We start from the raw sequence: 67,186 nt of genomic DNA, 5'->3' as shown, positions 1-67,186 counted from the left end.
CCCCCACAATGTTTTATCCATTTAGCTCATTGATGTTGATCGTTTATTTTTTATTTCAGAAGAACCCAATGATGACCGTATGTATAATGTTGGTGGGATGAGATATTTTTAAACTTCTACTTTTAAGTGAAAATTAGGCTTGCTTGATTTCTATTGTTTTTTTTTTGTACACACGATCATCGGAGGGGTGAATTATTGATGTTTTTAACAATTTTTTCTGAAGAAGATTGTGAGAGCAAAAACTTTTCAGGATTCTAATGTGAAATATTACGGAACTGCTATCTACAGAGGTCAATTCCTGAACTAAGGAAAAAACACTATGAAAGTATTTAATGTGACCAGTTTAAAGGGGTCATTCAAAATTGGAAAAACATAGCACTTGTCATGTGCCAGTATGTGGTTTTGCAATTCAGTCTTCACACCTTCAGTATTTAATCAGTATTTGGTCAGTATTTTAAATCAGTATTTGTAAGCCAAGACCAGGAGTGGGTGATAAATACAGAAGTGGTGACGAGTTTCTATTATACTTTTCCTCTGATTGTTCCTCACCTGGTTTTGGCTTACAAATACTGATGTAAAAGTCTGACCAAATACTGAATGTGTGAACGAGGCTTAATGGAACTTAATTGCAGTACCTGTCACAAGCCTTGCCACTGGAAGATCACAGTCATGTTTTCATTTGGAGAAGAAAAGCAAAGTTGGTAGGACCTGTAGATTTTACCTGACTATATTATGCGTGTATCCTGCACTAGGGGGCAGTACTGGAAAGATATGAATTCCAGGGAAAAGATTTTTATAGATAAAAGGAAATGTGTGGTGCTCAAGGAGAACTGCTGTGCATGCTGTGAGACAGAGAGAACAGCAAGAAAGCGTGGCGGAGGACCTCAAAGAGACGGAGAAAGAGCAGAAAAGCGATAAGAAACAGTAGTGGAGCAAAGGCTGAGTATTGATTATTGATCCTCTAAATGGGCAATTCCAGATTGGTGGTCTTAGGGCCTGTGCACACATTGCAATTGTGTCACGTTTTTGTCGCAGTGTTTTTTTTTTTTAGAGCAGATGTGCAACAAAACCTGAAGGGTCCCATGCACACGTTGCTTATTTTTTACTTGCAGATTTGGTGCAGCTATAAATCTGCAGCATTTCAATTCTTTCAGTGTTTTTTGCTGTAGATTTCACCCATACTAATGAGTGTGTGTGTGTGTGTGTGGGGGGGGGTAAAATCTGCACCAAAAATGCTTGTAAAAAAGCCACATAAAAAATGCTCCTATTTTACGCTGTGTGTTTTTCCTGCCAAGAGATGCAGAAAGTTCTGCACCAAATACTTAATGTGTGCACATTCCCTAGAGCTGGAGACAGTGGGGTAAAGAGAATCTGAGTTTTTTTTCCCTTATATTTATTTATTTATTTTATAGAATAGATGTGAGTTTAAATAAGCCCCCAAAATGCCACACAATGTTTTATCCATTTAGAGACTGCTGCAGCTTCTAGTCACTAAAATCTGCATTATATCTCATGTACACGACACACAAGACAATTTATCAGAAATGTTACCTGGAAGTGCAGACATGCTCCAAATGGAAAGGGGAGAGCATTCAATCAAGTGTCTGCATATGGTGGTCACCTCCCAATGCACCAATCACATGTGTATGGGGGTCTTTGGATGTGCTCAATCCTTTGCTCTCATGTGAAATAAGCTTCCCCCAGAGGTGTCTTGCAGCGGCTTACTCCCCTCTCCCCATTGCGAACACATGGACGCTTGTGTATACATATATGTGTGCAGAGGTTGAGTCATAGCTGATTGTTCAGCCAACAGATAGGTGGCATATTTAAATAGGTCCTTGTCAAAAGGATCCAGTTTTTGTTTTTTTCTTATTCCTGCTGCTCCACTGAATATTCTGCTTTTTAGTTCTATTTATTATGGTCTTTATGAATGAGGCATGGCTCACAGGATGATAATACAGAGCAGCCTAAAGACACACCCCAGAGAATCCTGTAAGCCACGCCCTTTTGGTAAAGACAATATTAATAATTTCGAAATAAAAAGGCCCATATCTCTGGAACCATGGGGTTGATTTAAAAGAAAAAAAGAGAGCTGTAGAAATACAATAAAAGAAAAAATGGCCACTTTTGACCTGATGCCAGGTCCTGGTCTGAGCAGATAAAATACTTTTATAAGTTATTGAAATACACTTAGGTACATAAAAGGAGAATAATTTATGAAATTAATATGATCCTATTCACTCTATTAGTCAATTGTTTATACCACATTTCTATTTTTTGGGGTAACTTTCAGAGACCGAATTAAAACATTTGTTTTGTTTACATCAAAACAAAAATATAGCTAACGTGACATTGGTCTCGGGGGCGGGACTGATCTTTGCTTTTCCTGGTCGCTGGATTATCAACTTACAATTCCCACTGACGGTGCGCTCACTTACCAGCTCATCATTTCTCATCAGAGCCGGCGAGGGAGCGCACTGTCACTGTGCATTAAAAATAATATCACACAGTTACAAGATCCTACTAAGCATATGTCGGAATTGACAACTGATGCATGCTCAGGACAGCAACGACTAGCCTAGCCCCTGAAACAGGCGACATTGCTGACGTTTTATTTCAGGGTGGGGACAGAGGCTACGACCACAGTGACTTCAGCTTCTGCCCCCTGATGAAGTCTCATTTGCAGAATGCACTGGGATTCACAAACTAAGCATCTTTAAAGTGGAAGTAGGAAAAAAAATAAAGCAGTTAAATAAAATAGTGAGGGAACGGTAGGGAATTTTTAATTAAGGTATTTAGAAAAGCAGTTAGATTATTATTTTAAATAGATATGTATTTAGTGTTAGTTTTGGACCACCCATTTAAGTTTAGTTCTTGAAATAGTCAATCAGCAAGCTCCTTTCACTTGTCATGTGTCGAACCAGAATTATATAAAATACTTTTAGTTGAAGATAAAATACTTTACAGACTATATGTATAAAAGTTGGAGGATTAATATGTTACTTTAAACTCTATGGTTTTTGGATGGGGAAAAAATGGGTTTCCCATTTCAGATTTTACAGGCAATGTTCCCTTCACTGCGAAGGAAACTACAACACAACCCCATTCATTGGCAACTAGTAGATTTCAATAAGGGCAAATAATGATCTTTAAGGATGTAAAAATAAAAAATCTAAAATGCGAAAGGTGATTCCCAGTCTTGTTTTGAATTAACTAATCCTATTAAATCAGTGAGATAATATTGTTTCTTCAACACAATTTGAAATAAGAGTATATGACAAATTGTGGAGTCTGTAACTATTTCATCTATTCCAATGTGTTGTATAATCATTCTTTTTTTTTACAATAAATTAACCTTTATTGGCAATAAAAATACTGATCTGATAGCCAAAAATATCAAATAACACGAGAAATGCTGCATTTAAGCAGTTTAATAAATCACCGAACAATTTGTTATCGCTGTTGTTTATTGTCTCTAAAACAAAAACAAAACACCTCCCAATAATAAATTTACCATAACTTTACCGGGTCTAAGTGAAAACATGTGAGCTAAAGAAGCACGTGGAAACATATGGGGAGACAGAAGAAGAGACTATAGGTGAGCATTTTACATTCATTATTTTACAAATTTGTAGCACAGATAAGTAAGTCATAAAACACTAGTGGGAAGATTACTGGAGTCCAACCAGATATGGAAGGAGCGAAAATCTTGAAAACAAGACCATGATAAAACCATGAGAAAGTGAAGTAGTCAGAGAATAAAGTTGTCTTAGCCTTTTTATGTCTTCCCTTCTCAGTTCTGCAGTTCTGCTGTCCATTGGGTTCTAAATGGGAAAAGTTCCAATTTATATGTTCTGGGTTCAATTATTAACGTAGCAGCGTGGAAATTATGTAAAAATTGAATGTGTTACCACTTGCAAGGGATTAGGTATATCGGATAATAAGGACAGTAGTCTTTACAACATTTTCCCAAAGGTCATAGAGTATCCCCACCATATACTGTATGCTCCATTGGGTCATTGCCCATCCTACATTTTCAACACCAATTTGCCCGATTTGGCAAAAAAGAAAGCAACCAAACTGGGGTCTTGTAACATCTGGTGAGAATTTTAAAGATATTTTATTCTATTTTACACAAAATGTTAAGCTTTTGTGTTAGATAAAAGTCCTTCCCCAATCTTGGTCCGGTATTACCTTTCTGGTTCTCATTACCATGCAGATGTATAAGAAGGTAGAGAGCTTGTCTGGCCATAGATTACAAAGACAATATGGCTGGATTCTGGATATTTTTTTGGTTAATCAAAAAATCTTTTGTAAATTTTGAATTCTCATTAGTCTTTGAAAACATCGTAGAATTCTTAGCTGTATTTCCCTGCAGCGCTTCAGGGACTTCTGCTCAGGATTGAGCAAAACAATCTCCTGGGTACGTGAGTTTTTATGTAAAGAAAACAAAACTGCCTTGGACAGAAGGTCTTGGTTAACCTTTGTCCCCTTACTGCCTATATTATGTAGTTCCTGCAAACTGATATAGCAATAGGACACGTGCAAGTGCCGAATGTATTAGAGATGCTTGCTCCTGCCTCTGAGATGCTGACTTCAGCAACTAAGTGGTTAAACAGAGGGAGGGAGCTCCCTGTGCACCACATCAGTGTGAAGAGTTGTCTAGGTGCCATCGAGTGTCCTTGCCATCCATGAGCCTAATAAAGGTAGGGGCAGATATCTCATTGACGCAACCTGTGCCCAAGACGTAGAGGGACCATCTACACCTCCAAAGCAGGTGGAATTGTCCATTATGATGAGCTGTTAGGGGGCCCATATTCTTTTCTTGCTCAGGGGCCCACTGCAGCCTGTGTCCTCCCCTGAATATAGGTATGGTGCAATTAGGATATTGGGGTATTGTTAAGTGCCAGGTTGTGTCATTTTGGGTTAAAAGTGGTTCTCCATCTTTAGTAAAAAAAAATCAATTTTTTTTCTTTTTATGAAACAGTGTCACTATTCTGCATAGTCCATGTATGGTATTGTATACAGATGAGCCAATATTTTAAATATTAAAATTTATCCAAAAAAGTTTGATTTACGGCAAATCACAATTTCTCCCAATGCTCTGAAAGACGTGTGTAACACCCTACTGTTTCCTACCCCTTTCAAGCACTTTAATGCTAACACAGCTTTAGCAATGTCAAAGTGACCTCAACATATTTGATTATGAGCAAATGGAAGGTGAATGTTTTTTACTGCTGTGCTGTCACACACACTTTCTGTAGAATTTGTTCATGTATTATGGATTTTATCCCTATCTCTATGGCTAAGCTGTGGACTTCGATGTCCTCTTCACTATACAGTACATATCCTTTCCAAAGGGGCTGCTTTAGTCCCTGCCTCTGCTTTTATTTGGGCTATGATAGTCCTTCCTGATTTGCTGTGCTATATCATGTGATGTGAGAGTTGCAAGGCCCATCCAGTCGTGTCCAAGGTTTTGTAAGCCTTTTTCTGGCTGATTTAATGACCTATGAAGTGTAAAATGGCTGTGACCACATTTGATAAATTTGTGCGAAGCAAAGTGCAAATTGTACAAATTCCCACAGATAAAACCCTTTAATGACTCAGGAACTTTTCACCATTTGTATTTTCATTTTTCCCTTCCTTTGTTGCAAAATACATTTTTCTTTATTTTTCCATCAACTTAGCCATAGGAGGGCTTGCTTTGTTGCAAGTAAAATTGTAGTCTTGAATAACACTATTCATTTTACCATATATTGTACTAAAAATGGGGGAAAAAATCCAAGTGCAGAAAAATTGTAAAAAAATCCTCAGGTCTGCCATAATTTTTTGAGTTTTGTTGTTACGGTGTTTATTCTGCAGTAAAAATTAATTGGGAACATGATTCTCTAGGTGTGTATGAACAGGTGGATACCAAAGTTGTCCAGATTTTTCTTATTTTAGTAGTGAATAAAAATTCTGAACTTTGTAAAAACAAAACTTTTGTTTGTGTCGCCACTTTTTAATTTTTCATACATTCATTGTTTTTTGCACACTGAGCAGATGTTTTTATTTTTATTGTTTTTTATTGTATTTTTGTAAGTGTGGCAAACCAAAAAGCAGCAATTCCATTTTTTTTCTTTTCGATGTATAACATATGGTTTAAATAATATAATATTTTGATAGGCTGGACTTTTATGGACATGGCGATACCAAACATGTTTATTTTCTTCTTTTTTTCTGTTTCTTTATTTTTTAATGGAGGAAAAAGGTGAATGATTAACATTTTTATGTTTTTATTTATTTTACTTTATTTTTTAGTCTCCTTAGGGGATTTCAGTTTATGATCATTTATACTATAATATCGCAGTATTGCAGTAAATAGTGAAACTACAGTTTCCCTTTCAAGCTCAGCATCCCAAGGTGAACCAAGGTGGCAGCTATGAGGGCCTTCAGCAGACCCCCAGCCGAAATGTTAACTCATCGGTTACCTAAGATTGCGGCACGTAAGCCAATGGAAGCCAGTGATATCATGTCAATAGCTCACATCGCCGCTGCAGACACTCACTGAGACAGAAGTAGCAGTGGAGAGCCAGTGCTCTACCTGGGGGATGGTGAGTCAAACTGTTGTATATCATCCAGATCCAGATTGATGTCTATTAAACTGGAATGGGAGGTTTGAACCTGTAACCCCAACTCTCTTCCATCATAATGCATGAGGGTCTGAACTCCATAAGCACGTGCTGAATAGTAACAACCATAGTTCTTAAAGGGGTTGTCCACTACTTTATATTACCCCCCCAATGCAACCCCCCGAGGCACTAAGACTTTTTGTAAATACCTTCCGTTGCAGATAATGCCTGTGAGCGGCGCTATCATGGCCGCTCACAGGCATCACATGACCCCCGGCTGCAGCCAGCTCTGACATCCGCTAATGTCACGACAAGTGGTGGCAGCAGCCGGGGGTCTTTGTCTTCCATGTTCCAGGTGGATGCCAGGCTGTGGGCGGGGTTACCCCCCGCGTCACACCCGGCATCCACCGCGCGCTCGGCCTCTCCCCATTCATTGGGAAAGCGCGCGGTGGATGCTGGGTGTGACGTGGAAGGTAACCCCGCCCACAACCCAGCAGCCACCACAGGGACCCCAGCGCTGAGTCACGCCTCACTTGTCATGACGTCAACGCGGGGTCACGTGATGCCTCTGAGCGGCCAGTGATAGCGCCGTTCACAGGCAGAAACAGCAAAGTAAGGTATTTACAAAAAGTCTTAGGGGCCCCGGGGGGATGCATTTTGGGGTAATATAAAGTACTGGACAACTTCTTTAATCTACATTGGAATTCTGCTAAGTGTTGTCGTCTCTGGATAACCCCATTAGAAATGCCATATTATAACATTTTGAAGAAATTGAAATTATAGGTGCCTTATCTGCGAGGAAAGGGTAAAAAGGCTGGATGTAAATTGTTCATTGTATTATCAGAACAGTGAATGTCTTGGGGATTGGGGTTGTCCATCTTCTCCACCGCCTGCTACTCTAGAGAAAATATTAAAAAAGTTCCAATTGTTTTGTTCAGCTGTGGTTTAAGTTTGTACCCAACCTGTCCAGTTGGTGATAAGTTACTTATGTAAAAATTAGTGATAAGCCACACAAGTAAAGCATCCCCCATACACATTGGACACTTTGGACGATATCGAATTTCGGACAGCTGATCTTTTTTTTCTTCAAAAGATAAACCACCAAAGAAGTCTATCAGTAACTCTCTCATAGAGAACATAGGAGCGCTCGGCAGAGCGGGTGCTTCTGTTTATGGGAGAGTTACGAGAGATAGCTGCCAGCAAAATGATTGACATAATTTTCCTGAGAGCTATTTAAGGTGTATGGGGGGCATAAGATTGAGAGATAGCAAGGGTGGAGGGGAGAAGATCTGCTATCAAGAAGGATCTAGCAACTTTACTCTGTATACTAAGTGATTTAAAACAGTGGAATAGAAGACCCATGACAGATCTTCATGGACAATGATGGAGATTGTGTTGATATGGCAGAAAATATAAATAGGCAACTATAAGCTTGGATCCACTCAACTTCAGAATGAATGAGTCTAGGAGTCCTCCTTACAATGCCATGCCGATTACAACTTATTTTGAGAAATCTTCTAATATCCAAGATTTTTCCATAGGTTGACACATAGAAAAGGAAGATTTGGAAGCTAAAAGTTAAAGAAACAATGTTCCTGCAGGGGTTCCCATCCCATAAGATGTTCTGATAGATCTCTGGTGAAGCTGTATATGTATAATATCTATGCTTAACATTTTTGGGGATTTTACACCTTTCCTTTTCATTCATAGTCATAATTTAGCAGTCATCAGGTTTTAATAAAATGTTACTATTGAGAATTCAAATAATTTCAACCGTATTGATCATATTGAAAAATCCATGCAGGAAGAGGCAAATATTACACAACTTATAAGATTGAGGTATTTTCTTTATAAAGTCACTTTTCTAAAATACAGAAATGTAAACATATCATACATACTTTGTGACTACACTATATACAAAATATTATCTTACAGTACAATATTCTTTGAACACTGCTTTTCCAAAAAGCCCCCAACAGCCATCGGTCGGCTGAGACTGATGAACCCTGTAGTTCTGGCAGGGATAGCTTCATATATGAGCTAAACGGAAACAAAACACTTACACTTTACAATTTGCTGAAGAAACATATTCTAATTTTTAGATTATGGATAAACATCAAGAATTCTGCACTAATTTGTAGAACTAGATGATAGCTCAAAGACGTAACATGACTTATGGTAAGTCAAATTTATTTACTAGGGAATTATACTATGCTAAAGTATTGTTGCCCGATTCAGGGATACACTGTAACTAACCATTAAAGCTGATGCATGAGGAATTCTGGGTAGTAATTTATCAAATATGCATTTCCTAAAACTGTAAAGGATCCCTAGCTATCAGCTCAAAGGGTGATATAGATCTACACAAGGATTATCCATTAGATATACTGCAGATGTTACTGTGTCCATTGAAGTTTAAAAAAACCCTATTTTTTATTGTATCATTGGGGTGGAATGACGCAGTTGGTGTAATATAACTGCACAGTGATCCATAGATCCACATGAAACACTCCTACAATAATCCTTGGTTTACTAGGGATTACTAGGGATTGCCAGTGAACGCTAGGATGCAAGAAACATCTTTTTGACTACACAAGGGCCAAGATGATAGATGGGCCAAGATGAACCTTCTCTCTGATTACACACTAGTGCCATGAACCTCTCTCTGCCTACACAAGTGCCAGGAACCTCCCTATGTCTACAAATGAATGCAAGAATACCAAAAACCTCTCTTTGACTACACTTGAGAGTCAGGAACCTCTCTCTGACTACACTTGAGTACCAGGAACTCCTCCATGACTACAAATGAATTCCAGAAACCTCTCCCTGACTACACATAAGTGTCAAGAACCTCTCTATGACTACACTTGAGTGCCAGGAACCTTCTTGACTACATGAGTGACAGGAAGCTCCCTATGATGACAAATGAATGCGTGTATGCCAGAAACCCCACTCTGACTACATATGAGTTGCAGGAACCTCTCTCTGACTATACTTAACTGCCAGGAACTCCTCTATGACTAGAAATAAATGTCAGAAACCTCTCTTTGACTAAACACAAGTGCCAAGAACTTCTCTAACTACACTTGAGGGCCAAGAACCACTCTTTGACTACGCTTGACTGTCAGGAACCCACATGCAGGTACAAATGACTGCCAGAAATGTCTCTCTGAGTACACTTGAGTGCCAGGAATACCTCTATGATTACAAATGAATATCAGGATGCCATAAAACCGGCCTGCAAAAGTGTGACATTAACCTCTCTGGAGGACAGGGAATGTCGTTAAAAAGTGATTCAGTAGGTCTATAGAGCATTACTTACAAGCAAAGCTCTGTGGGAAAACATTATGCAAATTAGCTCTCCTCCACAAAGACGACATCTAGCTTATCTTACACATAAATGAAAAAACTTTACAGCCTCACAAATACTGGGTAGTGACCTATAAGTGAAAAGTTAGGGGTTTAAATGTCATCTATGTTTTCTGGTCTTGATCTTTATCAGTAATAACTTAATTTCTTATAATTAATATGCCATTCTCTAACGAGTTGTCATAAACAGCAATGCACCACTGCCTCCTTCTTATCGCCAACGATGTGTTGTCTGAGATACTTCTCCTTGTTGATGGCTCTCTGGAAATGACATCATTTTGAGAGGGTGGTTTTCCAGTGTTGGGAATGTTAGGTCACAGCAGAAAAAGTTTGTAACCCTGTTGTTGGAAAACATTACAAAGTGAAAATACCAAAGTATAACCTAAGTCGGGCAGTGTATTGTAGAAAATGCCAGTACAAATCTGTCTATAAATGATTATAGTCATAATTTATGTATATAAAAACTCTAGTAGTCCATTAGTCCATTGTGCACTTAATTCTTTGGTTTTGGAATGCTCCTTTTTTTTTTCTAAGAAAATGCTTTGTTGTCATAGCCTCCAAGGTTTCCTTCAATTGTGGGAATCTCTAGACCATTGGAAACTTTTGTTGGGACATCACCAGTATTTTTGTATTTTCCAAAGCGATGCTTTTCCAAAGCGGGACCCCAGTCTGAAGTTGGGGAACAAATTCGTCGAAAACGCTGTTGAGAAAGTAAGACAATACTTGATGATTCAGCACAAGACTTACACACAATACTAGGTTGATGCAAGGCTGATAGCTCAATCTGGATACTAGAACACTCCTAAAAAGAAGTATCGTTGAAATCTTTATGGAATTAAAGGAAACCAAAATATTAAATATTTCTCAAATATATATAATTTGCGAATATGAAAAACAAATTCTAATTTAGAGAGAATAGGACAGCATGAATCAGAGCCTGGCTGCATGATTGAAGCCAAGTATGGTTTTCTTCGAAAAAAGCAGACCTGACTTAACAGGGTTTACTTCTCCCTGTCCTGCTCCAGTTGATTGCCAGGTCTTTCCCAATTACGTAGAGAATATCAATCAACTGGTGTGGGGAAGTGAGAATCCAGCCATGGACTGCACTGGACTAGTCAGGCCTTTCCTTGTAGTCCCCACGGATGGCTTTCCAAATTGTTAAAAAAAACATACCTTGCTTCAATCATGTTGCCAGGCTCTGATTCATGCTGTCCTTGGTTCAGGCAGCATATATCTAGTGACCGGTTCCCTTTAAAACAAATCTATTAGCTGAAGAGTGAATATGACTCCTAATAGATGTGTCGTAAAGCCTAAGGGTGCTTTCACACTGCGCTTTCTCCTATGTTCGGTGGCCCCGTCATCTACTACGTCTGGGTGTCTGTCTCCAGTAGGCGTATACGCCAGAAAATGATGCACGACAGAGCACACGTTGACTGTCTGCACCATTATAGGCAGTGGTCCCATCGGCGCATATGCCAGAATCCCATTTTACGGGGAGTTTGTACTTAAGACTCGTTGGGACCAATGGGGAAGAACACAGCATGAAAGTGGCTTGCTGTGTACACAAGTTGTTACAATAAGTTTACCACTCCAGAATTTTTCTTTAAGTGTCCAGGATTAAAGATGATCGAATCGATCTGATGCAAATAGACTTGTGAGTTGAAATTCATGAAATTCGAACAATTTGCAATATATTTTGCATGAATCGCCAAAAAACACAATTTTTTACGCAATGCAGAACAATGCATGAGCCAGAGAAGGCACACATGACCTTGGATGCAACCGGGCTTGCCAATAATGCCTTGAAGCTGTCACATCACATAGCACAGCCTAAAATAGCCTGTATGAAAGCAAAGACAGGGAATGCAGCGCTTCAGCCATTATGGGATGAATCAGTTTAGATATAGGATGTCATTGCTCACTGATTAGCCTTAGAAAAAGGGAGAAAAAGTAGAAATAACTCTGAATATACTGAGCCTAGAAGAGAAGCTTTTAAAACTATGTTTTCTCTGAAAGCCGGAGCATTTCAGAGAAAAACATACTAGGCTGTAATCGTGCAACCAGGCTCTGATTCATGCTCCTCAGCTTGGCTTTCTGTATATATATTATACTTTTAAAGATAAACTGTGCTTTTTAATTAAGTGTATGTAAGAACTTACCTGCCATAGTGTTCCTTCACCTTTGCATAATTTTATTACAGCCAATATGGGTATCCAAATAATGCAGAAAATGATCATACACCACCCAAGGGCAACTCCCCAGGTTGGGTATTCAACGTCACCGTGCTTTGGAGAAGTGAATGTGACCAAGGACCAAATCAGAATGGCCTGTAAATAGAATAGAAAGAAGCTGAATGGACAGATATAAATGTCTATCTATCTATTTATCTATCACTATGTCTACACATGTGTTTTTGTAATATTTGGGCTTACAGTTAACAGAAGAGGAGTGATAAAAAACCAGCATATTCTCCACCAGAGCCAGAAGAGCCAGCTTTTCGTTCCAATCATCATTTCAATATCTTCAATAAAACGATTACCACCTATACATAAGAAAAAGACAGAAAAAGCTTCCATAATTCTGTATCCTATTCTCCTTATAACAGACTACATCAATCATGATGTGTATTATCTGAACACACATGGTCATCTCTGGTGCCTCTCAAATAGACTAAAAACACATTGCACAAAGTCCAAATACTCCTGAAATACTCTGTGCTGACCTGATTAGCAACAGCCTGCTCTATGCCTGATGTTCACAGACTAGATCTAAACAGTTCTGCATGTAATGAAGTGTCCAAGTCAGTATTTCATTATTCACTTGTATCATTCCATCCCTTTTAGTATTTTTTTTGTTTAACGTTTACCAAATTTATAATAGTTTTTTTTTCTCTTTTTACCATAAATCCAGCAGATCCCGACCAGTTCTAGAATGGCAGCGATAAGTATTCCCCAGCCAGCGCAGAAATAATCGATCAGATCCACCCAGTAGATCCCTGCCTGCAAAAAGAAAAACGTGTAAATAACAAGGAGTCTAAAAATAATGGAATATCTATCTATCTATCTATCTATCTATCTATCTATCTATCTATCTATTATCTATCTATCTATCTATCTATCTATCTATCTATATATCTATTATCTATCTATCTATCTATCTATCTATCTATTATCTCTCTATCTATCTATCTATCTATCTATTATCTCTCTAGCTATCTCTATCTGTTCATATATCTATCTTATCTATTTATTCATCTATCTATCTATCTATCTATCTATCTATCTCTCTCTATCTATTCATATATCTATCTTATCTATTTATTCATCTATCTATCTATCTATCTATCTATCTATCTATCTATCTATCTATCTATCTATCTATCTATCCATATATCTATCTATCTATCTATCTATCTATCTCTCTCTATCTATTCATATATCTATCTTATCTATTTATTCATCTATCTATCTATCTATCTATCTATCTCGTATCTATCTATTTATCTATATTAATAAAACATTCTTACTTTGCAGAATTTGTGCCACATTTACCTAAAATTTCGGATAAAGGCTCCAGTCCTGGGAGCTGAAATGCGTAATAATTTACTCTGAGTAAATAACTTTGATACATTTTTTACTTGCTAATCATTAATTCTTGTGAACTAGAGGATTAGATGACAGCGCCTGCATTTTGTTCTGCTACTTTTCATATGTACGTTATTTCACATTGGACAAACTGTCTGCTATCCGATGCTCAGACTGTGGCAGTATCATCATAAGTGATTTCTTGCATTACCAATACTGTTGGTGAGTGTAATTTCATCAATAGATACTTATTATTTATAGCTTTGATCCTACACATGAAAGCAGTCATTTTTACTTTGTTATTAATCTTGACATCTGGAAATTTATTTTATTGATGCATGACCAATTAGTCACCACCAGGTGGAGCTCTACAATATGTTTTGTTGCAACACAAGCCCTTTAAGAGTTTTTGTACATTTCACTTGGGACCCTCAACAATAATCTGTTATAGGGTATATACAGTGGGGAAAATAAGTATCTGATACACTGCCGATTTTTCAAGTTTTCCCACCTACAAAGAATGGAAAGGTCTGTAATTTTTATCATAGGTACACTTCAACTGTGAGAGACAGAATCTAAAAAGAAATCCAGAAAATCACATTGTTTTTTTATGATTTTTACATAATTAATTTGCATTTTATTGCATGAAATAAGTATTTGATCACCTACCAGCCAGCAAGAATTCTGGCTCTCACAGACCTGTTAGATTTCCTTTAAGAAGCCCTCCTACTCTGCACTCATTACCTGTATTAATTGCACCTGTTTGAACTTGTTACCTGTATAAAAGACACCTGTCTACACACCCCAACCTCTCCACCATTGCCAAGACCAAAGAGCTGTCTAAGGACACCAGGGACAAAATTGTCGACTTGCACAAGGCTGGGATGGGCTGCCGGACAATAGGCAAGCAGTTTGGTGAGAAGGCAACAACTGTTGGCACAATTATTAAAAAATGGAAGAAACACAAGATGACGTCAATCTTCCTTGGTCTGGGGCTTCATGCAAGATCTCGCCTCATGGGGTATGGATGATTCTGAGAAAGGTCAGGAATCAGCTGAGAACTACATGAGAGGACCTGGTCAATGACCTGACGTGAGCTGGGACCACAGTGTCAAACATTACTGTTAGTAACACACTACGCGGTCATGGATTAAAATCCTACAGGGCACGCAAGGTCGCCCGGCTCATGCCAGCACATGTCCAGGCCCATTTGGAGTTCACCAATGACCATCTGGATGATCCAGAGGAGGCATGGGAGAAGGTCATGTGGTTAGATGAGACCAAAATAGAACTTTTTGGTATGAACTCCCTCCGCTGTGTTTGGAGGAAGAAGAAGGATGAGTACAACCCCAAGAACACCATCCTAACCATGAAGCATGGTGGGGGAAACATCATACTTTGAGGTGCTTTTCTGCAAAGGGGACAGGACAACTGCATCGTATTGAGGGGAGGATGGATGGGGTCATGTATCGCAAGATTTTGGCAACAAACTCTTCCCTCATTAAGAGCATTGAAGATGGGTTGTGGCTGGTCTTCTAGCATGACAATGACCCGAAACACACAGTCAGGGCAACTTAAGGAGTGTCTCCATAAGAAGCATTTCAAGGTCCAGGAGTGGCCTAGCCAGTCTCCAGACCTGAACCCAATAGAAAATCTTTGGAGGGAGCTGAAACTCAATGTTGCCCAGTGACAGCCCCGAAACCTGAAAGATCTGGAGAAGATCTGTATGAAGGAGTGGGCCAAAATCCCTGCAGCAGTTTGTGCAAACCTGGTCAAAAACTACAGGAAACATTTGACCTCTGTAACTGCAAACAAAGGTTTCTGTATCAAATATTAAGTTCTGTTTTTCTATTGTATCAAATACTTATTTCATGCAATAAAATGCAAATGAATTATGTAAAAGTCATACAATGTGAATTTCTGGATTTTTTTAAGATTCTGTCTCTCACAGGTGAAGTGTACCGCCGATAAAAATTACCGACCTCTCCATTCTTTGTATGTGGGAAAACTTGCAAAATCGGCGGAGTATCAAATACTTATTTTCCCAACTGAAGCTACAAAAGTTTAACTTCTCTATAGGGACAAAGCAGGAGAAATAAGTCTTTAACACAATGTCCATTGAAATTAGTGTGTTTTCCATACAATGCAGAGACATTCTGGTTTGTTCAGAGTAGAAGATGCTCTTTGTGACCATTCTAAGCTCTAGCCAATACATAATGGTACTAAATGGTGGACCACCTCTATAAACTCAAAATTCTCTAATACGTTATTTAAAAGTAGATTTTCTAAACTAAAAAGCCCCCTTTAAAAAAGACCTGTCATTTTCCATAAATATGTAATTTTTTACCTTGTGTAAATGCCATTTTTCTCCTGAATCTGACATTGTTCTTCTTTTGTTCCTGCTCCTCTCCATTTCTGAGATATGGCCTCCTCATCCCTGTATATAAATCTACCATATTTAGGCAAGTGGGTGTGGTCTTCAAGAAGAATACCATAGATAAGAGTTATGGACCACGCACACTTGCCTAAATATGGTAGATTTATATACAGGGATGAGGAGGCCATATCTCAGAAATGGAGAGGAGCAGGAACAAAAGAAAAATAACACCAGATTCGGGAGAACAACAGCATTTACACCAGGGGAAAAAAAATATCCTTATAACAAGTGACAACATTTCTTTAAGTAGGAAAACATCCTTACCTCAGTGACGCACACAATTCCAAGCAAGAAAAATATAATACAGGCTCCAATGGTGATTACTCCCCTCATTTTCTTCATCACTTTAGGGTACGCATCATGTATGGTGGTGGTTATTGTTTCTGTCAACGTAAATACATCATACATTTCATAAACCTTCACTTATGACTATTTATGTTTACACCTACAGCTAGATAAGAAAATAATCCAGTTCAATGAGATCTATATTCCTACAATCAGCTTAGTTTATGAGTCAACATCTGAATATTTTTTTTAGCACTGCCCTTCTAGTGAGAACATACTGTTTTTAACCAGCAGAGGGCAACAAAGAGTTCAAGGAGGAAAGTCGAGAAATCTGTAATCCATCCTTATGGGAGTTAAATGTAGAATAAATAAATATTTAAAGCAAAGTTTAGTATTAGGAAAATCTGATTTTTTTAAAATGTTTTTCTCCTTAAATAATAATAAAAAAAAAACATTCACTGTATTATTGATGTTAATATCCCTTTTAATCTCTACCATCCCCTTTGCCGTGCCTCCACCTTTCAGTTTGGTGAAAAGCAGGACACGGCCTCGATCTGCCTGACTGCACTGCAATTCTCATCAAGATTATAGCGAATTAGTTTAATTATAAGAAAATTATCTTGTAACTGAAATGTCTCTACTGGTGGAGTAGCTGGAAACAACTTTACCATGTATTGTACTCTACTCTACAGCAGAATATTTAGGCATGGACTCAAAAATCAGTGGATTTTTCTCTTTGAATTCTATAGGTCTATTCACTTGCAATGTATAATAATCCGATCAGTAGCAGAAGCCTACAACAAGCCTACACACAGGTCTTTTTCTGGCTGCACTGACCTCTCAGCAACATAATTGGCCAAGTGGGTGTTTTTTATAATGTTATACAGTATATGGGTAACAAAAGGCAAATGAAGCAATGTTTTTAAAGTGAATCTGTGACCAAGTTTTTGCCAACTAATCTGAGAGCAGCGCAATGTATAGACACAGATCCCGATTCCAGCGATGTGTCACTTACCAGGCTGCTTGCTGTAGTTTTGATAAAATCACTGTTTTATCAGCCGGAGATTATCACTACAGGACTAGTAAACCTGCTGCCAGGTAGTCCTCCATATTCATGAGCTCTGTATAACCACGCCCTCCACCACTGATTGCTGCTTTCTGTCTAGACTCAATGTAAGCATCCAATCAGTGATGTGGGCGGGGTTATACAGGACTCAGTATTCAGATAACAGCTAGATCTGCAGCAGAGAAAACTGTAATTTTATCAAAACTGCAGCAAGCAGCCCTGTAAGTGATACATCGCTGGAATCGGGGTATCTGCCCCTACATCATGCTACTTTGAGATGGGGTAGCAAAAACCTGGTGACAGATTCAATTAATTTTTAGCATGGATCACTGATGGTGAAGCCTAGGCATCACCATGTTCTGGTTGGCTTGATATCAGAAGAAAAAGTTTGAGAACTTTTGCTCTAAAGTCCTAATTCCCTGATTCCTTCTGTTCCTTGCCTCATCTATTACTGCAAGGACACATATGTAATATCAGGCTGAGGTTTCTATGGCCCAGCAGAGGAAATTAACCTCCTGGACAACCTTATTTTCATACAGAACTTGTGCATGTCAAATTTCAATTACATGATCAATAAATATTTGTAGGTTATGTGTGAATCATCCATTAAAGCGGTTGTGCACTACTTGGACAACCCCTTCTTGAGCTAAATGTTTGGCCCCGATAAAATAAAAAAGCCTATACTCATCTTCCGTACCGGCACCATTACCGCTGTTTCGGCACTCGCGGTCCCGGGGCTATTGTGTGGTTGTTGTGACACATGACCCCTGGCGCCCAATCAGCGTTGGCGTCACTGTCTCCATCTTCGGACAAATCGAACATGAAGAGGAAGTTCAGGCTGCAGTTGATCTCTGACGTCCTCTTCATGTTCAATTCGACAGGAGGCGGGGACCGTGACGCCAGCGCTGATATAGCGCCGGGGTCACGTGTCACAACAACAGCACGGCAGCCCCGGGACCGCGAATGCCGACACCACAGGAACGGCGCAAGCACGGGAGGAGAGTATAAGCTTTTTTATTTTATTGGGACCAAGCGTGAGGTATGAGAAGGGATTGTCCAAGTGTAGGAGAACAGAGCATAGGAAACAAACTGTTGTGAAGCCGTGTGGCCTTCAGGTCTGAACAAAACCCTGCGGAACTGTTCCCAGGGAGAAGAATTACAGAGGGGACAGACAGAATTAGACATTGCCCTGGGTCAGGTGACAGTGACGAAACCAGCCTTCGATATAAAAGGTTAGCATGCCAGAATGTGAGTGTTTTTGGCACCAAGAGAAGTGGCAGACATTCTTGCTGCAGCTCCAGCAATTGAGGCAGTAGGCCGCAACCGCGGGCACCAGCCCGGCCTAGACCTAGACGCCGACGGTCAAGCACTGAAGACCAGAGCTACCTTGTCAAGGTCCAGACTGTACCCGTCTATGGTCAAGCACTGAAGACCTGTACGACGCTGGTCAAGGCCTCTGACAATATAGGTCAACAGTCGAGAACCAGCTCCCACCGATACCGACTGAGGAGACACCCATCAGCATTTAAGGCCCGAAGAAGCCCTGAGAATACCCGGCCAGAGACTTCCGCCTGGGCCAGTGATCAGAGAAGTGATCCAGCACGGACTTACGGTACTGGGCGCCGGCAGGGAGAGGCCTACGAACTGGACGGGGTCCAGCTGACGCTAGAGCAGCCAAGAGAGCATTGCTAGACTGTAAGGGAGACGTGCGGCTAACGAGATGAAGCAGTGGCCCTAGTCAAGGCCCAGGAAGCCACAGCAACTTCTAGAGACTGTTCCCGCCAGATACTGTGCTTGCCCCTTCCCTATTAGAACTAGTTTTTACTTTAGACTCTGAGCTGATTTAGGAGTTTTTTATTGTATACTATTTCCTATACCTTTGTTATCCAGTTTATTGTCAAAGACTTTGCAAATATTGTTTTTTTTGTGATTTGCCATCCTCAGTCGTCTTATTACCCTTGAAAATTGTTAACCCAATAAAGAAATTGTGGTTTCATCCTGGTCCTCCGCTGTTGCATTTAGTCGCCTGCTTTACACAAGAAGTTAACAACTTCTTTAAAGAAACAGACCCCAGTGTTAATTAATTGGCTCCCAAGTCATTTCCGACAGTGGTTGTCTTCTACTGGACCTTTGGGACCTCATATTGTGTCAGAGCCTTGGACCACTAAATAATCCTTGTATCCTCTGAAAGGCACAATCTACACAAATATATATATAATACTATATAAATCCCATCAAGGACAACATCTGCAAGGAGTTTGTATGTTCTACCCATGTTTGTGTGGGTTTCCTCCGGGTTCTCTGGTTTCCTCCCACACTCCAAAGATATACTGATAGGGAATGTAGATTGTGAGCCCCAATGGGGACAGTGATAATATTCTCTATAGAATGCTGTGGAATATAATGGCGCTATATAATCAAAGCATGAAAAATAAATAATAAATACTTGTCTCGTGTAATGAATTATTATTATTCATTCATCACTTCCAAAAGCCATACAAGATAATACTTGATTTAAACATATAGGTTATCCAAAAATGGACAGCTGTAAAATTATTAGATACAACTTCTAATTTATCTAATCAATAATCGATCAATGGATGTATTAACCATTTATAATTTCTACATTTTGGCGTTTTTTATTTTCTGTTTTATATATTGTCTTCCCCCAAAAATTGCTGTCTGAGACAATCGTCCCAGGCCTTCTCGTTATAGCCGCACCCATTCACACACTATGTTGGCACAGATTACATGATGCATCGTGACTTAACCTGTTAAAGGCAATAATTCACAAGAGATAACAGAAATACATGTTGTGCCATGTCCCTAATTATCCTCGCTGTACTATTTCCCATATATTACAAACTAGGATTTGAGTCACAAAGGAGGGACATAAAATACATCTCATCATTCTTCTGTTACTCTTACAGTAGATCTGTCGCTAGATTTCATAATAAAAACTGCCTAGATCCAATGAAGCTGGTGTACTTGCTTTGAAAATGCATGTTAGAATGGCCCGGTTATCCTTTTAGTAAAATGAGCATTTTAAAAATCCATGTACTACTAGGGTCAAACTATCATTTATCTCTCATCCGAGAAAATCAGTCCAATTATGCTAATCACACTCCTATCAGAGTGTGATCCGATTTATATGCAATGTGTCTGAAAATTGAAAGCATTCGTCCAATTATTACGGTCATGTGCACGAGCCCTAAGACAGAGCTCATGAATTAGTGTGTATTCAGTCTCCGTTCACCCAGCCTGACTGACAGCTGTGGGTTGCACTGAACAGAGAGAGATCTCGGGAGCAGCAGGGAGGAGGGACTCTGAGGAGTTGTCAATCAGATAGAGATTACATTTAACTTTCCAAATGGATTAAACAGCCATTCTGATATGAATTTTCAAAGTAAGTACACCATCCTTTGGATTGTCAAATCTGGTGACAGATCCGCGTGAGGACCAGAGGGGTATATTTTGAGTTCAGAATATGCCAGCAAGCATTTATATGTAAAATTATTACAGACATCTGTAGAAAGTTGTAATATGGCACCCATAGAAATCTATGGATGCAAATAGGAGCATTGCTATAGGGGATGATGTGGTAGCAGTCAAACCCAGACACTACCCTACCACATAAGACCATATTAACATTAGAAATGGCACATGGCGGGACAGGGAGGTGAAGTAGATTTTCAGATTTTGCATTTGGGCCCAGATGGTTTAGTTTCATCTTTTAGGCTATGTTCACACATCATGGTTTTTCAGCTTTTTTTGCTGCAAATTTTTATACAAATTTTCAGCTGCCTTTTGTTATACCAGCAAAGTCTATGAGAAACCAGAATTTTCTGTTCACACATCATGGTTTTTTTTTTGTTACGTATTTTGTGCCTTGCAGCCTTTTTTTTGAAAATAGAGTATTTCACTTCTTTCAGCGTTTTTTCAGCATTTTTTCACCCATAGGAAGTAATGGGCGGTGAAAAAAACGCTGAAAAACGCAGGTAACTTTTTGCAGCGTCTTTTCAGAGTTTTTTATGTCTTAACCAGAATAAGATTTTTTTTTTCAATGAACTTTATGTACATGCGAAACAGACACAAAAGAACAGCGAAAAAAACGCTGAAAAAATGCACCAAAAAACGCACCAAAACCTGAGTTTTTGACGCAGCTTCTTTCGTGCCAGAGATCACGTTTTGCTGCAGATTTGTGACGCAAAAAAAACTATGATGTGTGAACATAGCCTTAGATTTATGATATATCTTTCCATGCTAATTTTTTACAGCCATTTCATATGTCCCATTGGATGTCATATTGTGTAGGTGATCTCTGTAATACGTTGCTACAATATGGCGACACATAGCGTGTGCCTACAGCTCCATAAAAAACTCAAAAGTCTTCATGAATGTCAAGTTTCCAGTATTAATGACTTTTTCTCAACAACATGTTACCCCCTATCCAAAAAATAAATGATTATTTGCGGATCGGTAGGGACCCGAGGAATGGGAAACGAGAATGCACCATCGGTGGCCACTCCATTCATTCTCTACGGGACTAATGAAAAAAAGTTGAGCACTGTCCTCGGCTAACTCCAACCACCTCTCAGTTCCGCGGAAGGGGAGCACTCCGAAACACCCAACTAAAGAAGTTAACTCCTATGTCGTGAATAGGTAAAAACTTTTAATGTTGGGATTGAGAATTTATTATTATATCTACTTTTGCATAGTATTACTATGAAATGTATATATTGTATTCTATGTATATAGTGTTGAAAATAAAATGTGATCATTAGTAAAAGCACATTACAACTGTACTCACCTACTGAGGCAAACTGCGAATCCAGCCCGAGGGTTAACAGCATAAAGAAGAACAGAATGGACCAGAGTGGCGCAACGGGCAACTGAGACAAAGCTTCCGGATAGGCAATAAATGCAAGTGCAAAGCCTAGAAAAAGGGACAAAGATGCAGGTTAATATTTTAGTAATAACGTCATAATCCACAATTCAATGTCAGGCCTAAACACAGAATATCAGAAGGCTACAGGCTGTCATAAAATGCCTTCCCAAATAACCAGTGAGTGAGGTATTCCTGGATATTAATTGGAATTTTAGGGAAGTGCCAAAATTATTTTAGATAGAAACGAATAATCTAATCTTTATATTTAAGGTTTTGCCTCATTAGAGACAACTTCTTTTAGATGAGACCTGCGCATATTTTTCCCGCTGATCTTGCAGATCCATTTGATCATTTCTTCTGCAGCGGCCACTACAGATCAAATGTTGTATAACATGTGGCCGCTTCAATTAATGACCATCTATGTAATTTGTGGACAAAGTAGTATACCCAGTGAGGCTCATAAAGGTTGCCTTATAAAGACCTCCGAAGAGGACATAAGGAAAAGAGTTGTCACAATGAGACAACTCCTAAATACATGAAAATATATGGGTTAATTTGGCATTACAACTCTGACATGCCAGGCTTGGCTTGTTACTCTCCATAAGGAGAAACATTACCCCTTAGATCCCAGTCTTAAGCCTCTCACCTAGCCAAATCAAATCTAATACTTTGCACTGACGAGGGGCAATATGCCGAAACACCGTGTCTGCAAATTGAGATTCTGGTTCTGGCTTTTATCCGAACTCATGTGGCAAAGCTCGTTAAAGGATTGATTTTTAGGATTGCTACTTCCTATAGATGGCACTAGAGTTCTAGTCCTCTTCCTCTCTGAACGGGCAATTTGCATATTTAATTTCCCAGAGGAGCATGCATGGTGTCTAAGTCTCCACATTCTGACATGCCAGGCTTGGCTTGTCACTCTCCATAAGGAGAAAAGTTACCCCTTAGAAGTCAATTTCAGCTCACCTGAGTCTACTACATCCTTTACTTCCTTCTGAGCTTTGAAGGCCATGTGCCCCAATATAGAGAAGATGGCAAAGCCGGCAAACACGCTGGTGAGGCAGTTGGTAACGCACACCATGATGGCATCGGTATAGCAATTATTATTGAACTTGTTGTAAGATGAGAGAGCTACCAGCCCGCCCCATGCTGTGGACAGAGAGAAGAAAATCTGTGTGGCAGCGTCTTTCCAAACCTAGAATGAAGAGAATAAAATAAGAAGCAGAAGAGAATCACCTATGGTCTGTAGCATGGCTTATAACAAAAAGACGCCACTTTAGACGGTAAAGAATGGTACAATACAGAAGGAAATCTACTGTCTGATACATTTCTATTACTCTGAATGGTGTAGCTATTATTATTACTATTTATTATTATAGCGCCATTCATTCCATGGCGTTTTACATGTGAAAAGGGGTAACCGACTGGAATAGGAGAAGAGAGGACCCTGCCCGCAAGGGCTCACAATCTACAAGAAGCTTTGCTCTTTTTACAATTTTGTTTTGCTAGAAGGGTCCCCAGAAAATAGTAAACCCCAGCGATCAGTTGTGATTCAGAAGGAAATGGCAAAAAGTGTCCAATCCCCTGCAGCACCTCCACAGGAGAAGTGAGGCATTGCATATTGCCTATTGAAATCTCTAGAAAAAAAAGATCATTACTGATTTAGCACGCAACTGAAAAAGATCCCAAGAAATTCTACTTTAATAAGTCATAAATATAAATTAATGTGATTTTTTTTTTTAAATTGGGTTTCCTAAACCCGACAGTTACTTTTCTGTTCATATACCAAAAGGCAATCTGCAGTAAACCTTGAGTTTATGGAGTAATTTGCATATATGTCAATTTCCTATAATACATTTACTTTATATTGAGCAAACTAGTTACATTGAAATTTTCATTGACATCAATGGGGTTGTTCGGTTACAGAAACCCATTTTCAAATACTCTATTCCGAGTTAAAACGACCCTTCACACTGGGACTGAAAAATGACTATACATTTCCCATGTACATTTACCATCCTGACTGGTGTCCTCAGTTGGCTTACAGCTGCCTTTTCAGCTTTTCCTGCTTCCAAGATGACTGCCACAGTGGCATGGGGAGTGCAGTGGTGTCTAGATCACATCTTTTCTGCCTTTCCTGTGTTGTGGGATATGGAAAGCAGGGAAGAGGATGTCAATCTGAGCAGAGGAGGTAGTGGGAAGCCAACTGAGTGCACCAGGCAGGGCGACTGCACATGAGAAAAAAATAGTGACTTTTCAGTCCCAGTGCGAAGGGTCACTTTAATACAGTAGGGTCTTTGATTTAGTATCCAAATCTCTTGGACAGAGTGGAGAGGTCTGCAAAGGAGGTCTCTTGAGGACCTTTCCTATCATATATTACAAAGACAACTCATTAACTTGAAGGGGCTTTGTGCTTTCTTTCTCCCATGGTGCAGCTGCAGGGAATTAAACACTTATTGTATGGCTTTTCCATAGGTTATAACTGGTTAGTAAAGGTTGCTGAAGAAGAACACTTTGTGATTTGCTTATTGTTATGGGACTGTTTAAAACAAGTAGAGATTTTCCAATGGGGAGAACAACTTTAAAGGGAATCTGTAATCAAGTTTTATGCTACCCTATCTGAGAGCAGCATGATGTGGGGGCAGAGACCCCGATTCCAGCATTGTGTCTTTAGCTGAGCTGCTTGCTGTATTTTGGATAAAATCTCTGTTTTATCTGCTGCAGATCTAGCTGTTCTCTGAATGCTGAGCTCTGTATAACTCCGCCCACACCACTGATTGGCAGCTTTCTGTGTACACTGTGCATAGGGAAAAAGCTGCCAATCAGTGGAGTGGGCGGGGTTATACAGAGTTCATGAATATAAAGGACTAGTGATAAATAATCCCAATGATAAAACAGTGATTTTATCAAAACTACAGTTAGCATCCCAGTAAGCGACACATCGCTGGAATCAGGGTTTATGTCCCTCTATTATGCTGCTCTAAGATTACGTGGCAAAAACCTGGCGATAGATTCCCTTTAAGACAATAAGGATCAAAGTAGTTAGACACGTATTATTCTATATTACTCCTGAATTGTCATCGTACTTCTAAAAAAGGACTAAGAACTATCAAAGAAACTCACTTCTGCATTCGAAAGTTTTGATATGTCTGACTGTGTTCCAATATAATAACTGATCCCCTCATAGGCCCCCTCCAGTGTAGCCCCTCTTATCAAGAGAATCAGCAGGACCACATATGGAAATATAGCAGTGAAGTACACCACCTGTGAAATGAAGCAAAAAGACAGTAAGATACAATGGGAATGAAAAGAAAACTCAACTTATCCTCTATTCACACCTAAAAATAAAAAGTTTGCTAGAAATCGGTAAGCGGTTTACCGGGAAGTCATGTGACTTAGTAGAGATCTATCTGTGTAAATGGAGAACAAAACTTATTACTAAAAATCAGAACAAAATCTGTAAAACAAAGTATTTGCAAAAATGTTTAATATATTAAGGAGATTTAAACTATAAAATATTGTGAATATGTTGCAGTATACCTTTAAAAGGATCACATCTATTCTTCACATAGTATATTAACACTATCTTTGTATCATTGTGTTACACTGAGGTTCTAATATATCCTAGATCCATGTAAGAAGATATTAGTCTGTAGTCTCAAAACTTCACTGGTAACTTTAATGAGCGAAAACCCCTTAGTACAGTGCGGCGACCTCCGTTCCGAGAAATGTAGAAATGTGACATGCAGATCCATAAAAAATCATCTCACTTTATGAAGCAGGCCAAAGAAAAATACACTAAATTATACAGAGAAATTCCTTGGTATAGTACAAAGATTTATTTATTGCTACTTTTATATTATTTTTGTATTATTTTATATTTTTTTAGATTATTTTTTTCGCAACCTATTTATTTTTCTGTATTACGATAAAGCAGAGTTTAATGATATTCTTCTATAAAAATGTTATAAAAAAAACAATAAACAGCTGAACGGTCTGTAAACACAATCATAACCTGAAGCAATCCCGGTGACTTTGTAGAGCAAAGTATTGACCTCATAACTGTGACTTGTTAATATTTAGTAGAAATGGCTTCTTTATGAGGTCATATAATTGTGTGCTCTAGACGACCGGGTGCTTTATGACGCCATCTATTTTAATGGTTTACTATGAAATGCATTTGTGGCCGCCTGTATCATTAACAGACCAATGAGTTTATTGGTTTACAGTGGGTTGTGCATTGCAGACGGTGCATGCGGCTCCTGTAACTTTTGGTAGTAGTCTTTATGCGACAATCAGCTTAATGCTCTGTATACATCTAATGACTTATAGTAACATCTTGGATTTGTCCTAGAGATCTACTTGTTGTGGATTCCACATCTGGTATGTTAATGGTATACAATATAATATAATGGAGTATAATATAGTTTTACGTTACGTGTAATTGACTATGTGCCGGAGTCAATTGACATTCAAAATGACTTTCAATAGTCAAAAAAGATAATAATAAAAGTTTATTTCCCCTAAAGCTCTCATAAATATGATACTTACCTAGTAATATTGTAATATGCTGCTAAACTGTGCTACTTAAGAGTCAATGGGGCACAGTGGCTTAGTGATTAGCACTATTGTTTACCATTGTTGAGGTCCTGGGTTTAAATCCCACCAAGGTCAACATCTGCAAGGAGTTTGTATGTTCTCCCCATGTTTGCATGGGTTTCCTCCAGGTTCTACGGTTTCCTCCCACACTCCAAAGACATACTGATAGGGAATGTATATTGTGAGCCCCAATGGGGACAGTGATGATAATGTCTGTATGGCTGTGGAATTAATGGCGCTATACAAACAAGTAAAATAAATATACTAATGCTACAGTGGATTGGTGTGTCCTGCAAGTGTTTTTACACTTTTATTTATGATGTTAGATGATTGGGATATACCATTACTTCCTCAACCGATCGGCAAAAAGAAGACGCCACATTTTTAGTGGCCATATAGCTCAGAGACGTGGCTTATTCAGTTTCGCAGACACTCCCATCCACAGTCCCAACTAGTTTAACTATAAGGACTATCAGCAATAAAACACCCATCAATTCTTGGTAGAGGGACCCAAACTGAAAAATACTGTAGTTTCTTAAAGAGTAACTAAACTTTATTATTGAATTATCCTCCAGTTATTGCAAAGTTATGAATTTTTGTAGCATATTTCCATCTATCTCAAAGACTATGCAGAAGAGTTGTTTCCATGCTGCAGTTTCCATGCTGCAGTTTATTCATCTTTAGAAAGTCCTTTCAACTGCTTCTCAGCAAACTCCATACATTGTATTCAATCAATCTGTGTACTGGATTTTCCCTGTCTGAGCCTCTGATCTTCCCACCTCTGTACGCTCGGGAATTCTTGTACACAGACTGTTTGAATATAGTGTACAGATTCTTGCTGAGCAGCAGTTAAAAGCAGCTTCAAAAGGAGCATAAACTGGTCATTGAAACATAGTATTTGGGAGAGAAGAAAGCAAAATTAGGTAATGAAATATATGACAAACACTCACAGCCTTACAATGCCTGGAGGTTACTTAAATAAAAAAAAATGTAGTTATTCTTTAAATGTAACTAAACTAATTTAGCCAAGTTGGCCATGGTTGGCTTAGGAGTCTCATAAATCCTGGAAATCCCTTTTCTTACAGCTCCTATGGTGGTTTAGTGTCTGGCACATTTGTAACAGTATCTTCTTGCGGTTACTGTTGTGTGATTGGAGTTTTATGTTACAGATATTTATTGATCTCATGACGTTTGATGGTTGGGAAATTACATCTTGACTGGATATAATCATTGGTGATTAGGGCAAGTGCACGTTACTCAAGTTTGCCATTGCAGGTGCTTGAGTGACATGTTCAAGTCCCCGCGGCCGCATGTTTCGCAGCTGTTAAACAGCCACAAAACATGCAGGGATTGCCCGTGTTTGTCAGGCAATCCCCACCTGTTTTGCGGCTCTCTAACAACCACAGAACATGCGGCCGCGGGGACTTGAACATGTTACTCGAGCACCCGCGATACTCGGTGCGTGCCTGAGCACCCTCAGGAAACTTGAGTAACGAGCACTTGCGCTCATCACTAATAATCATCTATACTACAATATATTGAGAACATTTTTGCAAGTTATCCCTCCCTCTTACCCAGCTAGAAACGTATCAGAGGTTGATTCTTTGACAATATCCTCTGCTGGATATTTTTTTCCATTAACCTGTGACTGACATGTTCTCATAAACGTCTGGCTATCTGCTGGAAGGGCTCCGGCATGACATTCCCCCTCCTTAGGATCATTCTGTAAGAGAGAACTGTCAAAGGAAGACTCACTGAACTTCTGAGAAATATTCATGGACCCCATCCTGCACAAATATTACAGGTTATTGTCTGTGGATACATGGATGCATCATACTGAAGGTGCTGCCTACTAAAGCAGCCAATTAAAATAATGCCTAAAGCCTTTATACTATGACACATTGAGGCGAGGCACCATTTTACAATCTAGGTAATGCTGCATGTGCATTGTGTTAATAAGTATCCTTGGGGTCATGTCACACAATTTATCCGCCCAGTATAAGAAGTTGGAATAATGTCTGTGCATTGACATGGCAGGTAGGCTACGCATGGAAGGAACTGCTCTATTACCACAATGACACAGGTCAGATATCTGCACAGTGCAACCCCACACACAGCATTAAAAATTAAAGAAAATTCCAGTATAATTTATAAAATTGGGTTATAATAGGTTAGGTCGCCTTGTTCATATTTAAGTTGGTTCAGGTACTTTGTAGATATTTTTGCCACTGTTTAACTATTTGCAGTGCCTGTATTACGTTGGAGTATACAACAGCTGCGGGCTTATGCTGTAGGGGCTGCATTGAGCAGACAGAGAGTTGTTAAAGCTGCGCGGTATGACTTGTTTGGTTTGTTAGTTTTAGTTCTATCCTGTAATCCTCCATGTTATGATAATGAATGTAATAATCGCTGTATGTACCCAGTAAAACAGTTCATTCTCAAACAATGTCATCTGCTGAAAGCTGAAATCTGCAACAGGTTATTGGCCCAAACACAACTCAGAAAGATGAAAGCTTAAAGGGGTATTCCCAGCTCCAAAATCCTATCCCAATATGTAGTAGGTGTAATAATAATGATAATATTAGCAAATGCCTCCAATTAGAAATGTAGTATAGTATTTTTGATTCGCTATGTCTGTTTCCTCATGTGCAGGCATTGCAGGACCTTAGGTATCCATGGTTACGAGTCACGACCAGTAATATAATGACAGCTAGCTAGTTGCTAGTGGTTGTAACCATGGATACCTAAGGTCCTACAATGCCTCCACATGAGGAAAGAGGCATAATGAATCTGAAAAACTATACTACATTTCTAATTTGAGGTATTTGCTAATATCATTATTATTATACCTACTACATATTGGGATAAGATCTTGGAGATGGGAATACACCTTTAAGTCTGCATCATATGACTGCTATCTGCAGAATGGCAAGCTCTAGAATGATGTTCCTCAACTCCAGTCCTCAAGAGCCACTAACAGATCATGTTTTCTGGATTTCCTTAGTATTTCTAGGTGATAATTCCATCACTTGTGGAATACTAAGGGAATCTTGAGAACATGATCTGATCGTGACTGTTGAGGACTGGAGTTGGGAAACACTGCTCTAGGAAATAAACATGAGACTTTTGTAAAGTAATTCTGTTTTTTTGGACAGTTCCGTAGATATGGCTGCTGAAGAGACTATACAAAGCTATGACTTTCCTCCACAAGTCAAGTATGACTGTAGAGACTTTCTCTCTATATATCACAGAATGGTAAGACAAGTCCCAGAGGATTGAGCAATTATCACATATGTCTCATACTAATGTTTAGATCAAGAAGTGAAGGCAAAAAAACCTCAGCACCAAAATGATGATAGAGAATGAAGGTCTTGCTGCAATAAGTAAATATTTTATTTTGATCCGGCAAGAAAAGGTCCAACGTTTTGACCAATAATGGTCTTTATCAAGGACATAATAAGCATAAATCAGATTAGAGCAAACACGCAAGCCGAATTATCAAAGGATATCATGTAGTCAATAGCATTGAGCTACAGGGAGTGGAGACTTGTACTGCAGAGGAGCCGGGTATCAGGTAGATGCGGCTGAGTGCACGCCGTAGACAATCACTGATCTCTCAATTCCATGCAAAACCAAAATACAATCAGATCGGAGTTGGACTTGAGCAACCGCACTGATGAAAGGCGATGCTTTACTTTAGTAGTGGTCAACCACTTGAAACTGGTCATACACAAAACACTGTGGCCCCGATTCATTAAGACTGGTGTTTTTTGACAGTCTTAATGAAGGGAGCACTGTAATAAAAAGTGCCAAATTTATTAAAAAGCAAATGGCTTTTCGTGAATTCGGTGCATCTTTCAACTACTGTGCACCAGCGTCCGACATGGACTCCAATCAAGTCCAGGTTTTGAAAAAGTTGTGAGAGGAGGCTGAGACTCGCAGAGAAATGCCAAAAGTCACAACAATTTTGGGCAACTTTGAATTGTGCGAAAATGTTGTCACATTTCAAGCAGATTTATGCCAGAATTCTAGCAAAACCTGATTGAAAAATCAAGGCCTTTGGTCGGGCAAAATACGGCTGATCAGTCATCTGTCCGATCATTTGTGCAATGAGCCTTTGTATATGCATGGCACAATGGTTAAGGCTAAACTGGCAGTTTAAGGAAACAGTTTAAGAAAATGAAAAACCCAGTGGAGCAAAAAGGCAAATGATTGACCGAATTCTTCTGATCATGCCATACACTTGTATTTCCCGACATGGCTGGTAAAGTCCAACCTGACAAAGCACATTTTTGTTAGCTATTTCCACCAGATTTTATTTTATGCACATGGGCAGCTTTAAGAAAAGCCTTTGCTAAGAAAAGGATCCTTGATTCCCTGCAATACTCATCACAGTCCATTCTTATGGTTGGACAAGTATGATTCATGAAGCCAAGTCCACACGTTCTGTATTTGGTCAGTATTTTACAGTATTTGTAAGCCAAAACCAGGAGTGGGTGATAAATACAGAAGTGGTGACGTGTTTCTATTATACATTTCCTTCTGATTGTTCCTCTCCTGACTTTGGCTTACAAATACTGATGTAAAATACTGACCAAATACTGAACATGTGAACATGATCTAACTAGAATTCCCCTTAAGATAGCATGTAGGTACAATTTAAGTCTCCATTAGTAAATGACCAGTGGAATTACATTGATTGAATGCACGTATTCAGCTGTTTACTGATCCTTTCTTTTCCAGTATGAACGAAGAATACTATTATAACTACCACTGTTGGTGGTAGAGGGTAAACAACTCTTCTACACATTGTCCTGTTTTCATTACGAATATTGAATAATGAGTCACATTGTATGGATTATTACCTTTCCGGATGACTTTATGCCTTTAAACAAAGCTGCGCCAATAATTATCCAAGATAAGAGGAGGCAGAGAGCCAAGTACCAAACAACGTTTCCTGTTTCGTCGAGTCCACTTGATTGACGCAACGCAACTTTTCTGTAAAGGTTATACGAAACGATATCAGCCAAACACAGCAAATCATTGATTAACACAATGATATAAATCATTCACTTCACGTGATGTAGGAAATTGGTTGTGAGGAACCAGACCAGAGCTTGCTGTGATATTGATGTGCTGTAATTAGTTAATAAGAGAAGATAACCCCATTGCTAAGGGAACATGATATTCAGCAGGGAAGCCATTGAGCATACTATTATGTTACATTATCTTAAAGGGGTTGTCTAAGATTAGAATTAGATGCTCGTGAGAGGAGTTGAGCTTTAAAGAGGATGCTTCACGAATTTTGACTTTATAAACTGTATATTTCTGTACATAGTGATTACTCTCCTGGACACTCCACCCCTCAGTCCGTGGCAGTTTTAATTACAGCAGGATCCTACTTACCCATATAAATGTAGGCTTCAGCCCAGGAGAGGATTCACATTAGGTTAGGTTTCCAGAAAAGAAGATCGCCTAGTCGTGGCTGCTGGGCACACACAAATTGGCCAATTTATGCACTAAGTATCTTCATTGTTTCCTATTTTCTAGAGCAGTAATGCAATTCCAATTTTTATATATTTCATGTTTGCATATGATAGTGCTATAGAGTGCTACTTTATTTCTTAGTTATACTGTATATAGAGATGGCTACTCTTAGTTGGCACCTGTTCACACCTATTCTCTGTTTGGAAGAAACTGTCAGTCTTTGATATTTTTCTTCTTTTTTTGTCTCCACTCCATTGTGGAGATACAAGGTGCCGAAGTAACTGGTACCCAATATGTTAATTTTTGTATCATTCAACAGGGCGTTTCATTTCGTTCAGCTCTGTGGAGGTGTGCTTTCAACCCATTATGACGCTGTCCAATCAGAAAAAGGTAGTGACATAGGGATGAAAAAGTAGACGCCCACAGTTCTGACTGAAATGAAACGCTCATAAAGGAGGTAAGAACTGTGCCGGCGTGTTACTTACCTGTCCTCAGTCCTCAGCTGCTCCCATGACGTTCTTCACTCTTCTGGCTGCTTCGACACTTTGATGATGCTCCCCGTCTCCCTCCCCGCACTTCCAGAACTGTGCCAACGTGATCGAGCAAGAGTTTCCGTCGCACATGACCGCACTGACGACGCCTCCCTCCCGACACTTCCCATAAGTAAAGCCCAGATACAGGAGCGGACAGTGGCATCAGCGTGTCAGAGCAGCAGGATGAGTGAGGAACATTGCGGGAGCAACTGAGGACCGATGACGGGTAAGTACCACCCTGGCACAGTTCTGACCTTTTCTATGGGTATTTAATTTTGGTCAGAACTGTGGGTGTCTACTTCCTCCCCAAGTCTCTGCCTTTTATGACTGGACAGTCGGATAAAAGTACACCCCCGCAGAGCTGAACAAAATGAAACGCCCAGCTGTATTATAAGAAAATTAGCATATTGGGCACCTGTAATTTTGGTGCCCTGTATCTCTACAATGGAGTGGAGAAACAAAAGAGAAAAAACATTTTTGTCTACATTCCTGCTACAATGTGCAGGAATGTACAATTTTTTAAAGTCAAAATTTGTGAAAGGTCATCAGATACAGCCATTTCAGAAGAGTGTCCCTATTTCTGAAAAAAATCATTTCCTTCTACTCTTATCCCTTTCAAGTGGTTGCTCACTACTGGGCAATAAAAGCAATGGATACTCACCTCCCGCAAAGGCGCCATTCCAGCAATGCTATTCCCATAGGGAATTGTATCATGTGCCTGCTGCAATTGCCGTTAGGCTGCAGCCTTTACTATTTCCTCAGAGCGGACAACCATCCTGATGGAATGTTGAAGAGCTGCAGCCAAACAGTAGTCACTAATTGGCTGCAACTTGCACATGACATAACAATGTGACGTCACCTCCTGGGAACAGCGGTTCCTACATCGTTGGAATGGCGCCACTGCAGAAGATTAGGATCTATTGTTTTTATTTTAATTGGGGCCCTGAATTGACAAAGCAGGGGTTGTCCAATAGTGGACATTCCCTTTAAGCTTACGTATAATATTAATAGTACGGAACTAAAAAATGCATATGCAACGTGACGGAATAATCAGAAGAAGTGCCAAGGATACTGACAGGTATGAGGCGGTTCACAGGGCTCTGGTCCAGCGGCCATGGATTACCAACCTGGCTGCTGAACCTGGGTTCTGTGAATCTTTTTTCTCAGCTGTACAGTAATATGCACTTTTCTTAATTCATAATTAGGGATGAGTGGACCCGTGGAAGTTCGGGTTCGACTGAACTTTAGTCCAAAATTCGGTTCGGGTACCAGAACTGTACCCAAACTTCAACCTGAACCCCATAGAAGTCAATGGGGCACCAAACGTTGAAGCTGGAAAATCTCTCCCTCTCTCCTCCCTGAACTGTAAAACAGACCTCCAGGAGAAGTCCGTGTTCATAGGTCAGCCCCGGACACTAGGTGTCTGGTATGAACTCCGAACTTTGCAGTTCGGATTTGCTCAACTCTATTCATAATATATTATCCAATAAAATGTGGTCTCTGCATTTATCTTGTGGAACAACTGATCAATCCAGTCATTACTCTAGGATGGTTGTTCCAAACTTGTATATCTGCGAGCGGAAATTAGTAAGAAGTATAACTCTATACTTACTCCCAATACTGTTTGCTGGGAAGTTCGGTGTCCATATACATAGTGGAGTTCTCTACACATGTATAATTATTATCCTTTACCCACGTAAGGTTCATCATTTCGAAGATATTAGGCTGTAGAGTTACGTTACAAAACCCTATGAACAGAAAACATGGCATTAGTATTATTAATAAGGTTAATTATTACAAATATACAGCTGCATTCTTCTAAAGACGCTGCTACACTGCAAGGCCAGACACAACCTATAGTCAGATGGTGACTATTTGTGAAAAGGCTATTGAGATATATTGGAAGTAGTGTTGAGCGATACCTTCCGATATCAGGAAATATCGTATCGGATTGGATCGGGCCGATACCCAAAAAGTATCGGATATCGCCGATTCCGATACCGGAAACCAATGCAAGTCAATGGGACACAAATATCGGAATGAAAATAAACCCTTTCTTTCCTTGTAGGTTAATTCTACATGAAGTAAAACAACTAAGAATAATGTAGAATGACATGAAAAGCCGGCAATTCATCAGCGGCATTCACCGGTACCCGACAATTTACAACAGAAAGAATAGAGCTTCACACATAGATTAGATAGATAGAAACATGTCAGTCACATATATATGAAGTACAGTGACAGTGTTGCTTACTGTACTTGTCATTTAGTGTAAAGGATTTATTAAAAAAAATATTAGTGTTTTCGTGCACCGTCTCTTTAAGAAAGCCGGCCGGCAATTCAGCATCTGTACCCGACAATTTATAACAGACAGAATAGAGCTTCACACATAGATTAGATAGATAGAAACATGTCAGTCACATATATAAGAAGTACAGTGACAGTGTTGCTTACAGAACTTGTCATTTAGTGTAAAGGATTTATTTAAAAAAATAATAGTGTTTTCATGCACCGTCTCTTTAAGAAAGCCGGCCGGCAATTCAGCATCTGTACCCGACAATTTAGAATAGAAGGAATAGAGAATCACACATAGATTAGATAGATAGAAACATGTCAGTCACATATATATGAAGTACAGTGACAGTGTTGATTACTGTACTTGTCATTTAGTGTTAAAATAAAGGATTTATTTAAAAAAAAATTGGCGTGGGGTTCCCCTTAATTTTAGGCTCTAGCGGAGGTTAAGCAGACAGCTGGGGCAAATGTTTGAAGCCTGGGAAGGGGGTAATACCCACGGAGCTTCCCAGGCTACTAATATCAGCCCCCAGCTGAATACCTAGCCTTTACTAGCTATTAAAATGGGGGACCCCCCCAAAAAAATGACGTGGGGTCCCCCCTAATTTAATAGCTAGCACAGGCTAGGCAGACAGCTGGGGGCTGATATTAATAGCCCAGGAAGGGTGCCATGAATATTGGCCCCCTCCCAGGCTAGAAACACCAGCCGTCAGCCGCCCCAGAAATGGCGCATCCATAGGATGCGCCAATTCTGGCACTTAGCCTCGCTCTTCCACGCTGCCCTGGTGCGGTGGCAGGGGGTAATAGGGTTGGGGTTGATGTCAGCTTATAATGCCAGCTGACATCAAGCCCAGGTTAGTAATGGAGAGGCGTCTATAAGACACCCCCATTACTAACCCCATAGTCAAAGTTAAAAGAAAACACAAACACCCAGAATAAAGTCCTTTAATTGAAATAAAGACACAATTCTTTATTGTTCTAAATTAAACCATACTTACCATCACGCCCATTCCAGCTGAAGCCAACGATCTCCTGCAATAAAAGAAAAATAATAAAGCAACCTCATCCTTACCTTTCGATGGTTCCCAGGACAGCTCCAGCTCTGCTACATCGAGATGACAGGCTGGACCGCAGCAGAAAGCTGCCATCCAGCCTGTCATCCCGCAGACACTGAGAAGCGCAGGCATGCTTGCGCTCCTCAGTGTCTCTCTGTGACGTCATCCAGATGAGCCGAGTTCATGTCCAATGAACTCAGCTCACCTCATGCACGTCACTGACAGCGTGGGAAAATTCTCCTGCACTCAGCGCTTCAGCGTGAGAATTCTCCCACGCTGTCAGTGACATACATGAGGTGAGGTCATGTCCAATGAACTCAGCTCACCTCATGCACGTCACTGACAGCGTGGGAAAATTCTCACGCTGAAGTGCTGAGTGCAGGAGAATTTTCCCACGCTGTCAGTGACGTACATGAAGTGAGCGGAGTTCATTGGACATGACCTCGGCTCATCTGGATGCCGTCACAGCCAGACACTGAGGAGTGGAAGTATGCCTGCGCTTCTCAGTGTCTGCGGGATGACAGGATGGATGGCAGCGTTCTGCTGCGGTCCAGCCTGTCATCTCGATGTAGCAGAGCTGAAGCTGTCGTGGGAGCCATGGAAAGGTAAGGATGAGGTTGCTTTATTATTTTACTTTTATTGCAGGAGATCGTTGGCTTCAGCTGGAATGGGCGTGGTGGTAAGTATGGTTTAATTTAGAACAATAAAGAATTGTGTGTTTATTTCAATTAAAGGACTTTTTTCTGGGTGTTGTGTTTTTTTAAATACTTTACTAGAAATTCATGGTGGTCATGTCTAATATTGGCGTGACCCCATGAATTTTGGGCTTAGGGCCAGCTGATAATGCCAAGCTGGCCTTAACCCCTTTATTACCCAGTGAGCCACCGCACCAGGGCCCTGGATGAGTTGGGTACAGCGCCAGAAGATGGCGCTTCTATGAACGCGCCATTTTCTGGGGCGGCTGCGGACTGCAATTTGCAGCGGGGGTGGCCCAGAAAGCTTGGGTCTCCCTGCGCTGCGGATTCCAGCCCCCAGCTGCCTAGTTGTATCTGGCTGGGCACAAAAATAGGGCGAAGCCCCACGCATTTTTTTTTAAAATTATTTCATGAAATTCATGGAATAATTAAGAAAAAAAGGGCTTCCCTATATTGTTGTGTCCAACCAGGTACAAATAGGCAGCTGGTGGTTGGGGGCAGCCCATTCCTGCCTGCTGTACCTGGCTGGACACAAATATAGTGCGAAGCCCCACGTCAATTTTTTTTTAATTATTTCATGAAATAATTTTTTTAAAAAAGGGCTTCCCTATATTGTTGTGTCCGGCCAGGTACAAATAGGCAGCTGGTGGTTGGGGGCAGCCTGTTCCTGCCTGCTGTACCTGGCTGGACACAAATATAGGGCGAAGCCCCACGTCAATTTTTTTTAAAATAAGTCCTTTATTTTAACACTAAATGACATTTGAGGAGTTAATAAAGATGCAGTCCCTAAATTATTATTTATTTTTTAATTAATTTTTCCCAAAACTTTTGACGTGGGCTTCGCCATATTTTTGTATGCCAGCCAGGTACAGCATCCAGCTTCTATGAACGCGCCATTTTCCGGGGTGGCTGCGCACTGCAATTTTCAGCGGGGGGAGGGGGGGGGCAGAAAGCTTGGGCCTCCCTGCGCTGCAGATTCCATCCCCCAGCTGCCTAGTTGTACCTGGCTGGACACAAAAATAGGGAGAAGCTTCACGTATTTTTTTTTTTTAATTATTTCATGAAATTCATGAAATAATTAAGAAAAAAAGGGCTTCCCTATATTGTTGTGTCCAACCAGGTACAAATAGGCAGCTGGTGGTTGGGGGCAGCCCGTTCCTGCCTGCTGTACCTGGCTGGACACAAATATAGTGCGAAGCCCCACGTCAATTTTTTTTAAATCATTTCAGGAAATTCATGAAATAATTTAAAAAAATTGATGTGGGGCTTCGCCCTATATTTGTGTCCAGTCAGGTACAGCAGGCAGGAACGGGCTGCCCCCAACCACCAGCAGCCTATTTGTACCTAGCCGGACACAACAATATAGGGAAGCCCTTTTTTTCTGAATTATTCCATGAATTTCATGAATTTAAAAAAAAAAAAACGTGGAGCTTCGCCCTATTTTTGTGTCCAGCCAGGTACAACTAGGCAGCTGGGGGCTGGAATCTGCAGCGCAGGGAGGCCCAAGCTTTCTGGGCCCCACCCGCTGCAAATTGCAGTCCGCAGCCGCCCCGGAAAATGGCGCGTTCATAGAAGCGCCATCTTCTGGCGCTGTACCCAACTCATCCAGGGCCCTGATGCGGTGGCTCACTGGGTAATAAAGGGGTTAAGGCCAGCTTGGCATTATCAGCTGGCCCTAAGCCCGAAATTCATGGGGTCACGCCAATATTAGACATGACCACCATGAATTTCTAGTAAAGTATTTAAAAAAAACACAAACACCCAGAAAAAAGTCCTTTAATTGAAATAAACACACAATTCTTTATTGTTCTAAATTAAACCATACTTACCATCACGCCCATTCCAGCTGAAGCCAACGATCTCCTGCAATAAAAGAAAAATAATAAAGCAACCTCATCCTTACCTTTCCATGGCTCCCACGACGGCTCCAGCTCTGCTACATCGAGATGACAGGCTGGACCGCAGCAGAACGCTGCCATCCAGCCTGTCATCCCGCAGACACTGAGAAGCGCAGGCATACTTCCACTCCTCAGTGTCTGGCTGTGACGGCATCCAGATGAGCCGACAATGAACTCGGCTCACCTCATGTACGTCACTGACAGCGTGGGAGAATTCTCCTGCACTCAGCGCTTCAGCGTGAGAATTTTCCCACGCTGTCAGTGACGTGCATGAGGTGAGGTCATGTCCCATGAACTCGGCGCACCTCATGCACGTCACTGACAGCGTGGGAGAATTCTCACGCTGAAGCGCTGAGTGCAGGAGAATTTTCCCACGCTGTCAGTGACGTGCATGAGGTGAGCTGAGTTCATTGGACATGACCTCGGCTCATCTGGATGACGTCACAGAAAGACACTGAGGAGCGCAAGCATGCCTGCGCTTCTCAGTGTCCGCGGGATGACAGGCTGGATGGCAGCGTTCTGCTGCGGTCCAGCCTGTCATCTCGATGTAGCAGAGCTGAAGCTGTCCTGGGAACCATGGAAAGGTAAGGATGAGGTTGCTTTATTATTTTACTTTTATTGCAGGAGATCGTTGGCTTCAGCTGGAATGGGTGTGGCGGTAAGTATGGTTTAATTTAGAACAATAAAGAATTGTGTCTTTATTTCAATTAAAGGACTTTTTTCTGGGTGTTTGTGTTTTTTTTAAATACTTTACTAGAAATTCATGGCGGTCATGTCTAATATTGGCGTGACCCCATGAATTTCGGGCTTAGGGCCAGCTGATAATGCCAAGCTGGCCTTAACCCCTTTATTACCCAGTGAGCCACCGCACCAGGGCCCTGGATGAGTTGGGTACAGCGCCAGAAGATGGCGCTTCTATGAACGCGCCATTTTCCGGGGCGGCTGCGGACTGCAATTTGCAGCGGGTGGGACCCAGAAAGCTTGGGTCTCCCTGCGCTGCAGATTCCAGCCCCCAGCTGCCTAGTTGTACCTGGCTGGACACAAAAATAGGGCGAAGCGCCACACATTTTTTTTTTTAATTATTTCATGAAATTCCTGAAATAATTAAAAAAAAATTGACGTGGGGCTTCACACTATATTTGTGTCCAGCCAGGTACAGCAGGCAGGAACGGGCTGCCCCCAACCACCAGCTGCCTATTTGTACCTAGCCGGACACAACAATATAGGGAAGCCCTTTTTTTCTTAATTATTCCATGAATTTCATGAAATAATTAAAAAAAAAAAAACGTGGAGCTTCTCCCTATTTTTGTGTCCAGCCAGGTACAACTAGGCAGCTGGGGGATGGAATCTGCAGCGCAGGGAGGCCCAAGCTTTTTGCCCTCCCCCCCCCCGCTGAAAATTGCAGTCCGCGGCCGCCCCGGAAAATGGCGCGTTCATAGAAGCTGGATGCTGTACCTGGCTGGCATACAAAAATATGGCGAAGCCCACGTCAAAAGTTTTGGGAAAAATTTATTAAAAAATAAATAATAATTTAGGGACTGCATCTTTATTAAGTCCTCAAATGTCATTTAGTGTTAAAATAAAGGATTTATTTAAAAAAAAAATGGCGTGGGATCCCCCATAATTTTAGTCTCTAGCGGAGGTTAAGCAGACGGCTGGGGCAGATGTTTGAAGCCTGGGAAGGGGGTAAAACCCACGGAGCTTCCCAGGCTACTAATATCAGCCCCCAGCTGAATACCTAGCCTTTACTAGCTATTAAAATGGGGGACCCCCCAAAAAAAAATGACGTGGGGTCCCCTCTATTTTAATAGCTAGCAAAGGCTAGGCAGACAGCTGGGGGCTGATATTAATAGCTCAGGAAGGGTGCCATGAATATTGGCCCCCTCCCAGGCTAGAAACACCAGCCGTCAGCCGCCCCAGAAATGGCGCATCCATAGGATGCGCCAATTCTGGCACTTAGCCTCGCTCTTCCACGCTGCCCTGGTGCGGTGGCAGGGGGTAATAGTGGTGGGGTTCATGTCAGCGCCAGCTGCCATGAAGCCCAGGTTAGTAATGATGGCCGTCTATATGACACCCCCATTACTAACCTACAAAGTGTTAAAAAGAAAAAACACACTACACCCAGAAAAAAATAATTTATTTGAAATAAAACACCATTTTATTTAATTCTTAGTTTACTAAAAAAAAAATAGTTACCTGTCCACGTTCCTGTGCTGATCTCCCATGCACAGCTGTCACATCTGGAGATGGTGACAGCTGTGCATGGCTGCTGTAAGCTCACGCTGCCGGGAACACGTCCGCTCCCGGCAGCGGGAGCCACTGACTGAGGTCACCGGAGTGCATTCAGGCAGCGCAGCTCCGGAGACCTCCTTTACGGCAGTGCTGTACCGTGGGAATTTCTCACGATACAGCAGTGCCGTAAAGGAGCTAACCGGAGCAGCGCTGCCTGAACTCCGGTGAACCCTTACGGCCCCGTCATTCTAGCGGCGGCAGCGGTTCAGAGCGGTCACATTCTATGTGGCTGCTCTGAACTGGAGATCTTCGTGGGACACTCGTGGACTACTACGGAGGGGTAAGGATAAGGTTGTGGTTTATTATTTTATATTTTATTACAGGAGATCGATGGCTTCGGGGAATTAGGTGTCTAGGTGAGTATAGGTGTAGTTTTTTATTTTTTACTTTATTTTAGGTGGCGATCGGCGGGGACAGGTAATGTATGAACTAATTTCTTTTAGGTAACCACTGGCCACCAATGACATGTATTTAACATTTATTGGGGACACAGTAGGGCAATTTAAATAGCAGGATCAGGCTGATGGGAACTACTGCTCCCATCGAGCTGATCCTGCTGGCAGGAGTGGACGGGGGACAGACATAGGCCGATGGGAGTAGTAGTGTCACATCGGCCTATGTCTGCCCGCACACACACCCGCACACACACACCCCGCACACACACACCCCGCACACACACCCGCACACACACACACCCCGCACACACACCCGCACACACACCCCGCACACACACACACCCCGCACACACTAATCATGACGGGTCCGGGAGGTGAGGCTGACCTGTGCGGCCGTGGGAAAGTTGATGTGAGTTCATGCAGTCAAGCATGAACTCACATGAACCCTCTGAGGGCACCGCGGCTACTTCAAATGAACAGCTGATCGGCATCACCTGATACCTCAGCTGTTCATTTGAAATAACCGGCGGGAAAGCGCAGCACAGAACGGGAAAGCCGGCGGTGAAGTCTTTTCACTGCCGGCTTCCCCGCCCGGGTCCTTCGCTCCTTGGTGCTGCGCTCCCCGCCCGGTCCTAATTTACGATCGGGATGGGAGGTGGCGAGGGGAGCGGAGGATCGGGGTGGGAGGCTGCGGGGAAGCAGTATGGGGCTGCGTGATTGTTTAAAAGCCGGCGGCTTTTTACCGCGCGCCGGCTTTTAAACAATCAGGAGAATTCTCCCACGCTGGGATGGCATTCTGATGACAAGCTGGATCGCAGCTGAGCGCTGCCATCCAGCTTGTCATCCTTCAGAGACACTGCAGAGCGCAGGCATTATGGGAACTTCCGATTCCGGTATTCGATATTATAAAAGTATCGGAATTAAGTATCGGAATTCCGATACAGTGAATATCGGCCGATACCCGATATTTCAGTATCGGAATGCTCAACACTAATTGGAAGATAGCATCAGTAGGGGTCAATGAGTTATGACTCCAAATGATCCCTAGTACAGAAACACCAGCGCAAAGCCCCATTGACTTTCACCTTGGACATTTCCACATCTCTAAGCTAAGCTGAGGACATCATACATAGTACAATTGCATTGATTTTATCAGATCTGGAATAAACCCATATAAATAATGGAGTATGGTACCTGGCGGTCAAGGCAAACTTTAAAACTTGTAGAAGGGCTTGTCCCATAAGCAACATAAAGGATAGATTATAAATGTATGATCGCTAGGGATCCACTGACCAAGAAAAGAGGGGACCTAATCCCGTGTATGAGTGGTGTGGTAGTGACCCCCAGCGATCATACATTTATCAACTATCCTGTGGATAAGTCATATATGTAGTGTATGGCACCAGGCACAACCCATTTAAATGTATTAGACAAGATCAGGCATAGCCAATGATCAAGAGGAAAGAAAGGAAGGAAGAAAGGAAGAAAGAAAGGAAGAAAGAAAGAAAGAAAGAAAGAAAGAAAACACTATTTTGAATCTTATAGATCTCTTCTTTTAGGCAATGATGTAACTTGAAGCTCATGGGCCCAAATGCAAAATATTCAACAGGGCTTCCATTATCACTATTGGTCTTCTCATATGGGCCAAAAAGACTTTTTGCCCCTTCTAGGTTCCACGGTTTGGGTGCAACTCCCCACAGTTATGTTCCTGTCTTTAGGACATTTCTGGTTTGTATTTGGAATAACGTATCAGTACATTTCACCATTCCTTTAATGTTATTATTACTTATTAATGACTTTATAAGTAATGTATTGTAATTTAGGCTCATTATAGTTTTAGGACAATAATTACCAAACTCATTCTAGGTTCTTTCTGTTCTTCTCCTAATCACGATTTGCCTTTTAAGGTTGGTGCATTGATGCGTTCAGATTAAAAACACAAGGAATTGCAAAGCAAAGAGTAAAAAAAACAAATACAGGCATGGTATAATGATTTGGGATTGTTGGAGGAGCATACATTGTAATACGTCTCCATAAGACTGAAAGGTGGTATGAAGTAATTACTAGTGTTGAGCATTCCGATACTGAAATATCGGGTATCGGCCGATATTCACTGTATCGGAATTCCGATACTTAATTCCGATACTTTTATAATATCGAATACCGGAATCGGAAGTTCCCATAATGCCTGCGCTCTGCAGTGTCTCTGAAGGATGACAAGCTGGATGGCTGCGCTCAGCTGCGATCCAGCTTGTCATCAGAATGCCATCCCAGCGTGGGAGAATTCTCCTGATTGTTTAAAAGCCGGCGCGCGGTAAAAAGCCGCCGGCTTTTAAACAATCACGCAGCCCCATACTGCTTCCCCGCAGCCTCCCACCCCGATCCTCCGCTCCCCTCGCCACCTCCCATCCCGATCGTAAATTAGGACCGGGCGGGGAGCGCAGCACCAAGGAGCGAAGGACCCGGGCGGGGAAGCCGGCAGTGAAAAGACTTCACCGCCGGCTTTCCCGTTCTGTGCTGCGCTTTCCCGCCGGTTATTTCAAATGAACAGCTGAGGTATCAGGTGATGCCGATCAGCTGTTCATTTGAAGTAGCCGCGGTGCCCTTGGAGGGTTCATGTGAGTTCATGCTTGACTGCATGAACTCACATCAACTTTCCCACGGCCGCACAGGTCAGCCTCACCTCCCGGACCCGTCATGATTAGTGTGTGCGGGGTGTGTGTGCGGGGTGTGTGTGCGGGGTGTGTGTGTGCGGGGTGTGTGTGCGGGGTGTGTGTGCGGGTGTGTGTGCGGGGTGTGTGTGCGGGTGTGTGTGCGGGCAGACATAGGCCGATGTGACACTACTACTCCCATCGGCCTATGTCTGTCCCCCGTCCACTCCTGCCAGCAGGATCAGCTCGATGGGAGCAGTAGTTCCCATCAGCCTGATCCTGCTATTTAAATTGCCCTACTGTGTCCCCAATAAATGTTAAATACATGTCATTGGTGGCCAGTGGTTACCTAAAAGAAATTAGTTCATACATTACCTGTCCCCGCCGATCGCCACCTAAAATAAAGTAAAAAATAAAAAACTACACCTATACTCACCAAGACACCTAATTCCCCGAAGCCATCGATCTCCTGTAATAAAATATAAAATAATAAACCACAACCTTATCCTTACCCCTCCGTAGCAGTCCACGAGTGTCCCACGAAGATCTCCAGTTCAGAGCAGCCACATAGAATGTGACCGCTCTGAACCGCTGCCGCCGCTAGAATGACGGGGCCGTAAGGGTTCACCGGAGTTCAGGCAGCGCTGCTCCGGTTAGCTCCTTTACGGCACTGCTGTATCGTGAGAAATTCCCACGGTACAGCACTGCCGTAAAGGAGGTCTCCGGAGCTGCGCTGCCTGAATGCACTCCGGTGACCTCAGTCAGTGGCTCCCGCTGCCGGGAGCGGACGTGTTCCCGGCAGCGTGAGCTTACAGCAGCCATGCACAGCTGTCACCATCTCCAGATGTGACAGCTGTGCATGGGAGATCAGCGCAGGAACGTGGACAGGTAACTATTTTTTTTTTAGTAAACTAAGAATTAAATAAAATGGTGTTTTATTTCAAATAAATTATTTTTTTCTGGGTGTAGTGTGTTTTTTCTTTTTAACACTTTGTAGGTTAGTAATGGGGGTGTCATATAGACGGCCATCATTACTAACCTGGGCTTCATGGCAGCTGGCGCTGACATGAACCCCACCACTATTACCCCCTGCCACCGCACCAGGGCAGCGTGGAAGAGCGAGGCTAAGTGCCAGAATTGGCGCATCCTATGGATGCGCCATTTCTGGGGCGGCTGACGGCTGGTGTTTCTAGCCTGGGAGGGGGCCAATATTCATGGCACCCTTCCTGGGCTATTAATATCAGCCCCCAGCTGTCTGCCTAGCCTGTGCTAGCTATTAAATTAGGGGGGACCCCACGTCATTTTTTTGGGGGGGTCCCCCATTTTAATAGCTAGTAAAGGCTAGGTATTCAGCTGGGGGCTGATATTAGTAGCCTGGGAAGCTCCGTGGGTATTACCCCCTTCCCAGGCTTCAAACATTTGCCCCAGCTGTCTGCTTAACCTCCGCTAGAGCCTAAAATTAAGGGGAACCCCACGCCAATTTTTTTTTAAATAAATCCTTTATTTTAACACTAAATGACAAGTACAGTAATCAACACTGTCACTGTACTTCATATATATGTGACTGACATGTTTCTATCTATCTAATCTATGTGTGATTCTCTATTCCTTCTATTCTAAATTGTCGGGTACAGATGCTGAATTGCCGGCCGGCTTTCTTAAAGAGACGGTGCATGAAAACACTATTATTTTTTTAAATAAATCCTTTACACTAAATGACAAGTTCTGTAAGCAACACTGTCACTGTACTTCTTATATATGTGACTGACATGTTTCTATCTATCTAATCTATGTGTGAAGCTCTATTCTGTCTGTTATAAATTGTCGGGTACAGATGCTGAATTGCCGGCCGGCTTTTTTAAAGAGACGGTGCACGAAAACACTAATATTTTTTTTAATAAATCCTTTACACTAAATGACAAGTACAGTAAGCAACACTGTCACTGTACTTCATATATATGTGACTGACATGTTTCTATCTATCTAATCTATGTGTGAAGCTCTATTCTTTCTGTTGTAAATTGTCGGGTACCGGTGAATGCCGCTGATGAATTGCCGGCTTTTCATGTCATTCTACATTATTCTTAGTTGTTTTACTTCATGTAGAATTAACCTACAAGGAAAGAAAGGGTTTATTTTCATTCCGATATTTGTGTCCCATTGACTTGCATTGGTTTCCGGTATCGGAATCGGCGATATCCGATACTTTTTGGGTATCGGCCCGATCCAATCCGATACGATATTTCCTGATATCGGAAGGTATCGCTCAACACTAGTAATTACCCATGTGCAGGATGTCTTAAAGGAAACTTATCACCTAAAAAAATGCTATTTACTGGCAGATATAGTGGTAATCTGGAGGTAAATAGTGTTTAAATCAAGAGCAGCTACAGGGAGAAAATGAAGATATATTCTACCTGCAGCTGCTTGTTCCCAGTCGTTGGGCTGTGACAGGCATCGCTCATTTACCGTGATCAAGACAGTAATCACTCCTCAGCACTTTGTTTGACAGCCTGCACTGCAGCATATGTCAAACAATGAGCTGACAAGTGGTTAAAGCCGGTGTAGTGAGAAGTGACTATTACAGCCCAATGACTGGAGACAAGCGGCTGCAGGGAGAATATAACTTCATTATTTCCCTGTAAATGGGCTTCCTGTAAACCTGCCAGACCTGATTTAAATGCTATTTACCTGCAGATTACCACTATATCTTAGGTAAATAGCATATTTTTAGGTGATTGATTAAGGGTAGAGACCATAAGAGCTGACACTGTACAGGAAAAAGAGAGGACACTGCTGATTATAAGAGCTTATACCCTACATGAGAGAGAGAGAGGATCCCGCTGACCATAAGAGCTTACAGTCTACAGGAGAGAGAGAGGACCCTGCTGACCATAAATGTACTTACAATCCACAGGAGAGAGAGAGAGGATCCCGCTGACCATAAGAGCTTACAGTCTACAGGAGAGAGAGAGGACCCTGCTGACCAAAAGAGCTTATACTCTACAGGAAAGAGAGCGAGAGGACCCCTCTGACCATAAGAGCTTACAGTCTACAGGAAAGAGAAGACCCTGCTGACCATAAGAGCTTACAGTCTACAGGAGAGAGCGAGAGGACCCCTCTGACCATAAGAGCTGACACTGTACAGGAAAAAGAGAGGACACTGCTGATTATAAGAGTTTATACACTACATGAGAGAGAGAGAGAGGATCCCACTGACCATAAGAGCTTACAGTCTACAGGAGAGGGAGAGGACCCTGCTGACCATAAGAGCTTATACTCTACAGGAAAGAGAGCGAGAGGACCCCTCTGGCCATAAGAGCTTACAGTCTACAGGAGAGAGCGAGAGGACCCCTCTGACCATAAGAGTTTACACTGTACAGGAGAGAGAGGATCCCACTGACCATAAGAGCTTACACTCTACAAGAGAGAGAGAAAGAACCCTGATGACCATAAGAGCTTACACTCCACAGGAGAGAGAGGACCCTGCTGACTACAAGAGCTTACAGTCTACAGGAGAAAGAGAGAGGACCCCGCTGATCATAAGAGCTTACACTCTACAGGAGAGAGAGGACCCATCTGACTATAAGAGCTTACAGTCTACAGGAGAGAGAAGACCCTGCTGACTACGAGAGCTTACACTGTACAGGATAGAGAGAGGACCCCGCTGACTATAAGAGCTTACAGTCTACAGGAGAGGGAAACTTATCCACTGACTCTCAAGATGTAAAATGACTCTGTCGTGCAAACTGTGCTCCCCTGGGAACCGCTGATCTGTGATGGCCCAGGTACTGACCCCCATTGTACAACGTAAGATAATCCGCTAGATGTCATAACTGCAGGGCATTATGGGAAGGCCCACGCGACCACACAAATTATTATTATTATAATTTTTACCTTTGGGTATTTTGCTGCATTTGCTGTCTGACCATTCAAAGCATTCAGACCATGGTAACACACTTGTAAATGAAGCAAATAAATAATATAAACTGTATGCGATGATAACATTATAGTATATAGTGACCAATGTTGAAATTAAGACCATGGTTATTCCCACTCCTATAAAACAGAAAAAAAACATAATAAAAGACGTATAAAGAGACATGAAACTATGATCTCAGTGAATTATTGAGACGTTATACTAAAGTAATAGATGCAAATAAATAAAATATAATGTCATAAATTTTGATTGATGCTGTTCTGGGTTCTGAGACCCCTACCGATAGCTATGCTACAGTCTGAGCCTCTTGTGTTCTGACACTTATTGACTCTCCTTTGACAGTGGCGCAAAAAGTATATGGATCCACAGAACAGGAACCTCTTAAAGGGGCTTTCCACTTTAACAAAACTTGGACCCAAATGTTTCTATACATATAAGATAACAAACACAGCAGTGACTCACCCTCCTTGGGTACCACACTGGCTCCCCGACACTGCGTCAGTGTACTGGCTGCAGCGATGATCACATATCACTGCTGCAGCCAATCACTGAGCTCAGAGGCTCTGTTGATGTAGACGGCACAAACTGCTGAGCTTAGTGATTAGCTGCAGAGGTGATGTGCACTGTAGTTGTGATATCACCACTGTACCAGCACACAGTGACCGCAGTAGTGGCGGAGACCCAGCACTAAACCTTAGGAGGGCGAGTAATTGCTGTGTTTGGTATTTTATATCTATCAAAGACTTTGGAGGCAAAGCTTTGTTAAAATTAAAAACCCCATTAAATCTTAAGTACGCATCTTGATTGCTGTACTCAGGAGTAGAGAAGAGCGAACCTAAACAGTAAAGTTTCGGGTTTGTACCGAGAGAGAGAATTTTACAAAAACAAAGTTCAGGTCCCCATTGACTTTTAAGGTGTTTGTGTTCTCGTTAAAGTTCGGGTAGAGTTCTGGTATCCGAACTGAACATTGGACTAAAGTTCGGTCAAACCCGAACTTCTACAGGTCCACTCATCCCTACTTAGAAGACCAAAATTCTCATATCGAGCAGGTTGAGGTTTCAAGAGCCTTTTACCAAGCAAAGAGGACAATTAGCCTGATTGCCCTAATAGAGAAGCAAAACCTTTCAAAAAGACCGCCACATTGAGAAGACCACCCCCTTATCCAGATCAGATTTCAAGGATCCCCATTTATTATACAAGGTGACTATATTTTTTGAGCTTAACATCCCCCTAGGAACCTATTTAAAGAATATGCATTTTTAGATGGCCGATTTTGCTGTATACAGATTTCATCCAAAAACAGAACATTTGAGCCTGGTGTATCACAGGGACTTTTAGACTATTGAAGATCTACTAACCTTCAAATATAGGTAGCACCTTCCACATGGCCACTGGTCCCGAACTGGAAAACTGTCCAAGGGAACATTCCAAAAAGAATAAGGGTAACCCAGCAAGAGCCAGCATGATAGTGTATGGGATAAGAAATGCACCTAAAAGGAGACATAGGGATAACATTGTGATGCATTCATTGATTATGTCATACTATTTATTTCCTTTTATAATAATCCACTTTGAGAAAGCAAATATCTTGTCAATATTGTACTCCTGCAAGTTGTTTCTTCCTAATATTAGGACTAAAGTTCAAAACATGTCATAGATGGTACATGTAGGTAAAACTCCTCCAAGAAGCCTAAAATCTCAGGCAGAAAACAGAGTAGTGATTGTATCAGGTCTCAGCATTTCTTAACAAATTGTAACTTAAAGAAGAGAATCTGGCAAACTTTTTTCCCCTGGTCCTTTCCAGATATGTATGTAATGTAAGTGTATTAAGAACATCGTAGTCTTCCCCGTTTTCAGCGCCTCACCACTGCTCTTCTGGACCACATGGCATGAAATAAGATTGACTGGATCACACAGAGGTTCTTATGAGGACCGGAAGTCACTTTCATAATTTAAAGGAAAAATGTCACCAGGTTTTTGCCACCTTATCTGAAAGCCGCATAATGTAGAGACAGAGACCCTGATTCCAGAGATATGTCACTTACTGAGCTGCTTGATAAAATCACTGTTTTATCAACAGGAGATTATCATTAGAGAACTAGTAAACCTGCTGCCCTATAGTTGTCCACATTCATGAGCATTGTGTAACCCCGCCCCCACTACTGATTAGCAGCTTTCTGCCTATGCAGTGTACAAAGAAAGCTTCCAATCAGTGATGTGGGTGGGGTTATACAGAGCTCAGCATTTAGAGAACTGCTAGATGTGCAGAGCTCATTAATATGGAGGACTACCTGGCAGCAGGTTTACTAGTCCTCTAATGATAACCTCCTGCTGATAAAACTGTGATTTTATCAAAACTACGGTAAGAAGCGCAGTAAGTGCCACATCACAGGAATCAGGGGTATCTACTCCTACATTAACTCGGTGACAGATTCCTTTTAAGTCTACGGAGGCTCATAGCTTTACATTGGGAAAACAGCTGCAGTGTAAGCTGGCAAAGATGAACAGCGGTGACGTGGACCAGAAGAGGATCGGAGAAGCCCTGAAAAGGGTGGAAAATGGTGATTGGTAAGTATGTACTGTAATACACCTACACTACATCACATACATATTCAGAAAGGAATAGGAAAAAATAAAAAGATTATCAGTCACCAGAAAAGCATTTATACATGTCCCTACCAAATAGGAATTAGACTGCTACTAGACTGATGCGGTGGCTGTTCTGGTTCCACAGATTACCTGATTTGAGATAGTGAAGATGCTTTATACAGTTGTGCTCAAAAGTTTACATACCCCGGCAAAATTTTTCCTTTCTTGGCCTTGTTTCAGAGAATATGAATGATAACAAAAAAACTTTTTCTCCACTCATGGTTATTTGTTGGGTGAAGCCATTTTTTTGTCAAACTACTACGTTTTCTCTTTATAAATCTTAATGACAACCAAAAACATCCAAATGACCCTGATCAAAAGTTCACATACCCTGGTGATTTTGGCCTGATAACATGCACAGAATTCGACAAAAATGGGTTTGAATGGCTATCAAAGGTAACATCCTCACCTGTTTGCTTGTAATCAGTGTGTGTGTTAATAAAAGCTGAGTGAGTTTCTGGGATCTAGACAGCCTCTTGCATCTTTCATCCAGCCACTGACATTTCTGGATTGTGAGTCATGGGGAAAGCAAAAGAATTGTCAACGGATCTACGGGAAAATGTAGTTGAACTGTATAACACAGGAAAGGGATACAAAAAGATATCCAAGGAATTGATAATGCCAGTCAGCAGCATTCAAATTGTGATTAACAAATGGAAAATCAGGGGCTCTGTAAAAACCAAACCACGGTAAGGTAGCCCAACAAAAATTTCGGCCACAACTGCCAGGAAAATTGTTCGGGATGCAAAGAAAAACCCACAAATAACATCAGCTGAAATTCAGGACTCTCTGAAAACTAGTGGTGTGGCTGTTTCAAGATGCACAATAAGGAGGCACTTGAAGAAAAATGGGCTGCATGGTCAAGTCGCCAGAAGAAAGCCATTACTGCGCAAATGCCACAAAGTATCTCGCCTACAATACACCAAACAGCACAGAGACAAGCCTCAAAATTTCTGGAACAAGGTAATTTGGAGTGATGAGACCAAAATGTAACTTTTTGGCCACAAACATAAACGTTACATTTGGAGAGAGGTCAACAAGGCCTATGATGAAAGGAACACCATTCCTACAGTAAAGCAAGGAGGTGGATCCCTGATGTTTTGGGGATGTGTGAGCTACAAAGGCACAGGAAACTTGGTAAAAGTTGAAGAAAAGATCAATGCAGCATGTTATCAGCAAATACTGGAGGCAAATTTACACTCATCAGCCTTGAAGCTGCGCATGGGACGTACTTGGACATTCCAACATGACAACGATCCAAAACACAAGGCCAAGTCGACCTGTCATTGGCTACAACAGAACAAAGTGAAGGTTCTGGAGTGGCCATCTCAGTTTCCTGACCTCAATATCATTGAGCCACTCTGGGGAGATCTCAAGCGCGCAGTTCATGCTAGACAGCCCAGGAATTTACAGGAACTGGATGCTTTTTACCAAGAAGAATGGGCAGCTTTACCATCTGAGAAAATAAAGAACCTCATCCACAACTACCACAAAAGACTTCAAGCTGTCATTGATGTTAGAGGGGGCAATACACGGTATTAAGAACTGGGGTATGTGAACTTTTGATCAGGGTCATTTGGAAGTTTTTGGTTGTCATTAAGATTTAAAAAGAGAAAACACAGTAGTTTGACAATAAATGGCTTCACCCAACCAATAACCATGAGTGGAGAAAAAGTTTTTTTGTTATCATTCATATTCTCTGAAACAAGGCAGGAAAGCAAAAATTCTGCCGCGGTATGTAAACTTTTGAGCACAACTGTAGATGCCTCTAATGTACAGGGTCTGTCTTAAGACCTACCCATACCACACTGATCTATTCTCCATATATTCTGATGTAGGAGTGAATGTACCTTCTGCACACTTCAAACAAGGGTTAATCCAGTTTAAAACTGGATAATACAAAATGGAAAATTCCTTTAAATTGATTCTGAGTTTCGATACCTACAGGATTGCTTTAACATTGTTGTGCATGTATTTTAAGAAATCTAATACCCCACTTAAAAATAAAACAAGTGCACGTTTGTCAATTACCTCCTCCATGTTGAAAGGTGAGATAAGGGAATCTCCACACATTTCCTAAACCAACAGCATAGCCCACCATAGACAGGAGGTACTCCGATTTACTGGACCAGTTTCCACGTTCTGTGTTCTCATCTGTACTTTCCACTCCTGGATCCTAATTATAATAGAAGAATTCACATCAGTCAGTGTAAAATATCAATTGAAAAGGAGGCGGATGTGCAGTACCCCACGCCGGCCACTACAACTTGACGAACAAGCACCGCAGGTAAGCACTTCCGGCTGACGGCAGCTGATCAGCGGGGGTGCCGCGTGCGGGACCCCGGCCGATCATACATTGATGCCCTATCCTGGGGATAGGGCATCAATGTAAAAGTAGTGGACAACCCCTTTAAGACTTTTTTTCATGGATCTGACACATTATTTATATTGCTATCATGGCGAAAACGTTATTAACGTTCTTATCGTGGCTTTTTATATTTCTCTTTTGTTTGTTCTCTTAATATTTAAACTGTAATCGAAACCCTAAAACAATTGAAATACTCAACGTTTCCTTAGGTGGCATAAGTGATATCAATCTTGTCGCCTTAATATACCTCATTAAATGACTCAGGATTAAAGGGAATCTGTCACCAGGTTTTTGCCACCTAATCTGAGAGCAGCATAATGTAGAGACAGAGATCCTGATTCCAGCGATATGTCACTTACTGGGCTGCTTGCTGTAGTTTTAATAAAACTACTGTTATATCAGCAGGAAATCATCACTGCTGCCATGTAGTCCTCCATATTCATGAGCTCTGCATAACTCCACCCACATCACTGATTGGCTGCTTTATTGTGTACACAGAAAGCTGCCAATCAGTGGTGTGGGCGGGGTTATACAGAGCTCAGCATTCAGAGATCTGCAGCAGCTAAAATAGAGATTATATCTAAATGACAGCAAGCAGCTCAGTAAGTGATACCTCGGTGGAATCAGGGTCTCCGCCCCTACATCATGCTTCTCTCAGATGGAGTAGCAAAAACCTCAAAACAGATTCCCTTTAAAAAATGTCCCTTTGGATTGAGTCCTGAAAATACAATAACCTTATAATGCACACTACATTGAAGTGCTGTGATCACGTATATCAACCTACCTATCTCATAACAAGGCAAAACAGGCACCTGCCTAGGGCCAGAAATTTACACTGCAGCAGAGAAATATGTTGAATTCTATCATTTGTATTTGATATGAATATTTTTGTTGATATTATTTACAAATATTTTGTTTCTATTGTTTCTCCTAATATATTGCATATTCATATAAAGGCAAACATAGGGTAAAGTTTAAATACAGCCCTCACTTTTTGAAGTGAATTATTTGGGGGGGGGGGAGCCGTTTCTTTTAAAAATGGATTATTGTAAAGGCAATTTATGGCATATCCATGGGCTCCTAATATGATGCCTATAGAAGTCTATGGGTCTATATTGTACTTATACAGTATAAGTCTCTTATTCCATTCAATAAAGCAAAGAAAGGTATTTTCTCTCGGAGCCATTTGACATTTAAGGGAAAAAAGTATCATGTTTCATCTTATGCAATATTATAGAAATATTCTATTTAAAGGAGGATACCTTATTAACGCGCGGAAGGCACCATATGGCGGCACAGCATGTGCCTACTCTTCTATAATGCCCTACATCCCTAGTAACCTAACACTGAATATCTTGTCAAGTCAGATATATTTCCTTTTTACAAAAAATATACAAAGTGTCAATTCAGCTCACCCCTCCGCGATGATTACGGATTTTTGTACCTGAAACGCGTAAGTATTGTGTTTTTTTTTTAATATTTGCACTTTCTGCCATTTCTTTTTCTATCCTATTTGTTTAAAGGCTAAATTTTAAGTACTTTCCTTTGGGGCTGGAGAACATCTCCTGAGAGATATTTTGTTTTTCCCTTGTATTTAGATTTTTTATAACTTTATTTCTCCAATATAAATAAAAAAATTGACGCTGTATATGGAAAGTGGTCCCTGTATGGTAAATTATAATGTAAAATGAATGACAATTTTAGATACAATCGAGTGTATTTCAGAAGTGAATCGTGGACAGTCAGGAAAGTCTAAAACAAAAATTTACCGCAAGATGTTACAGTGAAGCTGAAAACTAACTCTTGTTGATTTTTATTTTAATTTTTCTTTCCCACTCAAAAGTTGTAGTCTTAAAAAAAAAAATACCTGGCAAAAAGCTAAAAGAAAAAAAAGATCTTTGTAATAACAGATTGCCAACAGGACGGACTGTCCACCCCCCCCCCCCCCCAAAAAAAAAAATTGTCCTCTAAGTAGAATTCTAATTGTATTTATACATTTTTCATTATTTTCTCTTTTCAGATAAACCATGCAGAACTGTGAAGCAGTGAAGTGTGATAGATAGAATGGTAGGATGTTGATAAGTCACTTATTATTTCGGTGCCGTAATCTCCGACTGGCTACTGTGCACGGCTACCTCACCTTAAACAATTTTACTAAAAAATGCAGAATCCCGTTTACTAATCATTAAACCGGGATGTAAGTAAACAGGGGTTGGGGGATGCCTTGCACTTTGCTTTTGCAAACTGTCAGAACATCACTCTTCATTTTGATTAGAGTCGCCTAAGATTGGCCGGTAATCACATTACACAGATAGAGAGGTAGCAGAGTTGAGTTTTTCATTTTAACACATCTCGCGAAAAATATTACCTAAATCTACTAAAAAGTTAATAATATAATAATATTTTTTATTTATATAGCGCCAACCTATTCTCCATAACTTTACAAAAAGTTATGATGATGTGCCAAATAATAGCCCCCCCCCCGAAGAACTTAAATAATTGCATCTTCTGTTTTGCAACTTCTAAGGAAAATTTCTCTTTTTACGGAAAAATAAAAATAAAAGATTTGTTAGCAAGATATAGTAAAGTTGTAGAAGACACAACAAAGATTTCATTTGTTGCAAAACTACTCAATAAAGACGAGTAAAGAAAACATTTCGTGGCTGAGTGCCCAGACACTTGACTCAGTATTCCCATTAGTTTCCTATATAAGTCACTTACCACCAGGTCCTTACTGGCTTTCTTGTTACAGCACTTGAGAAAATTAGGTAAAAGTCCCATTCTTGTACGTAGACCTGAACAGTGGATGTATTATATCCTTCCTCTTCTCAGGTAATGTGATTGTCCTTTGTAGCGTAGGCACCCAATGACCCAACCTCCTCCTCCTCACAGACTAGGAGAGGACTGGAGGGCTCCTATTTAAAGACGAATCACCACCTCCCAAAATTGTTTGAATTACCAGCTTTACCAGGTAGGCTGTACTGATTATTTTGCAACATCCCATGCAAATCACAAAGGTGCTGGGAGTTTCACTAGTAGTTGACTCAGGCTTAACACTTAGATTTGTTCTTCTTGCCAAGTCAAACACACATGTGCCAACCTGTTAGTTTTTTTATGGAATTGCAGGACAGGTGCTTTATACTGCTCCTGTTATTGAGTATAGTGTACGAATCTATGCAGAGAACACACGTACAATTGCTTCTGTCATCTATAGCATTGCACATCACATAATATATAACAATATGTGAAGCATTAGGTTTTCAATTAGACATTTAACAATGTATTCCTATTCTTATTTTATATATATATATATATATATATATATATATATATATATATATGCATGAGGATGAGTCAATAATGTCCTGCACTCCAGTTATTTTTAAACATTTGTCTTATCAGCACTTTCTGTATGAGGCCGCTGTCTCCCCAGTCACTGCGGTGCAGGTTGGAACATGTTATATTAATTCCTGGGGCGGACATACCATTGGTCCAACATGTGCAGCCACACGGAGAGCCCAAAAGGTAAGAGGGCCACATCCACCTCCAAAGCAGGTCCAATTGTGCATTGTGATGAGCTATTGGACTTCAATGGGACCATTTACTGTTCTTGCACAGGGGCCTTCTTCAGTCTCAATCCGCTTCTAGTTAGTTTATTTGTGACTGCCATGCGAGAAACAATGGCTGCCCCACTTGTGATTTGCACAAAAGAGAAGCAGCGTGCTGTGATTTGTTTTATTGTTGTCTGAGGAGGTGTCTGGTGTCGATATTTATCAATGACTTTGCACACAGTATGGAGAAATTTGGACAAAGCGCAGAGGACTGATATCCAAGGTGGTTGTGTTGCTGCGTGACAATGGACATCCGCACACCTCTACCCCTATTGTTAACACTTCAAAAACTTTTTTTTAAGGTGTTAACGCTTCCTCCTAAAGTCCTGATCTTGTCCTATTGGACTGTCACCTATTCAGTGCCTTGATAGAAGCCATAAGAGGACTAAGATTCACGCTTGATGAAGCGGTGAAGGCAATGGTGCATTCGTGGCTCGTGGCTCAGCCTAAAATATTTTTAATAAGGGAATATGAAATCTTGTTGACAAATGGACAAAAGTGTATTGAAAAATATGGAAATCATGAAGAAAAATAATGGATTTGTCTTTTCTAAAAGTTGATTAATATAAATTTTATATCCAGAGGGTGACTTTTTTTTGACTCACCCTTGGACTTTCCTATGATACAATTGGTTCGCATTGCTAGAACAGTGGTGAGAAACTGACAGACTGGGGGGCACATCAGACTGTCAGGTATGCAAACTGCAGGCACATGGTCCTTCCATGACTCAACTTTTCCATTTATGTAGACTTTACTATTAAACACCACTTTTGAAAGCTCTGCCATCCTGTATCCATACAATGTTATATGAAACTTCATATACTAGAAATGTATATTATCCTCAGACCCCAGCAACATAGTATTTCATAATGATTAAACTATAGACCATTTTTGTGTGGCTATTATTTATTTTATTTATTTATTCAAAAATATCCTTTTTTGGGGAGGCATTATTAGGACCATTAAAGGGGTGCTCCTGCTATATACAATTATTTCATATCAATAATAGTCTACTCGTTCTAAATGTTTGATAGATAGGACTCTTGCCATCAGAATGGTACCTAGGCTTCCTTCCATTTACATCCATGTACCTTGTAGGTGACATCTTCTCTGATTAGAGTCATTCTCTTTCTGTTCTTCATCTTGTCCAGACACCATGATGACTTTTTACAGTCACAGCTCGTCCCTGCAGACGTCCCTCTTCTCCCGTCTTCTGCAGCACATCCCAACGCAATGCCCTTAAAAATAGCAGTGTCATTACAATGCTCCTTAATACAAATATCTTCCCTACGCTGTGCCCATGAATAAATAATTGACCCTCACTATATTCCCTGCGCAAAATATGACTCACACACTGTCCCTCTTATGGTACATGCCCTCCACACTGCCCTCTCCTTTCCATACTGGGTCTCCCCTCTTCACACTGTCCACTCACATTGTGTCCCCCTATAGGGCCAAGTCTCTATTCTGTGCCACCTCATCATACTCCCCCCTCCTTGGCATACTGTCCCCTCCTGGCTGTGTCCTTATACTGTCCCCCCTGCTACCCCACCCCACACTACTCTGTCTCTTTTCTGTGCCCACTCACACTTTTCTCCCCCATACTGTCTCCTCACACTATTCCCATCAATAGTCTCGTCACACATTACCCCCTCCCTCCTCATACTGTCCCCTCACATATTTAGCCCCTTGCTCTCCATACTGCTTCCTCATACATCTCCCTGACTCCCCATATGGTGTCTGTACCCATCCCATCACCCTCGTTCCCTATACTGTGTCTGCATACATTCTTCCCCTCGCTCCTCATACTGTGTCCGCATACATTTCCCCCTCGCTACTCATACTGTGTCTACATACATTTCCTCCTCGCTCCTCATACTGTGTCTGCATACATTCCCCCACTCACCATACTGTATCTGCACCAATCCCCTTCCTCGCTTCTCTTTCTTTGTCCGCATATATTCTCCCCTTTGCTCCCCATACTGTGTCCGCCCCATTCTGTGTCTGCATACATTCATCCCCTCGTGCCTCATACTGTGTCCACATACATTTCCTCCTCGCTGCTCATACTGTGTCTACATACATTTCCCCCTCGCTCCTCATACTGTGTCTACAAACATTCTCGCCACTCACCATATTGTGTCTGCACCCATCCCCTTACTCGCTACTCTTTCTGTGTCCGCATTTATTCCCCCCTCACTCCTCATACTGTGTCCACATCCATCCCCCCATTCACCATACTGTGTCTGCACCCATCCCCTCCCTCACTCCCCATACTTTGTCTGCATACATCCCTCCCTTTGCTCCCAATATTGTGTCTGCACCCATCCTCCCCAATCTGTGTCCACATACATCCCCCCTCACTCCTCATACTGTGTCTGCACCCATACCCCCAATACTGTTTACTCATGCATGCTCCTATCTCCCCTATCGCTCCTCATACTCTGTCCTCAAATTTCTGCCACTCCTCATTTTGTGTACGCACCCATCCCTTCCTCGCTCCCCAAACTGTGTCCTCAAATCTTCTCCACCCCCGTTACAATAAATCTTTGGTGTCTTTAGCTCCACAGAAGCACTTACCATCAATGTTGTTTGCGCCTCTGTGGCGCCGGCGAGTGATGTCAGCAGCATGATCACATGACCTGATCAAGCTGCTGACATCACCCTGAGCCGTCGGTCAGGGCTTCAGTTGTACTCGCTCCGAAAAGACGCGAGTACAATTGATCACTGGGGGCTGGTGCGCTGCACCTTCTCTGAGCCAGCTTGACAGCCTGCTCAGAGAACTGACTACTTCCCAGTCCAGTTAGTGGCAGAATGAAGTCGCCGGGGAGACACCTCTGACTGCCGCATCAGGCGGCCCGACAGCGCACCCCTGCCGGCTGCGCCCGGGGCACTTGCGCGGCCTCGCCCCCTAGGTGCGCCTCTGCGAAACTCATCAGTTTAACCCCTTTTTGACGTAAAGTGTAATAATGTGTCTGTGTGACCTGGGCCTTAATGACCAGGTATGTATTATTATGCCTCACTGATTGCGCCCGCACAGAAACTGTGCGGGTCCGATCACCGCCGGGTCTCAGCTAATTCTGACAGCTGACATCCGGTACTCTGTGCAGGAGCAGTCCCGCAGTGCTCCTAGCACATTAACCCCCAAAATGCTGCGATCAAAGTCAATCACAACATTTCCCGAGCGGGCAGATGTAAGAGAGCCCCTCTTACTTGGATAGGAGACCCCGTGCTGTCAGCACAGGGGCACGATCATTGCCATGGTGACCCGATGTCGTCATGACAACATCCGGGTCACCAGGCATCAGGAAGTTAAATAGATCATGCGGAGTGCACAATCTATCTAACTTGTGCCAGTGCAGAGCTGACAGCCTGCATAGCGCAAGGATGCTGCTGCATCCCTATGTTATACAAGTGATCAGCCTGCAAAAAATTAAAGTTCCATAGTGGGACAAAGTGTAAAAGTGAAAGAAAGTGAAAAAAAAAAAGTAAAAAAAAAATTTAAAAATGTTAAATAAAACTGAAATAATAATAATTTAAAAAAATATATATATACTTTACCTATAAATAAATATTATTATGAATAAAAAACAATAAAAGTACACATATTTGGTATCGCCACATCCAGAACGACCTGACCTATAAAACTGTCCCACTAGTTAACCCCTTTAGTGAACATGGTAAAAAAAAAAAAAAAGCAAAAAATGATGCTTTATCATCATATTGCCGAACAAAAAATAGAATCAAACGCGATCAAAAAGATGAATATCAATAAAAATAGCACCACTGAAAACATCATCTTGTCCCGCAAAAAACAAACCACTATACAACTTCATCAGCCGAAAAATAAAAAAGCTATAGCTCTCAGAATAAAGCGAATTTTTTTTTCTCTAAAATAGTTTTTATTGTGTATCGCTGTAAATGTACTGACCCGAAGAATAAAGCTGCTTTATAAATTTTACCACACGTGGAACGGCATAAAGAAAACCAAAAAAACAATTCCTGAATTGTTGTTTTTTGTTTATTTAGCCTCCCAAAAATCAGAATAGAAAGCGATCAAAAAATGTCACGTGCCTGAAAATGGTACAAATAAAAACGTCAACTTGTCCCGCAAAAAACAAGCCCTTACATGACTCTGTCAGCCAAAATATGGAAAAATTATTGCAAAAACTAGTCTTTGCAAAAAATAAAGCGTCTTTTAGTGAGTGACAGCTGTCAAACATAAAAACCTGATAAGAATCTGGTATCGCTGTAATCGCATCGACCCGAAGAATAAAGTCGTCTAATCACTAATATCGCATGAGGAACGGCGTAAAAAAATAAACTCTAGGATTAGAGTTATGGTCAGGATTAGGGTTGTGTTAGGGTTAGGGTTGTGTTAGGGTTAGAGTTGTGTTAGGGTTAGGGTTATGTTAGGCTTAGGGTTGTGTTAGGTTTAGGGTTGTGTTAGGATTAGGTTAAGGTTGTGTTAGAGTTAGGGTTGTGTTAGGATTAGGTTAAGGTTGTGTTAGAGTTAGGGTTGTGTTAGGATTAGGGTTGGGTTAGGGTTGTGTTATGGTTAGGTTAGGGTTGTGTTAGGGTTAGGGTTGTGCTAGGGCTGCATTATTGTTGTGTTAGGGTTAGGATTAGGGTTGCGGTTAGGATTAGGGCTAGTGTTAGGGTTGCATTAGGGTTGGGGTTAGGGTGGTGTTAGTGTTAGAGTTGTGTTGGGGTTGGGATTTTTTCAAAAGTAAAGAAAAAAAATGATGACGATATGGCGACTAGTGTAGAGTGCAAGTGCTCGCTTCTTGAGTTTGCATCGGGTGCTCGGGTATGCACCGAGTATCGCGGGTGCTCGAGGGACATGCTCGAGTCTCCACCCCATATGTACAGCCAATAAAAATACGCAGGGATTGCCGGCCATGCATGGGCAATCCCCGCATGGTTTCTTTTGGGTGTCTAACGAACGTGAAACATGTGGGGCGGGGACTCGAGCATGTCACTCAAGCACCTGCGATACTTGGTGCATAGCCAAGTACTCAATGCAAACCCAAGTAGCGATCAATTGCACTCAAGACTAATGACAACTTATTCAATATGATGACCTAATGTTATCAAATTCTGTGTCATACCTCTGGATTCAAAATGTTCACTATACCCCTTGATAAAATCCTTGAGGGGTCTAGTTTCCAAAATGGGGTCACTTGTGGGGGGTTTCCACTGTTTAGGTGCACCTGGGGCTCTCCAAACACGACATGGTGTCCGCTCTCGATTCCAGCCAATTTTGTGTTCAAAAAGTCACACAGTTCTCCTTCACTTCTGAACCCTGCCGTGCGCCGAAACAGTGTTTTTTCCCCACATATGGGGTATCTGCGTACTCTGGAGAAATTGCATAACCATTTTTGGGGTCTATTTTCTCCTCTTACCCCTGTGAAAATAAAAAATTTGGGGCTAAAAGATCATTTTGGTGGGAAAAGTTAGATTTTTTTATTTTCATGGCTCTACGTTATAAATTTCTGTGAAGCACCTGGGGGATCACATCTAGATAAGTTCCCTGAGGGGTCTAGATTCCAAACTGGTGTCACTTGTGGGGAGTGTCCACTATTTAGGCACATCAGGGGCTCTCCAAATGCGACATGGCGCCCGCTAATTATTCAAGCAAATTTTAAATTCAAAAACTCAAATGGCGCTGCTTCCCTTTCGAGCCCTGCCGTGTACCCAAACAGTGGTTTTCCCCCACATTTTGGGTATCAGCTTACTCAGGAGAAATTTCACAACAAATGGTATGTTGCAATTTCTCCTGTTACCCTCATGAAAATGCAAAATTGGGGGCTGAAAAACATTTTTGTTGGAAAAATGTGAAAATTTTATTTTTACAGCTCAATGTTATAAACTTCAATGAAGCACCTGGTGGTTCAAGGTGCTCACCACACATCTAGACAAGTTTCCTGAGGAGTTTAGTTTCTAAAATGGTGTCACTTTGTGGGGGGTTTCTACTGTTTAGGCACATCAAAGGCTCCCTAAACGCGATATGGCGTTCGCTAATTATTCAAGCATATTTTACATTCAAAAAGTCAAATGGCACTCCTTCCATTCTGAGCCCTGTCGTGTGCCCAAATAGTGGTTTTCCCCCACATATGGGGTATAATGCTCAAGAGAAATTGCACAACAAATTTTGTGGTCCATTTTTTCCTGTTACCCTTGCAAAAATAAAAAAAATTGGGTCTAAAGTAATGTTTTGTCAAAATAAAGTTAAATGTTCATTGTTTTCTTCCACATTCCAAAAATTCCTGTGAAGCACATGAAGGGTTAATAAAGTTCTTGAATGTGGTTTTGAGCACCCTGAGGGGTGCAGTTTTTAGAATGGTGTCATTTTTGAGTATTTTCTATCATAAAGGCCCCTCAAAGTCACTTTAAATGTGATGTGGTTCCTAAAAAAATAAATGGTTTTGTAAGTTTTGTTGGAAAAATGAGAAATCGCTAGTCAAATTTTAACCCTTAGAATTTACTAACAAAGAAAAAAATAGGTTCCAAAATTGTGCTGATGTAAAGTAGATATGTGGGAAATGTTATTTATTAACTATTTTGTGTGACATATCTCTCTGATTTAAGGGCATGAAAATTAAAAGTTTGAAAATTGCAAAATTTTCACCAAATTTCTGATTTTTTCACAAAATAATGCAAGTCATATCAAAGAAATTTTACCAATATCATGAAGTACAACATGTCACGAAAAAACATTCTCAGAATCAGTGGGATCCGTTGAAGCGTTCCAGAGTTATTTCCTCATAAAGTGACAGAGGTCAGAATTGTAAAAATTGGCCTGGTCAATAATGTGCAAACCATCTTCGGGGGTAAAGGGGTTAAAGACTTTGTCTAATGGCTCATACTCAAGTAGCTTGACGCTACCATCCAGCCTGCCATCCTGCAGAGACACTGGGAAAATTCTCCCCGCACGTGTGCTTACGTCATTTGCAGGCACAGCGACGTACCGCGATGAATTCAGCTCAACTTGATGCCATCACAGCAAGTCACTGAAGAGTGCAAACATGCGATTATGACACATCGATTATGTTCTTCGTGTCGGAAAGGTGAGGATGAGGTTGGTTTATTATTTTATTTTTATTGCGGGTGACAAGGGATTCAGAGGAATGGGCATAATGGTAAGTAGGGTTTAGTTTAGAATATTAAAAAAGTCTGTGTGTTTATTTCAAATAAAATATTTCATTCTGGATGTGGGTGTTTTTATGTCACATTTCACTTTCACTATGGGGTTAGTAATGAGGGTGTCTTATAGACGCCTCTCCATTACTAACCTGGGCTTGATGTCAGCTGGCGTTATAAGCTGACATCAACCCCAGCCCTATAACCTCACTTGCCACACCACAGGGCAATGTGCAGAGCGAGGCTAAGTGCCAGAATTGGCGCATCTTATGGATGTGCCATTTCTGGGACGGCTGAGAGCTGGTGTTTCTAGCCTGGGAGGGGGCCAAAATTCATGGCCCCTTCCTAGGCTATTAATATCAGTCCCCAGCTGCCTGCTTAGCCTTTGCTAGCTGTTAAAATAGGGGGACCACACGTCATTTTTTGGGGGGGTCTCCCATTTTAATAGCCAGTAAAGGCTACGTATTCAGCTGGGGGCTAATATTACTAACCTAGGAAGCTCTGTGGGTATTACCCCCTTCCCAGGCTTCAAACATCTGCCCCAGCTGTCTGCTTAACCTCGGCTAGAGACTAAAATTACGGGCGACCCTACGTCATTTTTTTAAATTATTTAATTTTACAATAAATGACATGTATGGTAAGCAACACATGCAAAGCACAGAATATATATACAGTACAGACCAAAAGTTTGGACACACCTTCTCATTTAAAGATTTTTCTGTATTTTCATGACTATGAAAATTGTACATTCACATTGAAGGCATCAAAACTATGAATTAACACATGTGGAATTATATACTTAACAAAAAAGTGTGAAACAACTGAAAATATGTCTTATATTTTAGGTTCTTCAAAGTAGCCACCTTTTGCTTTGATGACTGCTTTGCACACTCTTGACATTCCCTTGATGAGCTTCAAGAGGTAGTCACTGGAAATGGTTTTCACTTCACAGGTGTGCCCTGTCAGGTTTAATAAGTGGGATTTCTTGCCTTATAAATGGGGTTGGGACCATCAGTTGTGCTGTGCAGAAGTCAGGTGGATACACAGCTGATAGTCCTACTGAATAGACTGTTAGAATTTGTATTATGGCAAGAAAAAAAGCAGCTAAGTAAAGAAAAATGAGTGACCATCATTACTTTAAGAAATGAAGGTCAGTCAGTGCGAAAAATTGGGAAAACTTTGAAAGTGTCCACGAATGCAGTTGCAAAAACCATCAAGCGCTGCAAAGAAATTGGCTCACATGAGGACCGGCCCAGGAAAGGAAGACCAAGAGTCACCTCTACTTCTGAGGATAAGTTTATCCGAGTCACCAACCTCAGGAATCGCAGGTTAACAGCAGCTCAGATTAGAGACCAGGTCGATGCCACACAGAGTTCTAGCAGCAGACACATCTCTACAACCACTGTTAAGAGGAGACTTTGTGCAGCAGGCCTTCATGGTAAAATAGCTGCTAGGAAACCACTGCTAAGGACAGGCAACAAGCAGAAGAGACTTGTTTGGGCTAAAGAACACAATGAATGGACATTAGACCAGTGGAAATCTGTGCTTTGGTCTGATGAGTCCAAATTTGAGTTTTTTGGTTCCAACCACCGTGTTTTTGTGCGACGCTGAAAAGGTGAACGCATGGACTCTACATGCCTGGTTCCCACCGTGAAGCATGGAGGAGGAGGTGTGATGGTGTGGGGGTGCTTTGCTGGTGACACTGTTGGGGATTTATTCAAAATTGAAGGCATACTGAACCAGCATGGCTACCACAGCATCTTGCAGCGGCATGCTATTCCATCCGGTTTGCGTTTAGTTGCACCATCATTTATTTTTCAACAGGACAATGACCCCAAACACACCTCCAGGCTGTGTAAGGGCTATTTGACCAAGAAAGAGAGTGATGGGGAGCTACGCCAGATGACCTGGCCTCCACAGTCCACAAAGAGATGTGTCTGCTGATAGAACTCTGTGTGGCATTGACCTGGTCTCTAATCTGAGCTGCTGTTAACCTGCGATTTCTGAGGCTGGTGACTCGGATAAACTTATCCTCAGAAGCAGAGGTGACTCTTGGTCTTCCTTTCCTGGGGCGGTCCTCATGCGAGCCAGTTTCTTTGTAGCGCTTGATGGTTTTTGCAACTGCACTTGGGGACACTTTCAAAGTTTTCCCAATTTTTCAGACTGACTGACCTTCATTTCTTAAAGTAATGATGGCCACTCGTTTTTCTTTACTTAGCTGCTTTTTTCTTGCTATAATACAAATTCTAACAGTATATTCAGTAGGACTATCAGCTGTGTATCCACTAGACTTCTGCACAACACAACTGATGGTCCCAACCCCATTTATAAGGCAAGAAATCCCACTTATTGAGCCTGACAGGGCACACCTGTGAAGTGAAAATCATTTCCGGTGACTACCTCTTGAAGCTCATCAAGAGAATGCCAAGAGTGTGCAAAGCAGTCATCAAAGCAAAAGGTGGAAACTCTGAAGAACGTAGAATATAAGACATATTTTCAGTTGTTTCACACTTTTTTGTTAAGTATGTAATTCCACATGTGTTAATTCATAGTTTTGATGCCTTCAGTGTGAATGTACAATTTTCATAGTCATGAAAATACAGAAAAATCTTTAAATGAGAAGGTGTGTCCAAACCTTTGGTCTGTACTGTACATATTTATATATGTAGTGAAGAATATTGCCATAGAAAACTGTGTGTAAATGACCTAGACAATTTCCCTATGTAAAAGCTCATGTTAAAATCGCATTGCATACGGATGTCATACAGATGCGAGGTGAGAAAATCGCATGACACTCGTCCGTTTTTTCGGTCCAGATATCGGAACGTTTTTTTCTCACATATGGGTATGAGCCCTAAATCTAGACATATAAAGACACATAAAAAACACCAGATAGAGGAAAATGCAGTCGTGCAGGAAAGAAGCACATGTATCTCAGCGAAATGTAAACTGAGAAGTGCAAATCCTTGTAAAATCAATCAAGCATAGAAAGTTCATCCAGGTAATGACCTTATGTAGGAAGCAACGTGAAGGGTACAATAGCTATTATTACATGGCCCATGAATTATATAGGAGTAAGTGGCTGATGTACTGGATAGTTTATAGTTATGTTATTTGTATATTCTGTATAAATGCAATGTGCCTGCTCTTGAATGCTCATTTAATGCATAGTAATTGGGGGGAAGCAGGCTCTTACAAACATCACATTGGGGTCTTTAAGCCAGTCCTCAGCCTTATGTTCTACCATTTCTCTAAGGGCTTGTGCAGACGACTGTAATAATCAGACAAGTGCTCTCTCTTGTTGAGATGGACAGCACTCATCACCATGTTATTCT

General features: G+C 41.2%; 1 protein-coding gene across 1 annotated transcript; it reads right to left on the bottom strand.

Annotated features, from left to right (window-relative positions):
- Positions 1-8,494: 8,494 nt before the first annotated feature.
- LOC141154846 (sodium- and chloride-dependent neutral and basic amino acid transporter B(0+)-like) lies at positions 8,495-56,040 on the bottom strand. Its single transcript, XM_073641343.1, has 14 exons — positions 55,819-56,040; positions 52,761-52,905; positions 49,439-49,570; positions 48,038-48,199; positions 34,472-34,607; positions 31,705-31,837; positions 25,364-25,504; positions 23,207-23,435; positions 22,163-22,288; positions 16,266-16,384; positions 12,880-12,979; positions 12,413-12,522; positions 12,140-12,307; positions 8,495-10,680 (listed from the first exon to the last, which is right to left on the bottom strand). The coding sequence occupies exons 1-14, from the start codon at positions 55,876-55,878 to the stop codon at positions 10,510-10,512; spliced, it is 1,932 nt and encodes a 643-aa protein (XP_073497444.1). The 5' UTR covers positions 55,879-56,040; the 3' UTR covers positions 8,495-10,509.
- Between the last annotated feature and the right edge of the window lie 11,146 nt (positions 56,041-67,186).

The sequence above is a fragment of the Phyllobates terribilis genome, unplaced genomic scaffold, assembly GCF_046119375.1.
Source record: "Phyllobates terribilis strain yellow unplaced genomic scaffold, ASM4611937v1 Scaffold_7__3_contigs__length_470593459, whole genome shotgun sequence".
NCBI classification, from domain to species: domain Eukaryota; kingdom Metazoa; phylum Chordata; class Amphibia; order Anura; family Dendrobatidae; genus Phyllobates; species Phyllobates terribilis.
Note: the sequence above shows the minus strand (reverse complement) of the source record. Positions and strands in the feature narration are given on the sequence as shown.

Bases quoted from the DNA above. Each gene is read 5' to 3' on its own strand.
- LOC141154846 (XM_073641343.1), bottom strand. From the start codon at position 55,878: ATGGGACTTTTACCTAATTTTCTCAAGTGCTGTAACAAGAAAGCCAGT. The intron at 49,571-52,760 runs GTAATTGACAAA...GTCTCCTTTTAG, and splicing joins CACCTTTCAACATGGAGGAG to GTGCATTTCTTATCCCATAC. The intron at 12,523-12,879 runs GTAAAAAGAGAA...TCTTATGTATAG, and splicing joins CGGGATCTGCTGGATTTATG to GTGGTAATCGTTTTATTGAA.